Source organism: Cornus florida, unplaced genomic scaffold (genome assembly GCF_030987335.1).
Source record: "Cornus florida cultivar Cherokee Brave unplaced genomic scaffold, ASM3098733v1 CherokeeBrave_3.0.0_Hap2_Chr11, whole genome shotgun sequence".
NCBI classification, from domain to species: Eukaryota; Viridiplantae; Streptophyta; class Magnoliopsida; order Cornales; family Cornaceae; genus Cornus; species Cornus florida.
In genome coordinates this window covers 41,594,410-41,666,498 of record NW_026775581.1, presented here as the reverse complement: position 1 = coordinate 41,666,498, position 72,089 = coordinate 41,594,410, and the positions used below count along the sequence as shown (strand labels likewise).

Here is a 72,089-nt window from a genome sequence, read left to right as displayed (position 1 = left end):
TTGTCCAATTTGGACCACCTTGTATATACATTCTTTCCACTTCTTAATACAAGCTTACCCTTTAACTAAAAATAAATAAATAAAATCAATCTGGCATAAATGTCATGTATTAATGGCCAATAAGCAATTTAGTCAATAGTCAATATGAGGTACCTCCATGTATTAAATTTCCATAAATAGAATTTCAAGCATACATACAGAGTCAAATGTCAAGCGCTTGAACATCTCCAATGGCTCGATCTCTGAATGTTTCCTCGTGACTATAGCCTAAGTTTGGTTTAAAGATTAAGAGTGGTGAAAAAAGTTTTCCTAATTTGGTTGGATGGAATAGAAGAGAATAATAAAATAAGGAGGGATAAAGTATTCCTCTTTATTAAGTTTTAATCTATTATGTGTTTTATATCCTTTCAAAACTAGGCAGAATAAATGAGATAGAGGGAGAAAAAAAAAAAAAAAAAAAAAAAAAAAAAAAAAAATTTCTTATAACTATCTAATATGAATTTTAACCTTCAATTATTCTACTAAATCACTTCTTATATGTTTATATAATGAGTATATATTATTTTTTCACTAAATAATGTGTATATATTAATAAATAAATATATATATATATATATATATATATATATATTGTTATAATGTGTATTTATATATATATATAAACTTTCATTCATTTTTTTTCTATATAATCAACAAAATGTGTAGCTTTCCATTCAATTAAACAAAGAAAGAGGAGACATATTTCCTTCTTTTAAAAATACCTATCCATCCCTCCATCTCTCTTTTCCATTTATTTTTTCTTCCTCCAACAAAATAGAGCACACCGAAAAATTTAAAAATAAGAAAAGACTCCAAGTGTTCAATTTTTTTAAATAAGTATAGTATATGAAAGACTATTTCCAAGTTATAAACAAATAAATAATTAATTATTGTGACTTCCATATATCTTGTTTTGCCATTTATTTTTTTTAATAAAATACGCTTTTATTCAAGTCAAATATAGCAGACTTTGTCTCACATTTTGTGTAACGACCCTAAACTGATACCCCTTTTTTTAAAAAAAAAATTTGGCATGACCTCCCCTAAAAAGGGGACTACAATCACCTGCTCAAATAAAAAAAAAAAAAAAAAAAACGCAATGGCCCTTCCTGACCTTTCAAAACACCTCCAACATGTCCCAACACATAATACAATTAATATACTCCAACATCCCATCCATCCGTTCATTATACCTCAATATAGCTCATCTCATGGTGGAACATCTACATACCGTTTAATCCAAATTATCATAATTACAGTCCCAAAATATAATTACAATAACAAGAGTTCACAAATCTCTATACCAAATATATCAAACTAAGATTTTACAAAAATAGGGAACTTCATACAAAAATAGCAAAAAGAAGTCTTCTAATCCAAATTAGGCCTGTGGTGGAAAGTCATCCGCCACTTCTTTCCCGTTTCCTGAAAAAAAATTATTAAATAATAAGGTGAGCATAAAGCTCAGTAGGTAGCACTTAAGACACGCATCTTGTATTCTTGTGAATCCATACAAATAATAGATCAATAGGAATGGGGATCAGACAATTTCGAGATAATACAATATGCTAACCAAATTCAAATACAATCAATGCAATGCCATGGAATGCAATGCATGCCGATGTCATTTCTTATTTTCAACATTCGAAACCATCAATTTCAAACTATTAATATAACCCGCCCTTTGATGACCCCGCAACGACACGAGAGAAGGATTGGCTAGTGTCCTTGATCCTTGGTATCCCCGCGGCGTCATTATGGGGCCTAGCTAGCTCAACCACACTAGGGCGACTCCCTAGTTCCCTCTAGGCTATATTAACACTTCGAACCTTTGGTACCCCCGCGAAGACCAGGTTTTCATGAAACCATTTCATAAAAACTCTTTCCCAAAATTCCACTTTTATTTCAAAGGAAAAATTCTCCCACTTCATGCCCAATGTAAGTGCACGGATGCATCAATACCATGTACATGTCCATTATTCCATAACCAATTCAACTTTAGTAATCGAAGCATAGTTTCACAAGGATTTCTAAAGAAATTACAACATGCTTTTATACAATATAATTGTAGTAAGACGAACATATATAAATCATCCCATAAACATGCTCTATACATAACTCATTTACCACACATAGTTGCACAATTAATGTATACACATGACAACCAACAATTTATTAAAGTTCTAAACAAATTGATCATGCTAAACAACAATTTAAGAGGGATTAATTCACTAAAGCACAAGACTTCATGGATTAAGAACCCCTACCTTGATTTTGAACAAAACCCTTAAAATGGGTTCAAATTTTCGAAGTCCCTAGGGAGGCTCAAAGCTGGAATTTCTGGTACACATGCGTAGAGCTCGTCGTGCTCTTTGTTTTGCCTCAAATGGCATTCAAAAACTCCAAAGATTGAAGATGGAATTAAGCTTCAAAGATTTGAAGTAAAATGAAAAAGAAAAAGCAAGAACAAGAGTGAGAGAGAGAGGAACTTACTGTTGTTGGTTTCCTTGATGGAGTCGCCACAACCAACAAAGCTTGAGAGTTGTGTGTGTTTAGGAGGTGGCCAAGTTTTACATTTATAAAAAGCCACTACTACCTTTCTCTATATAAAATATAGATAGGGCGAGTAGGGATCGTCCCAAGGGATTTGATGGTGTATCGAATTGTGAACTATGGTAATTAGGGTTAGTAGGTCGAGTGATCACACAATTGGTTGGTTGGTTGATTAAGCTAAATTGAATTCAACTAAATAAAATAATATGAGGTAAACAAGAGAGAGAGAGGTCTTGGAGTGTAGAGATCACCACCAAGCAATACTTTTCTATACTACTAACAAGTGATCAATTGAGGGTAATGGATGTGTTGCCATATGATAAGGGTGTGTGTGTGCATTAAGTTGATTCAATTAGCAAGGATGACAAATCAAGCAAGTATTGTCTAAACATCATGTGAAGAGCACAATATATCTAAATAATAGAGCATATATTGTCTAGACAACATGGGGATAGCACAATAGATCAAAACAAGTCATTAATCCTTCATTAAGCTCACAATCCACATACAACACAATATTAGAGGAATATGCCATTTGGACTCACAAGCATGGAACATCAAACATCAAGAGTAGATTGTCCTCCCATCTAACATTATACTACCACTACACTAAATCTACACTACTAGCATGAAAATAAAGCTATCTAGACTAGGGGAGAGGCACAAACCATCAAGAATAGGCATAAACCATCAAATGAACCAAAATAGCATTTATTAAGCATATCATCTTGATAATCTCTAGATCTATTGCATCAATACACATAAACATGCATCAAAAATACTAAATCTAGAGATAAGCACATGAATATCCTACTCTAGCATACATAGACATATGGGTAGAATATAATAGTCAATTGGAAGCATTAAACCATACAAACCATGAAATAATCAAGATTTATATATACATGAATATCAAGATGTATCATACAACACTAATCCCTCAATAATACACAAGATTAGAGTATAGAAAGCATGCTTGGGGCTAACTCTAGCCCCAAGAAGATGTCTAGCCACTCATGGTAGTGATGATCCAACCCTCAAGGGCTAACTCCATGGCTGCTCCTTGTTGGTGAAGATCTCCTCCAATGGTGCTTTAGCTTCCTCCCTTCTTCCTCTCCAAGAATAGCCTCCAAGATGATTTTCAATGTGTGACAAGAGACTCTAGACTCCTCTCCAAAAAGTGTATCATATTCCTTATATAGGTAGGTCAAACATACCCTATGATGAGCTGTGGTCTTGCAAGGCATATTCTCCAATGATTGGGTGAAGGACGGAATAAATGAGCTGGACTTTAACTTTTTCTCGCTGGAGGAAGTTCGATCGATTGAACCTTAACTTGGATCGATCGAAGATGGGTTCGATCGATCGAACTGCATCTTGGATCGATCGAAGTGGTCTGACTCCTCCAGATAAGAACAAGGCTGAGATATTTCGAAGATATTTATGGGGAAAAGGACAAAAGTGGTTGGTAGGCGTACAGTTGTGGATAAGATCAATCATTTGAATAGGACAAAATAGGGTTCGATCGATCGAAGGTGATGTTGGATCGATCGAACTCGGAATTTCAGCAAAGGCCAAGGTTGGATCTATCGAGAAGTACTGTGATCGATCATAGATGTTCGATCGATCGAACTCTAAGTTGGATCGATCGAACTTTTCAGCTGCACAACTTTGATTCCTTTTTGCTCCTTTTTTTCTCCACTTTACTCCCTCATTTGGTTTATCTCAAGATTGCTTCAATTAAGCTCTTATTTGGCTGAGTTAGTTCAATTTTGGGATTAGTGCCTGAAAATATAAATAACACGTAATAAGTTTAAAACGACAAAGTAAGATAAATAAAGATACTAGAATGCTTAAACTTAACGGGTTTAAATGCGCACTTTTCAGTGCTCATCACTTACGGGAGAGAGAAATGAGAAAGCAGAATTGTGGTCTTTAGACCACTTTTGATATACTGGTGGGCCCCACTATATAAAATGCATCACCATTTAAATGTCACACCATCATATAAATTAAAATGCACCGAATGCAATTGGACCCAACCACAATCCCACATGAAAAACGTGAAAAGACATAAATACCCTTACTGCGACGAAATTCTAGAAAAATGGAAAGTGCCGAAAATAGGAAACGTCACAATCTACCCTCCTTAAAGAGATTTCGTCCTCGAAATCTACCCTCCTTAAAAGAAGGAGGCTCACAACCACAGTCTTTCCGAGAACACCTCATAAAATCTCAAGACTAAAAACTCAACAACCATATTGCCTTTGACACCAGCATCAATAGGCAATCACACACTACCGCCAGAAAACTCAATGATCACCACCCCATGGGGGAACTCATTACTCACAACACCAAGCACAAAACCCACTGAATCCTATACTCGACTTAAGACCAACACTGGTCTCTTCTACACTGCTACATAATACCTCAGAGCTCGAAGAAGAATAGTCACAAGACCCCGGAACATGACAGCATCCTATCATACTCATTCTTCTAAAGGGCAACCCAGACCCCAAATGAGGAACCTCATCCAACACACAATCAGACTCAAACCCAATCTACACGTAGGGATGGCAACGGGCGGGTTTGGAGCGGGTTTGGCTAAACCCGTCCCCGCCCCGTCTGTTTAGTGACAAATCCATACCCGCCCCGTGCCCCAGGACGGGTTGAATTCTCAAGTCCATCCCCGCCCCGTTGGGAGATGACAATACCCGTGCCCGCCCCGTTAACATTTTTTTTTCTTCCTTTTTTTACTACTGGAATAACATATATATCAATCTATTGACATATGCGGTTACCCATGTCTTCCATAGTACTGAAAATTATGAAAAAGAAAAAACCAAACAAACAAATAAACAATTTACCAAAATATTTCAACCAAACTCCCAGAAAAATCAGTACCAAAATATTATATGTAGAATCAGCAATTGAAAAAAATAAGAACAAACCTAAGTCGACTCAAAGAGCACTAATAAAGTCGTCGCTAATGTCTCTCCCTCTCTCATGAATTGTGAAATGGTAAATTGAGTCCAGACAACAACTGATCGACTAAAAAATAGTGGATTTTCTTTTTACCAATCTCTCTCCTACTCTACTCCTTCGTTAGAAGACAAACCCACCACTATTCACCACCACAACCCTAGCCTCTTTCTCCTCACCTTTCTTCATTAACAAAACCCAGATCTTCTCTCTAACTCGTGTTGCACAGGTCACCCAAGCCTCAAGTACGCAGGAAAAACTTGAAGAAAATCAAGAGATCTTACCAGAGATTCAAATGAATCATCGATCTCAACTGCCTAAGTGGACCGAGAGTTTGGTTTTTGGGTAAGATGCGCCGACCCCTGTGTTGTGAACTTGCGGATGTGGAGGCACTGCTACTATGCATTAGAGTTATAACTTATATAGAGTAACTTATAATATGTATGTATATATATGTATATTTTAAAATTTAAAGAATTGTATATAACAGGGCGGGGCAGATATGAATCAGAACCTGTCCCAGCCCCGTGACCCGCGGCAGGTACAAAAAATGTATCCGTACCCACCCCGATGGTATAAAATTTGTTTCCATATCCCGATATTAACGGGGCGGTAAAAATTGCCATCCATATCTACACGTCACCGTCCAACCAATACTCATCATCCAACATATAGCTATATTCCTACAAAATCATATAATGACCACCAACCACACTAACCGATAATTATAATACTAGTCAACCTCAAGATAATAAAATGATGAATCCCCCAACAATTATTCAATCATGAGTCACCAAAACAATAAAATGTACTAGCCTGTGTTCTGAACACAAATCCTCAAAACGAGATTCTCTATAATCAATGATTGTACTACTAACTTGTTATCAAACACCCAATACTACCTAACACCTTTCGTCACCCAAGATAAATCATGTAAATCCACATTGTTATACCAACATAACGCACAGTACCATACTCTCACTATCACCAACAAATCAGAACGATCATTGACCTTTGACCCGACATCGTGCTGAAGAGGGATTGATTCAGGAGAAATGGTTGGCCAGGCCATTCTCATCCTTAATCCGATCTCAACACAGATATCATTCCTGTCCTCAGGTCTAAACCTCAAACACAACTCTACATAGTCTTTAAAGAAACCACGAGATCCACTATTTAATCAATCCATCACTCCAAATAACCTCAACAACTATACAATCACATACCAGCACTAAGAATCTCAATCATTTCTCAATCACATAACCCATAACAACTAAGAGTAAAATGACATTAAATACATTAATCATCGACTAGCTGATAAGATCCATGTTCTCTCCATAGCCCCATACCACACAAACAACTCCCTAAGATCATTCAATCAATTATTACCTCTTCAAAACACATAATATGACCGTTTCATACATGTAACCTCAAAATCAAAGTCAATCATTCTTATTATCCCTCAATAGAATCACACATTCACTTTCTCCAATCACAAAATTCTAAAGCAATAACGACACTTATCCTCAAAACACTACTCGAATCAGACACCTACAAAATCATCCGAGTACATGAGTCATATCACATCACGTCACTTATTCATCCTCAACCTTTCCTTCATGACAATATCCTTGCCGCCACCGCAATTAACAACACTAAAAACACAGTCCTCACTCGGCAACCCGTGCCCCATATCCTACCAGTCAAACCATTCACAGAACAAGCACTACAAAACCTAAAGACTCCACCTCCCTCCATAGGAGTGAGTCGACCTATTCAACCAAAACCTCTACCGACGAACCCCAACAGTATAACAAACCACCCCTAAACCTGTCCACCCACGGACGTGCACACCTCCTAATTGGAGAACAAGACTCACGACAATCAACGTCCTTGCCAGGACTAGAATAAATGGAAAGGGCAACAAGCCCCGCTCTCTCAAGAGACTAACAACTCAAGCCTGAGTGTACCCGACCACCCATCACACGTTATCCATCATTGTCCAACCATGGATACCCAATTTCTTTTGAGACGAAATGAACTCCTTACACACAAGGAGTAAACCCAAACTACGAACACAATTCTAGACAACCTTACCACAAACAAACCGTCACACCCTATCAACACAAACACCTCGCATAAGATACTCCAAAACGTCTATGCTAACCTAAACCAATCAGAGAAAAGCACCAACACCCTTAACATACTAACACTAGGAACCATCACTGTATATTGGACACTGCGTCCCATCCTACTTGATAATCCCCCAATGTGAAACTTTATGAATTATAACGACACTTGATCATCTGTTCCACCTCTACCTGTGAAGTCGACACTGCCTCAATCACTGTGCGCGCAAGACCCGTAACCTCAATCACAACTGTCCACTGACTCCTCAAAAGAAAAAGGTGCCCATCCAGTAACACCACTCTCACTAGTTCTAAAACGTCTACAACCGCCTCAGCTAGCGCACAATCCCCTCACATACCTATCAGCACAAAACAACACTCATAATTTTCAACTTACATTCGGATCATACCTCGAACCATTATGCTCATCAATGCCAAACTTCACGTTATAACACTCTCATTGCCATTCATTTAAGACAACGGTTCAAGCCTATCACCCCCCTCAAACCATCATGCCACTACCAAGTGATTTTTCTTTTAATAACCTTAATGTAACACCATCACAACAATAAAATGAGCACCACTCTCAGTACTTACCACAACTACCACTATTTACCACATGAAAGGAATATCCATACAGCAACACCGTGTTGACAAATCCTCAAACAAAATGAGCATAAAAATCCAAAATGCTCAACATCCAATTATCTCCTTAAAACCATCAATAATGCAATCAATCACCACTGTCTTCCTGAATACTGGGATCACCTCTAAACTTACTCACTCTACAATACAAGAACCTCAAGTACTAATACTTCATGATAATCCTTCCCAAAATGACTGCACAACTCTAATCCTTGGAAACAATAAACCTCCACTACCAACTGCTCCCTCAAAAGTGACGCCAACCTGACACGAAAACACACATATAACATATAAGCATGTGATCACATAAGCAAATTAACACGCAAGCAATTAAACAGGTAAGCAAGTAAACAAGTAGGATTGCTCAACATTTAAACACTTTAACATGTACCACATAGGCAAGTAAACAATTTAGCATTCTTCCTCAAATATCTAAACACGTAACAAATAATCTCATACGTAATGCAAACAACTTCCCATGCAATCCTACATAGGCCTCTACCCATCGTCCTAAGGTTTTCGAGCAATCGCTCTAATACCATTTTTGTAACGACCCTAAACTGATACCCTTTTTAAAAAAAAAAAAAAAAAATTGGCATGACCTCCCCTAAAAAGGGGACTACAACCACCTGCTCAAATAAAAAAAAAAAAACACAATGGCCCTTCCTAGCCTTTCAAAACACCTCCAACTTGTCCCAACACATAATACAATTAATATACTCTAACATCCTATCCATCCGTTCATTATACCTTAACATGGCTCATCTCATGGTGGAACATCTACATACTAATTATCATAATTACAGTCCCAAAATATAGTTACAATAACAAGAGTTCACAAATCTCTATATCAAATATATCAAACTAAGATTTTACAAAAATAGGGAACTTCATACAAATATAGCAAAAAGAAGTCTTCTACTCCAAATTAGGCCTGTGGTGGAAAGTCATCCGCCACTTCTTTCCCATTTCCTGAAAAAAAAATTATTAAATAATAAGATGAGCATAAAGCTCAGTAGGTAGCACTTAAGACACGCATCTTGTGTCCTTGTGAATCCATACAAAGAATAGATCAATAGGAATGGGGATCAGACAATATCGGGATAATACAACATACTAACCAAATTCAAATACAATCAATGCAATGCCATGGAATGCAATGCATGCCGATGTCATTTCCCATTTTCAACATTCGAAACCATCACTTTCAAACTGTTAATTTAACCCGCCCTTTGGTGACCCCGCAGCGATACGAGAGAAGGATTGGCTAGTGTCCCTGACCCTTGGTATCCCTGCGGCGTCATTATGGGGCCTAGCTAGCTCAACCACGCTAGGGCGACTCCCTAGTTCCCTCTAGGCTATATTAACACTCTGGCCCTTTGGTACCCCCACGGCGACCGGGTTTTCATAAAACCATTTCATAAAAACCCTTTCCCAAAATTCCACTTTTTATTTTAAAGGAAAAATTCTCCCACTTCATGCCCAATGCAAGTGCACGGATGCATCAATACCATGTACATGTCCATTATTCCATAACTAATTCAACTTTAGTAATCAAAGCATAGTTTCAAAATCAAAAGGATTTCTAAAGAAATTGCAACATGCTTTTATACAATATAATTTTCGCAAGACGAACATATATAAATCATTTTATAAACATGTTCTTTACATAACTCATTTACCACACATAGTTGCACAATTAATGTATACACATAACAACCAACAATTTACTAAAGTTCTAAACAAATTGATCATGCTAAACAATAATTTAAAAGTGATTAATTCACTAAAGCACAAGACTTCATGGATTAAGAACCCCTACCTTGATTTTGAACAAAACCCTTAAAATGGGTTCAAATTTTCAAAGTCCCTAGGGAGGCTCAAAGCTGGAATTTATAGTACACATGCGTAGAGCTCGTCGTGCTCTTCGTTTTGCCTCAAACGGCACTCAAAAACTCTAAGGATTGAAGATGGAATCAAGCTTTAAAGATTTGAAGTAAAATGAAAAAGAAAAAGCAAGAACAAAAGTGAGAGAAAGGAACTTACAGGAGAGAGAAATGAGAAGGCAGAATTGTGGTCTCTAGACCACTTTTGATATAGTGGTGGGCCCCACGAATTTTATTTCTTTTCTCATTATCTTTTACTTGAAATTTTACACCATATAAAATGCATCATCATTTAAATGTCACACCATCATATAAATTAAAATACACCAAATGCAATTGGACCCAACCATAATCCCACACGAAAAACGTGAAAAGACAGAAATATTCTTACTTCAACAAAATTCCGGAAAAATGGAAAGTGCCGAAACCGGAAACGTCACATTTTGATCAAGTCAAATACTACGTATAGAATTTTGCCTTTGGAAAGGTGGGATCAAATGACGAAGACGTGGAAAAAAGGAAAGGCTAAGATAGGCAAGTCGAAAGGACCTACGTCTCATTCCTCTACCACATCTAATAGTCAAGGCTCATCTCCTGCACGTAAAGGTTGCAAACGACGCCCAGCTTCTTCAGGGGGATCTCGTGCTGAACGCCTTGCTGGAGATAAAAAAACTTAAAGTTGTTGGAGGTGGTGAGGCGAGTCTGCCGGTTGATCTTGGTCCTCCAGGTGTTGTTATTGGAACGCAGTCTGCCTCCTCTGGAAGGTCTGAGGCTCAACTGAATGACTCTTTTACTTCGGACTCATCCCAATCCTTTGCGATTTTGCTTGCTCAGTTGGTCGGTGCTGGTCAGTCTAATGCTCCAGAAACTTTTTAAGCTTTGTTTATCATGGTTGCTGTCATGTCTTAGCTTCGTTTAGGTTTTTTTGGAGTGTTTTGTGGTCTTGTGGAGCTCTTTTTGTTTTTGGATATGCTGGTGTTGATCCTATACTGGTTCGTTGTATGTTTGTTTGGCCAAAAAAAAAAAAACCGTATTATTATTCTTTTCATTTGATGAGATGTAACAAATTCTAGGGGCCCACATGAGTTAGACATTGAAATACCACACTGCTTTTGTCACAATTAAATATGGGATTAGTTGGTCAATACAAGGAAAAAAAGAAGATTGACCTTTAGACAGAGTGCATACGGGAAAAAGGGCCACGACGTACACAAAGGTCAATCAATGGAAAAACATTCCAATATTATGATTTACTTAGAACATTTTCAATCGGTTGTGTATATATATATATATATATATATATATTTATCTAAACTAGATGTGCCACAATAAATTTATATAAAAAAATTTATATATTTGTGTTAAAATATATTCCAAAATAACAACTCACCAATGTTATATTTGAACCCTACGTAATTTTACAAACCTAATTAATATAAGATTATTTGTTAATAGAATGAAAAACAGTGAAGAGGAAGGAAATATACTAATGCGACTTGGTAAAAAAAAGTTATGTAAAATATATAATAATTTTACACTTTTATGACCTGAGGTGTACCTTAACAAAATTGCCGGATTACAAATTTAGTTAAGAATTGGCGGAGCTGAAACTGTCAACCAAAACTTAGTTAATTAATAAAAAATAAAAACTTGAGCTTTCAGGTGAGATGTAGGTCAGTGGTATTGTTTAAGGCAATGGTCAAATCAACCATATTGTTTAGGCCAATGATAAGGTCGCTTCCAATGGACAACTTGTACATGGTCATGTCTAGGAATGAACACTACCAGCGCCAATCAATGCAAGATATATGGGAATTTGTCCAACTTGGTTTGAAATAGTCTCGCCCTCTCACTTTGAATAAAGAATAATTACTCGAACACAGCGCGTAGAAAATATTCAATCAAAGTCCCTGGACCGTTGCTTGTATTCATTGCTAGTCAAGTAAAATTTTGGGAATATGAGAATTTAATTCTGACTATAATATATATATATATATATATAATGGTTCGTACTATCGGTTACGATCGTGGTATCGATGATGGTCGCGATATAACGTACTCATTCGGACAAAGTCAGTATAAACTTGTTGATACAGATCGTGCATCAAACTTAAAAAAGAGTCGCGTATTAAAGAACATGGCGAACCATTATTATATAATGAGAGATCAAACACTACACGATATTGTCAAAAGGTTTCTCTAATACCAGTTATAAACTACCATTGCCTTGTCTGATGGAAGCGTTCGAAACAGGTGCCATTAGCTTTACTCTTGACAGACGACGAATCAGTCACAAATAAATATATATGTATGTATATCTACTGTATATTCTTCACTCGGTTTTGATCGCATGGATACAGTCAATTCCTTTATTATATGCAAAGTTGACCCAGCACCTGCATGGAAAATTTCCGTACAAAACACAAGACATTGTTGGTGTGCTATGCCTATAAAAGAACCATTGCTCCTCAAAACATTTCATACTTAATCATATCATCTCTCTATCTCTCCCTCTCTATATATCTCTCTGTAATAATTTAAGTTTCACACACTAAATCTCTCTCTCTCTCACTCGATTTATATATATATTAAGATCATGAAGGTAGAAGTACAGAAAAGATATGCCTTGCTACTAGCAGCAAAGGATTCAGAGTATGTGAAGGAAGTGTATGGTGGGTATTTCAATGTGTTTGTTGCAGCTTTTGGGGAAGAAGGAGAGAGGTGGGACTTGTTTAGGGTTGTTGAAGGAGAGTTTCCGGACATGAATGAGCTCCCAAACTATGATGGCTTTGTGGTCAGTGGTAGCCCTTTCGATGCTTATGGCAATGACCCTTGGGTTCTCAAGCTTTGCTTTCTTTTGCAAACCCTAGACTCCATGCATAAGAAAGTCCTTGGTATTTGCTTTGGACACCAGGTAATTAAATTCCACTACTTTTCACATTGTATATATAATTCATATCGTGTTTACAAATATTCGATTCATTGAAAAAGAAACTAATCCGTGGTTATATATATATATATATATATATATAGGTTTTGTGCAGATCATTGGGTGGAAAAGTTGGGAAGGCAAACACTGGTTGGGATATTGGACTAAGAAAAGTGAAAATTGTGAAAGATTTCTCCCCATGCGGTTTCCTAGAAGGGTCGGACAAAATTCCAGCAGCCCTTTCAATCATTGAATGCCACCAAGATGAGGTATGGGAGGTTCCCGTGGGTGCTGAAGTGATTGCATATTCGGATAAAACGGGAGTGGAGATGTACACAATTGGAAACCACATTCTAGGAATTCAAGGTCATCCGGAGTACACCAAAGACATCCTTAACAATCTCATCGATCGTCTTCTCACAAACGAATCTATAGAGGTACGTACTAAGTTTTCACTCCATTCATTTTTCATGTAACTTCATTTCCCTTTCTCTTGAGCTCATTATGGTTACTTGATTGTTATTTGCAGAAAAGTTTTGCTGAAGAGGCCAAGTCGAAATTGCAAATTGCTGAACCAGATAGAAAGTGTTGGGGAAAGATTTGCAGAGGCTTCCTCAAGGGGAGATGGAATTAACTAGCAAGCAAGCTAATTAATTGCATATATAACCAAAGTTTTGTTATGATCTCTTTATTCGTTTTATATAATAACCAAATTGGTTATATAGTATTTACAGAAAAAATAATTTTTTAATTTACAGAAAATAGAAACCTGGTTATATAGCATAACCAAGTCCCATACAATGTATACTCTTTGATTTGATAATGAAGATATAAATACGGAGTATTGAAAATAAAAATGCTTCTCTGCCAGCAGTCAAAATTTACACAGAATATTTGGAGTGGATGCAACTTGACGCAAGAAAAATTATACCGTGTGATATGGTACACTTTATGAAATGGATTAAAAAACTATATTTAAGGTGGGTTTAATTCACTGAAATACTTGATTTAATCATAAAAACATTCAATTCAATTCAATTCAACACACACACATATATATATATTGTTTCGATCTCATTCAAAAATTTATAGGCAAACATTGTTCAATGCATATATAACCAAACTTTCGTTATGATCGATCTCTTTATTATACTTTTAGAATAACCAACTTGGTTATAAAGTATTTACTGAAAAAATAACTTTTAAAATTTACAAGTCCCATAGAATATTGTATGCTCTTTGATCTGATAATGAAGAAATAATAAATATTGAAAATAGCACTGACTGCAAAATCAATCGAAATGATCATGGCTTGAGAGATCAATCCTTTGCTATTACACAAAACCTTATCGAGACTACTACCCCTCATCCCTTCAACCTTTTAGCCAAGTGTTTTGAGGTTAGCTCAAACTCACTTGTTCGTCCCTCTCGACTGCATCCCTTGCTTCTTCCTGTTATTTTGCAGTGATTTCATATTATTAATCAAACAAAGGAGTTAATCCAAATTAGATAAAGTACATATTGGTAGGAAGTATTAAGAGAATTTCCATGTGAATTGTGATAAAGAGTTGGGATAACCAACTGATTTTTTACTGCTCAATGTAGCTAAAAGAACTTGGCCATGTCTTGGATATAAGAAAGTGGAAAAATAAATATACGTTGGAAGCTAACTCTAGCTAGTGAGGGCAGTCCCATAGCTGCGGACATTTCCCACAAAATAGACATAAGAATTTGATAATTATTAAGAGAATTTTCTGTTGGGTTTTAATCAAATTAATCCACGTAGAAATTAAAAAATACTTTAATTAATTAAAGAGTAATTTAGATTCGTACCTGATTGATGATTAACGCACATATATCTTTAGAATATCCATGTAATCCTCTGTGAGTTATTGCAAAACATTATAGCGTTTTACCTCCTTCTGAGAGTTGTTGATACGATAAGTTTGAATAAGGGTTTTAAAACCCTTATATATAACAATAACAGGAAGGGACGACTTCTCAACAAACAAGCATATCTAAGTCTCCCTTCTTATCATGGAAACTTAGATATCAATTGTTAGAATTAAATCACACCAAATAAGTTGTAAAACCACAATCCAACGGTATAAAATCATATTCCCAATTAGACCACCAAATTAGAAAGTACAACCCAATCCATCAAGTATCAATAATCATATTACAATCCTATTTTAGAAAACGTAGTGCATAGGACCACAAAATAATTTTATTATTTATATATAAAAATTTCCAACAATCTCCCACTTGGTCCATGCACTCTAAGTTTTATAAAAATGACACTATGGATTGCAACACACTTTTAAAAAAATCGAGTGGTCACTCATTTTTTGTTTTATAAAAAATATAATTATCGAAATAGATGGATTGATACTTAAAACACTCTCCTCCATAGACTTCCTCAATAGTGGATCATGAATGCATAGGCAAGTAATATATTAGTCTAAATAGTTCCATGATCTCAAAACCGATTCAATCTAGGATTCAAGCAAATATAATGGTTTTTACTGTATTTCATGAGATGTGCAAACTGTATGTGGTCTAAACGCACACCTCACTATCCGTCCTGCTTCATACCATCGCGATATGTCACCTGAACATATTACAGCAAATCGTCAACCTTCTGTTCAGTGTGAGGGTTTACCATTATGGATCCCACAGGCAAACTTTAATATTTATGTTTGGATTTACCAATATGGTGTCAATCTCACATCTAATCCAAACAACCTTATGAGTGCATTACCACTCCCAGACAAATCTTATGTTTAGATTTACCGATATGGTGTCAATCTCATATCTAACTCAAACAACCGCATGAGTGAAATATCACTCCTAGACAACCTTTAATAATTATTTTGGATTTTAATAACTGTCACCATAAGGCGTAAATTGGAGGAAAAATAACTGTCACCATAAGGCGTAAAGAAACTAACTGTAATGTAGCATATATAAAAGAAATACCGAATATCATAACATAATAACTCTCAAACATCTATCTGAATTACGTGCTTTATAAATACTTTATTATCTTTGGCTGAAGACCTTTAGTGAGAGGATCTATAATCAAATTTTCTACTCTATTTGGGAACCTCAATAACAACTTTCTTAACTTTCTCACATATGAAAAAATATTTTATGTCAATAGGTTTACTACGCTTGATCACCCTTAAATTTTTCCATATACTTAATTAATATAAACCTTTAAAGAAAGTCCAAGTATGTTAGTAGCGTGATCTCTATGAATCCTAATGCCAAGGACATACTCTGCATACCTCATGTCCTGCATATCAAAACTTTACATGAAATTCTCAATATCATGTATCACATGAATGTCATTGCTACCTAGCAAAAAATATTATCAACATATAGGACAAGGAAAGCAGAATGACTCTCACTGAACTTGAGGTATATATATGCATTTATCCATAACATTCTCTTTGAACCTACAATTAGCAATCACTGTATCAAAATTCAAATATTACTGTTGTAAAACTTGCTTAAGCTATAAATGAGCGATAATTAAAGAATGACTCTTAAAAATTCCTTCAATGAAATTGGAGAAAAAATCAAAGAAATCAACATTTAACTTTTGTTTAAGCACTTAACCATTAATTTTGTCTTATATTTATCATACACCTCAAAATCACTAACTACAGCACACTTCCAAGCTCTAAAAGATCACCTAAGCTAAACAGGCTTAGGAACTAGATTGGAAATTAAAAGAAAAGGCTTGCAGAGGATAAATAACTAAATGAGTGGGAAAAACTGAAAAAATGAGAATATCAGCTTTAACTGAAACCATTCAAGAAAGTGGAATGAAGCCTGAAATAAATAAAATAGTTACTGAAAATGTTTTTCTGCAAAAAAAACTATAATAGTTTAAACTCCCACTGGATACACCACTCTTATTAAATATGCATGATATATTCCAATAATCTCCATAGGTCTACAAGACAGTAAAATCTCGAATCATTTAATCTTTCAAGATACCCAATAAAATAATCATTGATAATGTGAGTATCAAGCTCATTGATATCTGCATTATATAACTCTGTATCTATAAGACATCCATACACTTTCTATTTTCTATAACTTTATTTTGTTCAGGAAAACTAGGAGTGGTGTATCGTGGCATAATGCACTGCTCTTTAAGTATGTACTAAAAGTACTACGATTTACACCCTCCTTACCATTCTCTTATTAAAACTCACCACCTTAATCCGATCTTAAAACCATAATCTTTATACCAACTACTTTCAACTTTAGTCTAGTAGATTTTACACACATTAAGTGCTTTGGACTTCTAGTGGATTAAGTACACAATCAGTACTTAAGAACCCACCAATGAAGATAATGAAATACCTTTACCGCAAACGAGCTACAATAAGAAATGGATCACAAAATTCGATATAAATATAGTTTAAAAGACCAAATGACCGACTAACCTCAAAATTACGTTTCTCTACATCTATCCTTTGATACAACCAACGCATAAAATTTGTAGCCCAATAATCTCACCCTTGACCAAGTGTTCAAGTCTCTTTTGAGAGACATTCCCCAATATCCTATGCATAACATAGATGAATCCTCTCTAACCAAAATACAATTTTATTCGGACGGTATCGAGTCTATTGAAAAATAAGTTGGTAGGATCACATCCGGATCCATCTACCATGTCTATACCTATACTTTTACTAAGTTTGGCTCAAATATTAATATGTTAATTTTCTTTCATGCTTTGTTTTTTTGTTTTACTACAATAACCTTTTTTTTTATGTCCTTTTATTTCTAAAGAACCAACATTTATCATTCCATGATCAATGTATTTTCATGTATTATTCTGCATTTCTTTATTCTTTTTAGCCTTATACATTTTCTTGCCGCCTAGTTTCTTCTTGAAACTATTCTTGATGTCAAGGCAAGATGAGCTGATTCAGTTTTAACACCTTTGAGTTGCTCCCCTTCAATCACACAAAGTGCTAACAGTTGGTTAATGCCACATTTAACTTCTTATGAATTATAATTCACCTTGAAAAGCTGAAAAAACCTAAGCAGAGTATAGATCACTGTGTGGACTAATAACTTATCATCAAATATGATTCCCTACTACCTCAGATTATTAACCAGCTTGCACATCTATAGATGTACTCCCTCACTGAACCATTGCCATCATATCTGACTAACAAAACCATGTCAGATAATAGTATTGTAGTTGCTTCTGAATGCCTATCAACTCTTTCTTAATAAAATCAAGAAGCTCATTGTCAGTATCAAAACCAGAATACCACACTGAATAGTATTACTAATAGAAGCACAAATTAACCTAATAGCATGGTAGTACCTTTAGTCCATATAAAAATGTAACAACTTTTCTACCTAAGAAGACTCTGGGCATATAGGTTTCTTCCTAAAATAAAAATAAAAAAACACAGACTCGTAGTCCAAGAAACCCAATATAATATCAAAACATGTCTTCTAGGCAATATAATTTTAACCATTCAATGGTTCAATCCCTATGAGCTATCTTTAAATTACAAAAGCGTCTATAACCTGAATAAATGTTATATTAAATAACACCACATAAACAACATATAAAATAATATGTCAAAGCTTTAGGGATTATTACTTTAATTCGTGCTTGGGGTTTTAAGCAGAATTTCTCATAGTGTTTTACTATGTGCAAAAACCATCCACCCTGCGGGAATAAATAAAATGTCATCTAAAAATCACCTTTTGGCAGAATTTTAAATTTTACTTTACCCCCAAACATGCGATAAAATCGCACATAAACCTATTTGATAATATTTGAATTATTGCTAAACACTTCCACTACCTTTTGGTAAAAGGGTTATTAAGTTATAATTCAAACACTCTCAAATATTCTACTCACTTATCCCACATTAAGTCATTGATCACCTTTTGGCAGAACTAATGCCTTCATGTAAGTAAGTGCACCGTGAGACCTCAATAAGACCAATGTCTTAAAATTTCAAAAAATAATAACCTCCGTGAGCGTGTCACCTTTTGGCAGGCATCACCCACTTTGGCTACCACATTTGAAACGATCACTGTACTGGTCTTCCTAAACCCCAAAGAAGAAACTAAACTGCAGAAATTCCATTTATTTAAGTTCAACAATTTCTTTATAATGCACATAAACTAAACCCAAATATTATGGAACACTTGATTTCACTGTAATATGAATGCCTTTAACACAAATAAAATAAAATAAAGCCTTCTCATACATTTCAAGAAATTATAGTGAACAATATAATAATAACATGTACATCAATCGAGATTTAAAAAAATCTCAATTCTTTGTATACTTTAATTAAAATAAAATAACAAAACTTGATGCATGTATATTATATATCCAATAAATAATTTAAAGTACTTAAATCTTTAAATCAATTAGGTTAATACCGTTTACTTATGACACGCAAGCCCATAGGTTTTTCAACCTAAAATTTAAATAATTAAAACTTGAATCTTGAAATAAATCAGATTAATAATACTTGCTTATGGAATGCAAACCCCATAAGTCATTCAATTTAAAATTAAATAAGTGTCATGAATTACTTAATAAAAGCATTGGGCATAAGGTGTGGCTACATAGCCATACAGCCTTGTATTTAACTAAAAGTTACTTGTACCTTTAGAAAGAACTTCATAGAGAAAACATATAAGATATGCATAGTATTTAAGCTTGAACAAATTTGAATCTTCCAGCAACTTGATTCCAAAAGAATCAATGATTCATTACATTTTAGAATCATACAGAAATCAAATTTTTTTGAACAGACAATTGGTTAAAATTTTCATATAAAATAAATTCTCAAGTTCCATATAGAATATATATGAAATCATTAAATACTGCACGATTATATTGCATACACACAAGACAAACTAATTCTTCCATTCCATTGTCATGCACGTTAAACAAGATAAATAATTTTAATCTTTAAACAACTTGATTTAAAATAAAATAAAAAATAAAAAATAAAAAACAATACCTTGTATATGTAATATAATATTTAATCAATGTCCATCTAATAAATGGAGAAACCAGCCAACATATATATACATACAAGCCATGCACGAAAACTGAAATTGTAAAGAACATGATCACAATTTTCATATGAAATCATGATATCTATATTTTATGCACAGATCACGAAGTACTACTAATGGGTTGATTTATAATCAATCATGCTTATGCAATAAGTGCACGCAATTCAAGGCATGCTGATCCATTATAACATTTAACCATTGATAAGCATGTTTATCTTTATATATATATGACCATAAAATAATTTTCTATGATATATTATTTCTAAATTTTATGATACATATTTCCGGAAATAACACCACTGATTAATCAATCTTATATATGTATCATATTGGTAAATTCAATGCTATCTTTATATATGTAATATATTCATTATATTTATATACTACATCAACAGGTAACAAAATCCGAATTGATCAACACGTTTAAGGAAGAAACTCATATGCAATATATCCATGACGAGAAAGAACACTGAACCGAAAATAATAATCGGACAATATAAATTACGAGCATATAAATTTAAATGATATATTTAATTACTTTAATTTTGATTTCTATAAAATTAAAACCCTAAGATAACCATGGTTCTGATACCAATTGTTGGGTTTCAATCAAATTATTCCATGTAGAAATGAAGAATACTTTAATTAATTAAAGAGTAATTTAGACTCGTACTTGATTGATGATTAACGCACATATACCTTTAGAATATCCATGTAATCTTCTGCGAGTTCCTGCAAAACATTAGAGCATTTTACCCTCTTCTAAGAGTTGTCGATACGATAGGTCTGAATAAGGGTTTTAAAACCCTTATATACAACAACAATAAGAGGGGACGGCTTCTCTACAAACAAGCATATCTAAGTCTCCCTTCCTATCATGGAAACTTAGATATCAATGGTTAGAATTAAATCATACCAAATAAGTTAGAAAACCACAATCCAACGGTATAAAATTATACTCCCAATTAGACCACCAAATTGGAAAGTACAACCCAATCCATCAAGTATCAATAATCACATTGCAATCCTATTTTAGAAAACGTAGTGCATAGGACCACAAAATAATATTATTATTTATATATAAAAATTTCCAACATTTCCATCATGCAATACTTGATTTGTGTTCAGCCACAACCTCTAAATAGTCGGCACAAACGCCTGCTGATATTCTATTCCTCTGAGATAAAAACCTATAGTTTCATACAACCTTTAGTTGGTCACTGTTTGATCTAAAAAAATTGGGAACTGGTTCTCTCGAGAACATGTGTCAATGTTTGAAACATCCATGTCGACAACTCCTACAATTTTTTTTTTTTTTTCTTAGTTGGTACTCACACACACATGTCTTCACCAAACAAGCATATCTAAGTCTCTACAAACAAGCATATTTACTCTCTTCTGAGAGTTGTCGATACGATAGATCTGAATAAAGGTTTTAAAACCCTTATATACAACAATAACAAGAGGGGACGGCTTCTCTACAAACAAGCATATCTAAATCTCCCTTCCTATCATGGAAACTTAGATATCAATGGTTAGAATTAAATCACACCAAATAAGTTGGAAAACTACAATCCAACGGTATAAAATCATACTCCCAATTAGACCACCAAATTGGAAAGTACAACCCAATCCATCAAGTATCAATAATCACATTGCAATCCTATTTTAGAAAACGTAGTGCATAGGACCACAAAATAATTTTATTATTTATATATAAAAATTTCCAACATTTCCATTATGCAATACTTGATTTGTGTACAGCCACAACCTCTAAATAGTTGGCACAAACACCTGCTGATATTCTATTCCTCCTAAATAAAAGCCTATAGTTTCATGCACCCTTTAGTTGGTCACTGCTTGATCTAAAAAAATTGGGAACTGGTTCTCTCGAGAACAGGTGTCAATGTTTGAAACATCCATGTCGACAACTCCTACAAATTTTTTTTTTTTTTCTTAGTTAGTACTCACATACACATGTCTTCACCAAGGCTCGAATCCCTAACCTCTCTTTGAGAAGTTGGAGTCTGATAGGCCACTGGCCTGTTGATAACTCCTATAATTTCACTAGGACTGGTCGGAAAATCTTTTGTTTTTATATAGTATTGGCCTCTGCAATTTTTGCCACCATCTCATACAACTCCTAAAATTTTTGCCACCATCATGAATGCAATATCACGAGCTTACCTTGAGAAACATGTCATACAGTAGTTTCTCAATTTGACAAAAGAAAAGGACAGGGCAAATTCAAAATGAAATACAATGTAAACAGGCGCTAAAATTATCAAGTGACAGTAAATATGAAGGCAAAATATAGAGTTGATTGCACGTGTAAATAGAAGACACTTATAATATCAAACCACTCAGAATTTTAGAAGTCTAGCTTGATAACTAGGAAAATCACCTGGTTATTCAATCATTTCCACAAAAGGAATGGCTTATGACTAGAAAAACCCATAAAATTTACTCCTAAAGCCAAATTCAAAACACTATGTTTTTTTTTTTTTTGGTTAGTAAACACTATGTTCTTTCGCAAAGTGTCTCACCAATAATCTGATAATCCTATATTGTTTGCTATTGCCCCAGTAATAGTTTTCCTCATCCACCATTAAACATATGATCACAGCTCATATTCTCCCTTTGGATTTAATATCTGCGCTCCACAGAGAAGACCGATGCTTTCTTCCTGCAACATGGGGGGGGGGGGGGGGGGAAATCTCAATGCAACACGAGGAGTTTTCCAAAAATAAAATGTATAGTATCATACAACCTTAGGTCCTTAGTCCTATAAGGTTGTTAAAATCAGGATTCTACGTAGAATCGGAATCGTAAAATCGGATCATAAATCTTGAGATTCTACCAAATTGTGAAAAACAATTGAAACTAACTTCTTAAACAATAAAATCTATAAAATATAACCAAAATAAGGCCAAAACACATAATATTTGTGATATACTAATAATATATATGCTGACACACATACATATCAATACATGAGTACTATTATTTTTTTTTTTTTTGTAGTTTTTAATTAGGTAATTATCACATAATGAATATATGATGTGCACAAAAGAAATATAAACTTAATTAATTAAAAGCTAAAAACAGAAAATTAATCTATATTGTTTAGATATAGATTTTACATCATACCTATTTTAAGTTTCTACTAGTGTTTGAGCATTCTAACAAAGGAGAAAGAATGGAGAACTTCAGGTTCAATTAAATTAGAGTTCTTGATTGCTAAAAATAAGCAAGTGATTTTTTTGGGATATAAATATATATATATGCGGACTTTTTAATTGTTTTAATTTTCTGGTAAAGGTAATGATATGTATATACAAACATATATATAACTGTACAAGAATAAAGGCCATCAAAACGCCATTCAAAGGCCTAAAAACATGGTAAAAAGCAACAACCAGCACTAGGCAACAAGGACACCCTTAGAATCAAAATGAATCAAACTAAAAGGAATCTAAGAGAGATAACAAAAAATGTAGACATTAGAACACATCATGAAGATTCTTAAGAAAATGGGGTTTCTGTAATAAATTGGGGGTTTCTCAACTTTCTCTAATAATCAATTGGATCAAGTGATGGATCATGCGATCACTTGATCGAGGAAGAAAAAAAATAGAACGGATCCGATCTGCTCTCTCTGAGCCTTTACAGTGCCGCCTCATCTCAGTCATCTGTGACTTCTGTGGTTTCCCGTTTCTGTAATAGACTAATGACAAATTATGATTTGTATTTTCTAATTTATAGAATAAATATATAATTTTGTAAGTTTCTATACTATATTTGGGCCAGGCCTGGCCCAAACAACCAATAGATAAAGGCCCAAACAACCAATACTAAAAAAGCCCGCCCAAACACCCAATTTTGTGGAATCGGTATAATCGTGTAGAATCGTACGATTCTATGATTCTACCCCCGATTCTACTGATTCTACCAATTGAACAATTTTGTTAAGATTGGATCAATTTTAAGTTTTGAATTGAAAAATCGTACGATCTACGACTCAGAATCAGGATTTTGACAACCATGTAATCCTATGCCTTAATCATAAGTGTCAATAGTGACAATAAGTCTCTAGCGCCTACAATATGATAGATATTATTGCAGGCTTGCATGTGGTTTTGGATCGTGATTGATGTTAAGTAGTACTATCATGTCTTCTTTGACATCAATTCACTACCACTGCTGTATCCTCTCCTTCAACCACGATTTATCTCTTCTTAAGGTTGATATATATAGTCCAAGACAATGGAACACAACTTGTCCTACAAGAACTTACCTTTTATAGAGTCCAAAACCAATAAGGAAATTAAATCACTTAGGTTCCCAGGGGAGTTGAACCGGTTCAGCTCACTTGAACCAGTTCAACTTTGTTGCCCAAACGTGGTGCAACTCACTATCCCACTTGAACCAGTTCAACTTTCTTGTGTTACGTTGTGCATTTCACTACCCAACTTGAACCGGTTCAATGTTGGTAGTAGCCAAAGCCAGTAACTAACATAGAAACCTTTAGCTTCCTAAATCATTCACTTAATAACACATGATCAGACTCCATAAAACCACAACAATCTCCCACTTGGAGGTTAGAGCACTTGTAAACCCATTCCATCTTCTTCTTATGCATGTCCATGTCAGCACGCTTATCTCTGTCTTCAAGCTAGAAGATCAACTGTAGCTGCGCACAACTTCAGTTTCTCCACGGTCACTGCCTTGGTCAATATGTCAACCGGATTCTCGGTGCCAAGTATTTTCTCAAGTGTCAACACCCATCTTCCAAAAATTATCTTATGAAGTGATACCGAAGTCCTATATGCTTGGTCCTTAAATGAAATGTTGAATTTTTCGCCAGATGTATCGCACTTTGACTATCACTGTGCAAAACATTCTTCACCTGTTTGAATCCCAACTCTATTAACAAACCTTGTAACCAAATCATTTTCTTGCTGGCCTCTATCATCGCCACATACTTTACCTCTGTAATAGATAATGTTACAATCCTTTGTATTTGCGAAACCCAACTAACTGCAATTGTACCTATCATGAAGACCTACCTGGTAGTACTTTTTATGTGGTCCACCTCACTAGCAAAATCTGAATCTACATAACCATGTAGCTTCACCTCGCCCCTTCTGAAACATAGGCATATGTTTGTGATACCCGGTAGATATTTTAGTATCCACTTCATTGTTTCCCAGTGTAGCTTGCCCGGATCCTTCATGAACCTACTAACTGGTCCTACTACATATGCAATGTCTGGTCTCGTGCACACCATGGCATACATCAAACTTCTAATGGCTGAGGCATATGGAATTTTTTCCATATAGTTTTTCTCATCATCTATCTTCGAACACTGATCTTGAGATAATCGGAAGTGACTACCTAAGGGAGTACTCACCGCCTTAGCATTATTCATGTTGAAACTCTTCAGAACCCGTTCAACATACTCAACCCGAGACAACTGCAAAGTACATTTTCTGCTTATCTCTATCAATCTGCATCCTAAGAATCTGCTTCGCTGCACCAAGATCCTTCATCTCGAATTCATTAGATAACTACTTCTTCAATTTACTGATTTCTTTAAAATCAGAACCTGCCACTAACATGTCATTTACATAAAGTAGAAAGATAATAAAACTGAACTTAAACCTCTTGAAATAACAGCAATGGTTAGTGTTGCACTTGTTATAGCGATGTCGCTTCATAAACCCATCAAACTTCTTGTACCACTGCTTCGAGGCTTGCTTCAAACTATACAAGCTTTTCTTCAACTTGCATACTAGTTTATCTTTCCCTTTGACTGAGAAACCCTCCGGTTGTTTTATGTAAATCTCCTCCTCTAGGTTACCATGGAGAAAAGTAGTTTTCACATCTAACTACTCAAGATGCAACCCCTCTGCTGCAATAATGCTAAGAACTGAGCGAATGGTACTCAGTTTCACAACCGGGGAAAAAATATCCGTGCAGTCAATGCCTTACTTTTGCTGAAAGCCTTTGCCTATCAATCTCGCCTTGTATCTCTCAGAACCATCATATTCCTCTTTAACTATGTACACCCATTTGTTGTGAAGAGCTTTATTCCGCATGGAAAACTTAGCTAGTTCCTATGTTTTGTTAGAGATAAGGGATTTCATCTCATCTTCCATTGCAAGCTCCTACTTGTTAGCATCTTCAACCTGACATGCTTCATCATAGATTCAGGCTCACCATCATCTGTGAGGAACATATAATCTATAAATCACTAATTTGGTACATGAGGACGCTTAGACTTTCTGAGTGCAAGCATAGGAATTAGAATACGTGGTGAACTATATTCTATGAGTTTTGGCTAGGAACGTTCTTTTGTCTGCGCCGTAATAATACTTTCTGGCTCATCATCCAACTCAACAAACTTAGGCTTACTTTGTACAGGACTAGTTGACTATGCTGCATCTCTATCCTTGTACATCACCTTCTCGTTGAAAACCACATCTCTACTTCTGACGATTTTCTTGTTCTGATTATTCCAGAATCGATAACCAAACTTATCTTCGCTATACCCAACGAAGATGCATTTTAGTGACTTGGGGTTGAGCTTTCCCCTAACATGGTCACTAATATGCGTATATGTAATATAACCAAAAACTTTCAACCATGAAAGATTTACCTCTTTGCCACTATATACCTCTTCCGGTTCGATGCTCCAAAGACACTGATAGTCCACGATTAATTAGGTAGACTGCTGTATTGGTTGCTTCTACCCAAAACTACTTGGGTAGACCCGAATGTATGCACATGTTTCTGATTCTCTCTGTCAATGTTCGGTTCATCTGTTCTGCCACCCCATTCTGCTATGGGGTTCCTTACACAGTCTTTTCTAATCTGATTACATTCCCAAAATAGAACTTCTTGAACCCGGTGTTTTCATACATACCACCATTGTCTGACCTCAACCTCTTGATCTTCAAACCCATTTTATTCTCCATCATGACCTTCCACTTCTTAAACATATCAAATATCTCAGATTTATGCTTCAAAAAATAAACATATGCATTCTTTGTGTGATTATTAATGAAAGTCACGAAGTAGGATTTTTTGCCAGTGGCTGCCCCCAGACATCTTTGTGGACTGGCTCAAACTTCTCCTTTCTGAGATGTAATGTCCCAAATTTTTTGGTATTTTATTTTATTTATTTTTCATGCATCGTTTTACGTGCCATGTGGGACCTGATTATTTTATTGCATGTGTCTATTTATTTTGTGGTATAAGATGTGATTAAATGAGTTTATAGGGCATTTTTGTCATTTTGTGTAATGGGAACCTTGACTCAATGATTGACCATGACTTAGATGACCTTGGGGTCATATTTTGGACCACCAAATCTCATCACTCTCTCAGCACTCTCTCTCATCGATTTTCTTTCCTTTTCCTTCTTCTCACCTTCTTTTTATGATCTTGCCCACATGGGTGGGAATTGATCAAAGCCATAGTTAGAGAAAGTGTAAAGCTTGGTAAGGGCTACGTTTTGACACCGGTTTTGCATTTTATTGGTGGGATTTCATTTTTGGATCTTGAGCTTGGGTTGCTTTTTTTAAGGTAAGGAAGTCTAAACTACAATGTCTTTGATCTTTGTGAGTTTTCTATTATGTGTATTTATTGAAAAACATGATATATATGAAGGTGTTATTATTTGAAAATTTAATGTTTAAGAGATGGTTGTTGTCTTACATGATTCATGTTATAAATGTGATGATTTGGTTAATTTATTTGAGTAAAATCATGTTATTATGATGATGTTGTGAATTGATTTCCTTTAGAAATGCGAATAATTTGATTTACGTATAACATGCATATCATGAACACTGGTTGGGTTCATGGGTTGGAAGGATTTGATGAAATGGGTTTCAAAAGGTTTTAAATGGTTGATTTGAAATTGAAAAGTTTTTTAGAAAGGTTTTGTGAAAATCGAACGCCTTGGAGTTACCATATGGTCTACGGGTTAACCAATCTAGAAGGGGGCACGAGACAAAATTTGGACGTATATAATTGAGCTACCTAAGCCCTAAATAACACTAGAGAGACGCCCTAGGTCAGGGATAGTTAGCCAATTCCCTTCGTGAAGCCTAGGAGTTGCCCAGGGTGGGGTTGTGTTAACATTTTTGGTGTGGGTTGTGTTGCGTTATAAATGGTTTCAGAAATGGGGAGAGTGTATTTCATTACTTCTTATTTCATCATTTGCAAAGCATAGAGATTAAACGTATGTTGTATAATTGTTTCTTTCACCACTGTATGATCCCTTCTCTTGTTATCCTTTACTTTGGATGTGATTCACGGGATTACAAGAGGTGTATTGTAGGCTATCTCTATTGAGCTGTCATGCTCACCCTATATTCTATCATTCTTAGGACATGGCAAGGAGGTTATAGATGACATACTCCCGCAAGTTTATCCGTAGTTTGATGACCATTTTTATATCTTTTGTAAATGCATTCTTTTGGAAAAATTAATTACATGTAATGACTTTATTCTTTTGCCGACTCTATACAAAGTCGTTGTATTATGGCCATGGAGGCCTAGATTTGTAATCTTATTCTTTTGACTCTATACGAAGTCATTTTACGGAGCTTTTGATTCTCAAAGAAAGTATGAATGGTTATATGTTGATAAATGTATGCATTGATGTTGAGTTAAATGATGTTCATGAACTTATAGTTGATGTTTATACACTTTGGGTAACATTTGAGCAGGTTTGAGAAGTGATTACTTCTGGGCATTATCTAACCAATTGGATCGGGTCATCTAACTGGTTAAATCAGATTCGGATGCCCATCTAACCAGTTAGATGCTCCCATCTACCCAGTTAGTTATATGGGCAGTGTAGGGGTTAGATGAAATCATATACCCGGTTAGATGAACTAGTATTTACTGTTTGACCCTATATTTTAGTATAATTACCTAATTACCCCAGACTTCAACCAAAGCTTACAATGACCATAGAAAATGACAGTTTTACCCCTGATGAGTTTAGAAGCTATAATGAACGTACTAAATGACTATTTTACCCTTTAGGGTTCTAAATCATTATTTAACCACGGTAAATGACAATTATGCCCTATAAGCTCTAGAACTACTATTTTAATGGGAAATGACCATAGTACCCTTGTGTGACCTCGGGTTTGGGTAAGGACTCGAATAATGATTCGGATCCTCGGGTTCGGGTCATTACAGATTTGGTATTAGAGCCATGGTTCGAATACCATTAGGACGATAGGAAAAGGCCTACCTAGTTGGGGTAAAGGGTTGATTTTCATTGTTTATAGGATACGTGCTAAGGTGTTTAATGTTTTAAAAATCATGCTTACTTGTTATATGCGTACATATTTAAGCATTGAGATATTTGTTACATTGCCATGTATATGAAATGTTTATGTGACTTAAGCATGTATTCAAAGTGTTTTATGCTTTATGATTGTCGAGTGAGTTGCATGAGGACGTCATTTTCGGGTGGATTGTTTAGTGTAGTTGTTGTTGATTTGTTTCCTCATTTTATAGAGTCATGTCACCACAACAAGATTGTCTTAGGCCAAGGGGTGATATTAGGGAAAGTTCTAGCTCCAATCCTGTGGTGCAAGTTGATGAGGATACGTTTCTTAGGGACTTGGTTCCACCAAGAGGTGTCCTCGCTAAAAGAGACAATGTTGAGATGGGTGAAGGCTCGATAAGGCAAGCCCTAAGTACTCTTTTACAGGATGTACTATGGGTTACTGTTACCACTGTTCCGCAATTGGCACCATAACCAGTAGTTTTGTAACGACCCGAACCAGTGAGTCCGAACCGTTATCCGGGTCCTTACCCGAACCCGAGGTCACTTAAGTCAAACTCCATCATATCTAAGGTTAATGCATCATCCTTGTGTCATATTTATGCTTAGAAATGGCTTTAAACAACATTCTAAGACTCGGGAATACTTATATCGAGGAAGGAAGAGAAGTACACAAAGCAGTACCATTTCGGTCGACCGACATGGAGCTTCGATCGGCCGAAATGGCCCCTGAAGCTACCCCTGAACTGGTCGACTGAAATGGCCATTTCAGTCTGCCGGTTGTGGCCTGAATAGTAACAAGGTTACTAGAATGATCGGCCGATCGAAGTGCCTATTTCGGTTGGCCGAAATGGCCCTTCGAGCTATGGAACAGATGCTGGTTTGCAAGAATGAAGAAGAGCTATGAATGGAACTTGAAAACTGATATGAACCTGTCCCAATCAAATTATAAAATGACACACTGCATTCCATGATCATAAACATCAAAAATTTGATACAATGCAGCATCATTTCCTTCATTCCCATAAAATATTTACATAGTTTTTTACAAATAACCCAAGTTACATTCAAAAGTTGTCAAGTACATGGTTATATTACAAGGCCTTGCTAAAACAACTTTGGAACATTAAAAATGATGCTTTACAAAAGGATGACTCAAAACTACAAAATGGTTGCAAAATACACTCCTATCTTCTCATGCTTGTGGTGGAATGTCATCCGCCACCTCTTTTCCGTGACCTAAAAAATGTTAATATGAAAGGGGTGAGCATAAACTCAGTAAGAGGTGCCTAAGGCACACCTCTTGAGACCCCGTGAATCCACACGATGAATGAAAAATATAGAGGACGGGATCATACTATGCTAAGGGAAAAATAACCATAATACCACATCAATAAGCAAAGTCATATAGGAATATGCCATGCAATGGGATGTAATGTCACTCCCCATTTTCAAAACTATTTCCGTCATCATTTCCAAACTGTTATTGAAATTCGTCCTATGGTGACCCTATGGCGGCACGAGAAGAGGATTGACTAACTGTCCCTGACCCATGGTAACCTCGTGGTGTCATTTGGGGCCCAGGTAACTCAACCACGCTAAGGCAATTTCCCCTAATCCCCTCTAGGCCTCACTAACACCACGACCTTTATGTGACCCCTAGGCGACCGAGTTTTTCATAAAACCTCATTCGAAAACTTTTCTTCTCCAAAATTCCATTTTTCATTTCTTTCAAAATCAACTTTCCATTTTTCTTCCCAATGTTTATGCAAGAATTCATCATGTCAATCCATGTTATGCCAATACTCATTGTCATACATTTAATTCAAGTCTATACCACTTAGCATACTTGCAAGAATTTCTAAGAAATTTACAACATGTTCCATACAACAAGGATCTAGCATAACAAGCTTATAAATATAAAATTTAAATTCATACAAGCATGCGATATTATGTAATTTCAACTAGACACATAGCCACATACTTTATTTACAACAATTTCATCATTTTAGAGGAAAATCAACACAATTAGCATACTAGACCACAAATTAAGGGAAATAATTCACAAATGAGCAAAAATTCATGCATTAGAAATCCCTACCTCCAAAATGATGAAAAATCCCAAATTCAAGCCCTAGAATTTGAAATTCAAGGGTTAGCCAGATAAATTGCTTGTACTCACACGTAGATCTTGACAAGCTCTTCGTTTTGCCACAAACGGCACCAAAAATTTCCTAACGGTTGGAGATTAATTGAGATTTGAAGCTTTGTGGGAAAAAGAAAAGAAAATGAAATAAAAAGGGGGGAGGTGTAATGACCCGGTCATTTTCCTTCCTTTCATTTTTCTCAAATTTTACGAATAAATTTTTTCCGTTAAAATTTCTCTTCTGAGTTCGGTTTCTCAACACTTAGTGTCACCTCAAGTGCCCAAAAATGATTTCTGAGACTCTTTCCCTTTAATTGACAACTTTCTTTGAGCACCGAGTCATTTCCACATTTTCACTTTTTAGACACTATTCACTTTTTGTCTTTTTCCCATTTGTCACTTTGTTGGCACAACCTCACTTTTCGTGTTCGGAGTTGGTTTTTGACTTCACGTACCTTCATCCTAAGTGGTTTTCACGAAATACGTATCTCTACTTTTGTAGAAAAGCTCTCTGGTTACTCCTGGTGTCCATAGGGGTATGGATGCAAAATTCTTCAGAAATATTTTTGTTTCTTGGGGTGTTTTTTGTAAATATTTTTTGAAGATATTTTATTTCGGGGGGTTTTAAGAAAATATCTTTTGGAAGATATTTTCATTCTGGGCAGTTTTGTAGTTATCCCTTTTTGTAAGGCCATTGTGCAATTAACGAAAGTTATTGCAAAATGACTCGTTTTGAGCTTGGATCCTCGTATGGGTTTCAATTTCACTTTTCGTCGAGTTGTAAACTCTTAGAATTTCCTCCCGGACGTTTTCCCCAGTTTTAAGGATTTCTGACCCTAGTTGCTGCCGAACTTGTTCGAGGCATATCTTTCTGCATGGGACTCAATTTTTGATGTTGTTTCTTCTGTTATTCATATTTTTCTCATTTCAGTTCTTTTTTGTTCATGGTGTTTTACCGTTTGAGCGCATCTGCGCTAATTCCACTTTTTCGGACCAGGTGAGTCCCTTTCGGGGCACTTTTAGGGTTTTACTATAAATAGAATGACTTAAATGAAAAATTAGATTTTCATCATCTCTTTCCCCTGTCTTGGTCGGCCATCCATGGAAGCCATGGCTTCCCCTCTTCTTTCTTCATTTCAGCCTTCTTCCCTCGTGTAAAAAGTCGTAGTGCCTAAGCGTTTATCAAAGGCCTTGACGACGCGCACATTTCCTCCTTATTAGAATCCATTTCCAACCATTTTTGAGTTCGAGTTTTGAGTTCGGGTTTGGATTTTCATGGTACCTTAAAGGTTAAAATTGCTTCCCTCGTTGTCCCCGACATTATCGTCAGATTCGGAGCACTTTTCTTTCGGTGGGGATTTGAGATTTCATCTCAAATTGAGGTAGGGGATGTCTTAGGTCTATTTAAATGTTATATTGATTGTTTTATAGACTTATACAACTTGTATACATGCTTTTGTTCAAGTTCTAGAAATGAATTAATTTGATTTAAATTTTACTTAATTGCACCTTGCTTGTATTCCATTTTAGACATGATGTATGGCATGGCCATGACTAGATCCTTGTTATATATTAATTTGGGATGATTTAAATGAGTTTTCAAATCTAAAGATTTAATTAATTTAATTTGATTTAAATTCTACTTAATTGTACTTTGCTTGTATTCCATTTTAGACTTGATATATGGCATGTCCATGACTTCATCCTTGTTATATATTAAATTGGAATCATTTGAATAACTTTTGAAATCTAGATATTTAATTAATTTAAATTAATTAAATTCTACATGATGATATCTTGCTCATTTTACACTTTCGATTTAATATATACAATAACCATGGAATGATCTTTCACATATATTATTTTGAGAATTTTTGGACAGCTTTGATTTTTAGAGAAATTAATTAATTAGGTTAATTAATTTCTATTTAGTGTTCTAATGTTTTGGACATCCATTTCATGGGGCTTTTACCTTTTTATCATGTATCATGATTTGTTGCAACTTAGCTTCATTAATGTAGTTAATGAACTTGCACCCTTACATTGGAATGATTTAATTGTTCAAAAGTTGTTAAATAAATAATTAAATCATTAATCTTATACTAGTGGTGTATTTGCAACAATGGATTCCTTGTGCTATAAATACTAGTTTGTAGTTTATGTAGATGCATACTATGATTTCTTGACATTTCACATGCCATTACAGTTGAGGAATTAAGGCATGACTTGTGTATTCTAAAATCTTGGTTGTGCATGGAATGTGGTTTAATGCATTACTTGTATCTTGATGCACTCTTGGTTGCACAACTTGTGGATTTTAAAAACTTGGGATATCAATCAAGAATTGACATGGTTAGGACTTAGTTCTAGTATGGAATATAGAGAGCTCCCTACATTATGGTGCGCACTAGGGCAAGGTACCTATGGGTTAGTAGCCCTAAAGTGATCTCAAGAGTACGGTTTTAATTCGGGCGATATCCAAGTATCTACATTGGTTGATTTCATCCTTAAGTTTCAAGTGTCCATTCCTTGAAAACTTAAGAATCTTTTCGGGTCATTGATTTCATCTTGAAGTTTCAAGTGTCCATTCCTGTAATACCCATAATTTTAAAAGGATAGTCCTGACATTTTAATTAATGGCTTATTACATTTTTATTTGATTAATTGAATTATTTGCGTATTTGTTTTATTTGTTTAATTATTTAATTTATTTATGTGTTTATTTGTGTAATTGTTTTGTTTAATTATTTAATTACTTTAATTGTTTTATTATTATATGCTTATGTGGAAATTCATGTAATTGTAAATTAGGATTAAATGTTTTAAATTCATGTCATTGGTTTCATATGTATAGTTATTGGTATAGGGTTTTATTTTCTTTTAGGTTATCAAGTTGTGGGAGTTAGCCGACTTATACGTGGATTGGAATTAGAATTAGGTTTTAAAGAACTTATATATATATATATATATATATATATATATATATATATATATATGAGTTATATGTTTGCAAGGGTTTTAAAACCCTATTTACAATTAGTGGAGGCAGAGAGAAAGAACAGAGAGTTTGAGAGGAAAAAACAGAGAGGCCCAAGGAGAAAGGAAGGGATTGCTTCTGGATTGAACTAAGAGTAACAGAGATGTTGAACAGCGGTCTAAGAATCTATCGGAAAACTCAGAGATCGTGGTTTAAGGTTTCAAAACTGAAACCGAAGGCAAGTTTTATTCTAACTCCTTCTCTTAGACCTGTGTTCTGTGCATGCCTAGATGGTCTTCAGGACTTAATTAGACTTTAAAACAGATAATTTATGCATGTTAATTCAGATTGTAAACTACTTTATGTTTTGCTTAACTGAAATTGTTTTATTTCATAAACTGTTACCGTTTTTGTTTAAATTCTTGTTAACAATTTGTACTGGAATTCAAGGAGTTTCTGGAACCTTTGGGACTTAGATTGAACTCTAAAAATCTTAATAAAATCAATACAAAGGGCTCTGATTATCGCTGGAAGCTAAGAAGATGAATAGGAAGAAGTATACGGCTCTTAGGGAGAGAGAGCAGGCTCCCTGAATGAGGGAGCCAGCTCCCTCAAGGACAAAGCTGGCTCCCACATGGAGGGAGCTGGCTCCCAGCCTTCTAGAGCCAACTCCCATGTGTGGGGAGCCGGCTCCTATAAGTAAAGAGCTAGCTTTCAAAGTTTGAGAGCTTGTTCTTGCGCTGCAACGTGTAAATATAGGTTTTTAAGGTTCTGTTTGGCCACTTGGGGTATTATGAAGTTGTTTAAATCGCGACTAATGATCTGAATAACTGTTTCGAACATATAAAAATACTTGGAAGCATTATTAGATTAATGTATAAAGGAATAGAGTAACATGAAGTTAAAGAGAAAGCCTACATGTTGAATATCGATTTGTTGATTTATTTTCTTACTGAAATTGAGCAATTCTTCTGTACATGATTCAATAGTGTTTAATCATGTTATAATAGTGTTATAAGTGTAGTTGATTATCTGAAAATAACTATGCTTGGATTGGATTAATTGATATCTAAATTTGTTATAAACTGCATCAATTTTTAGACTGTTTGGAGGATTTAAATGCTTAGTCTTATACTATCAATTTAAAGGACTGGGACATGATTTTAAAATCTTGTAATAGATGCGTAATATGGTCATATACATACTAGACTTTATTAATGCTTAGTTTGGAGTATGGTTGAGGATGAAATTTATCATTTACTGCATCAATCATTTGATTTATGAACTATATGCACCGGTATGGGATGGTGGCATACTAGGGACGGATTAGTTCAAAATACTAAGTCTTACCTATTCTAGAATGAGAAATGGATTAACTACAGAAGTTAAGTCCTACTTAAATTGATGATTAAATTTATCATTTACTGCATCAATTATTTGATTTGTAAATTGCATGCATCTGTATGGGACGGTGGCATACTAGGGACGGATCAGTTCAAAATACTAAGTCCTACCCATTCTGTACTAAGAAATGGATTAACTATAAAAGTTAAGTCCTACTTAGATATACGTCAGGTTAATAAACAGTTGAATGACGTACCTAGTTTTAGATGGATTTTATATATATGATTATGGTACCGTGATATAAGCTTGAGACTCGGGATCATGGTTAGGGTGCGTATATTGCCTAGGATGAATAACTGGACATAGTTGTTATTCCCTGGTAGGTCTAGGTACACATGCCCACGTTATGTGCGATTTGCATGTTATTTTTACTTAGGCTGAGATAGACTTATGGGTTAGTAAGCGTCCTATAGTGTGTACTTATATATATATAGGCTACTTTAGTTATTGTTGAGATAACTAGGATGTATCTGCGTATCAGGTCTCTGCATGGATTGTAGTAGAGTAGAACTTGCTAGTGGGCCTGACCCACTATTTGTTTTTCAAGTGTTCGTCAGTTCCAGGCTTAGAGCTAGATCGTGCTGAGGAGAGACAATTACTCACTCCTCCGACCACGTAGGATTTCCTTTCATGTTTAGTTTTGGATTTTGTTCCCGTACTTTACTTTTTATTGGGATTATATTAGGGTCCACTAGATGGATTCCCGAGTTGTACGTATTAGAGGTTTTTGGAAGGTTTGGATTATATTAATTTATAACTTTTAAGGATTTAATAGTTAGAATTATTTTCATCCTTTAATTTATTTCTTAATTCTTTTTGTATTCCTGCTTGTATTATATATTAATTGTCTGGTATCCCTCGAATCTGTACTCGGACTTGATCACCCGTGGCTCTAGAATCGAGGGGTATCACAATTTCTTGAAGACTTAAGAACATTTTCGTGTCATTGATTTCACTCTTTAAATTTCAAGTGTTGCATTCTTTGACGATTTAAAACTTGTTCGTGTTATATGAAATGTTCCAACCTTATCTAATTGCATAGATATTGTGTTTTGCCTTGATTTCATTCTTTAAATTTCAAATGTTGCATTCCTTGAAGATTTAAAACTCTTTCGTGTTATATGGAATGATCCAACCTTATAAAAACCCCGTACGCGATAATTCCAGTAACGGGCCTACACGGGACTTTCAGGCCCGAAAAATGGAAAAAATGCCGAAATGGTGACCGTTGCACTTCTAAGAGCCTTGAACTCAATGGAATGCTCCAACCAACTCTCAGACACACCCGGCACACCCCACGGTATCTGGTACGCAAAATAAGAAGAGACAAAAGTGCCTTTGCAAAAACAGAATATTCCAGAAAATGGAAAATGACAAAAATCGAAAACATTACAAGTTCAACTAGAAGAGACTGAAATGGAGAAACGTCTCAAGCTCATTTCAAAAAAATTCAAGGTTATGCCTACGTTGTTTGAAGGCAGTCCTGACCCTATGATTGTGGATAATTGTTTCAATCAATTGGAGAAGCATCTATTGAAAATAGGTGTGCCGAATGATCACTTGAAGACCATCTTGGCTACTTATAACTTCTCTAAGGATGCCAAGATATGGTGGAAATCGGTTGCAAATTGGTATGACATTGAAGCAATGGATTGGGATACTTACAAGGACTTGTTTTACGACAAGTATTTTTCGATGACCAAGAGATGGGAATTATAGAGGAGGTTTGATCACCTTATTCAGGGCAGCATGACAGTAACAGAGTATAAGAGCAAGTTTTCCTCTCTCTCTATCTCGCTCTCTCGCTTTGCTCCTGACTCAATAAGAAATGAGTTGATCGAACAAAACTCAAAAGTTTATTTTTGGTCTTCATTACAACATAAGGCCAGCAGTGATGTCACAGAATATCAAGGTGTACACAAAGGTATTTGAGAGAGCCTTAATGGTAGAAGCTGAGGCTAAGGATCGAAATATGAACAATGAGTCATGAAGACAAAGTAGGAGTGCAGGTGTTATTTTCAAGGGGCAACCAAGGAAGAAGCACAAGGGCGAGTCATCAGGTTTTCAGGGGTAACAGTCGACACGATTTGCACCTATCACTCCCATTCCGACTAGTTCTTTTAGGTGCTTCCATCGCTTGATGGATTCTTAGCCTTCGTGCCACTTTTCGCGGCAACTTTGACCTTGACATTTACAGCTGCGATGTTCTTTTGACATATATTACAATTAATTTTAAAAAAAATCAAATTTTAATTACATATTACAAATTCAACCCCCAAGCTAAAATTTCTAACTCCGGGTACTTGACATTTAATCCAAATTTTTAACTGACCTGGTGGTTAATGTAATCCGTAAACACTTATTTGACCTAACATGTATAATTAGACTTAATTTGAGAAAGTGTGAGTGTAATATTATATGTAAATCATGAATTAAATTTAGAGTTAATTTCACTGACACCCCCTCAAGTTTGGCCAAATATCAGCCTCAAATATCTTTTGAAAATAACTATCACTTACAAATATAGAAAAAGACATTTTTTTTTTCCTAATTTTTTAATCACATTTATTATAAATATAACCTAAATAACTTTTATACCCCTATTTCTCTCTCCTCTCTCTCCATCTCAAAGGACGCTTCTGTCTCTCTCTCTCTCTCTCTCTCTCTCTCTCTTCTCTACAGATACAACCCTACAAGCCACATATTAACAAAAGATACGAAACCACTGTCTCTCTCTTCTCTATGGATACAAGTCACATATAAATAAAATCTCTACTGATTCTTATATTTTCATAGACAATAATTATAAATGGATTAAAAAATTAATTTGACACCAAAAGTCTCACACATCTAATCTCATAACCGAGATTATTGGTTGGGTCTATCGGAAGCTTTTTCGGTTGATGTCGTTGAGGCTCTAAACTTTCTCTCTCGATTGGATCTCGGTTAGATCACCTTGATAAACAGATGAGGGTTGAAGCCTTCGGTTGTATCAGTGAAGAGGTTTTCACCGGTGGCCATGGAGTCTGTTTATGTGTATATTACAAGGACCCTAATTTATAATGTAATTCACAAAAATTCAATAATGGATAAAATAAAAAAAAAAAAATCACCATCAGATTTGTGTGGGTTGTGAAGAATGTAAAAATGGTGGAATTAGGGCGCGATGTTGGCGAATGTAAAAATGGAGAAAACGGATACGGCAACCGCGGGGATGGCAAACACGTGTACGGTAGTGGAAATGATGGCATGGGAAATTGCAATTGAGCCATCGAAGCCGATATCGGCGATGGAACAATGTTCTGTACGTTGTGTGGATCTGCAAAACGCGATTGGGTAGGACAGAGAAGACGTTGGGAAGCGGTGGAACTTCACAGCCAGAGAGGCGGTGACGCTGCTCTTGCGACTACGAAGTTCATTGCACCATCGTCACTTGTTCTGCCAGATTGTGATTTTGAAACTTCATCTCCGACGGTGATGTACGATACATAACCTTATTATCTAACTATATTAATTATAGAGAAAAAAAAAACTTATTAATTAACTTACATTAATTGGTATATATATATACCAAATTTTAATGATAAGATCAATTAATTAGTCAAAAAACACAAGTTGCACGTATTTTTATTATCATAATCATCTTTCGTATTAATTTTGAAAGTCAAATACAAAATTGATTTAAAGGTTGATCTCAATTCTCAATGGATTAGGTGTTGAAGCTCATGATGAGAGGGGTTTCAGTTATATGCATGTTTAAGTATAATTAATGTCCAAATTATATATAGTGATGGATTTTGTGGGTTAATTATATGTGTGTGTTGGACAATTGGCACGAACGTTGTATAATTTCATAAAAAGGATTGTGAAAATATCAATGAGAAAGTAAGGGTGAATATGTCATTTTAATACTTTAATAATTAAGTTAGTTAGTCAAATGAGGGTAAACATGTCATTCTAATCATTAAAGAAATAATACCGTGGGTAAACTAAAGTCAAGTGATAAAAATATCTTTTTACATGTAAAAAGTAATTTGACACACCTGTCAACTAATTTTTAAGGTGTGAGTGAAAAATAGAACAAACGTTTATAATGTGAGTAATAGTTAATTTCGAAAAATACTTAAAAGTGATATTTAGTTTTAAAAAATACTTAAGAGTGATATTTGATCAAATTTAAAGGGCGTCAGTGAAATTATTTCATAAGTATATAAAAGTCCCTATATTTAAATTTAGAAATGTGACAGGTACGATGTAGTAGTACTTTATTTTTTTGTTTGGGAAGGTATAATTTTTTTTCAAACTTTCGATATGCAAATCACTGAATTTCACCGTTTACTTAAGCAATATTAATTTACGTATAATTTAGGTCTGAAAGCATCCAAGAGTACGACATCTCATCCGTCCACAAGTTCCATAGTCCAATCAGACGCTTCACATCAGTCGACCGTTCTGACAAATGACAAACCCTCCCTCGCTCTGTCGTGCATAACGGCGCCACCGACACACTAACGGAGTCTACCACCGAACAAGAAAACACTCTATTAACCAGTTGTCACTTGCCACTCGTCTTATCACCGATATCTCCAACACGATATATTAAACCGTTTCGAATATCGGCTATTGCCGGCGAAATTATCGCATTTTATCGCGAGATATTGTCGGCGACAACCAGATTTGAATGGACCTCGGATCTCACGGAGTGGGGTTTATCATTTTTTCCGTCGAGTCGGTGTTCGGTCTTGATGCCACGTGTCCGGTTCCGACGGTTTGATAGATGACACGTCTCACGAGATCATTATATCTGTGGGTCCCGTTTTGGATTTCCTTTAGCTGTCACTGCTTCAGAGTATAAACGCAACTATAGTTTGCATGAGTAATTATCGGATGTGGGCACTCTCAGACTCACACTGAATGAGACTATTATATCTACTTTATATGATCATCAATCACATCATGTATGTATTTTTGTTTCTTCTAATAAATGCCAATGAAGAAAATGATAGGCATTTCCTAACCTCAATAATATAAATATTTTATTCTATTTTAAAAAATGGATATATAATTAATAAAAATTTGATATGCTATTGAAATATATTGACAATTTAGTCCTCAAGGAAACACAAATAAATCAAAATACATTATAAATAAAGTATACATATTTAGATTTTTGATTTATTTTTATTTTTATTTTTATTTTGTGAATTTTCTCTTGTTTAGTAGTTTTATATTGTAGAAGTTAAACAAAATTAATCAAATTTGAACTTTTTTTTTTCAATCCAAGAAATTTCTCAATTAAACTTATAAGAGTATCGTAAAAAAAATCAAACTTTACTTTAAAAATTAAAACCAATACACTTAATAGATATTTATGCAACATTTTAATGTAAAATATTGTGGCAGTTGTGTGAATGAAAATCACACATCAATAATCCTATTCTTCTTTGAATAGTGATACTCATACTAAACACGTGCAGTGAATTACATAATTTCACACCAAACACTCATAATGAATAACCTAACCAAATAATTTTTAATTAATTTTTTAAACTAAACATAGTTAAGTGGAATGTTGCATTCCCTTATTTGTTACATAATTAATCAATTAAAAGAGTAAGCCTAACAATTCACTTCAACTATTCCGTATAAGAATCATTTTTCATTTTCTTTTAATAAATTTTTTATTTTTATTTTTTGAAACTAAGACAACCAAAATATCATTTTTATTAACAATATCATTTTTTGCGCCACCATGATAGTAAGGTGGACCGTCGAACAGCAGATAATAGCTCGGTAACTAGATCATGGTTAAGAAGCGATCAAGTGTTGTACCACTACTCGTTCTTTCGTGCACTCACGACGCGGTGTTCTTATCATTCTCTGTCTCTCTCTCCTCTCTCTATTTGTATTCCTTTCCGTGTTGGCCTGCCGTCAGCCGTCAGATTCCGGCGACTCCATACCATTTCCCGCCGGAAATACGTCAGATTACCCAGAAACAACGTTCAGATTGTTGCAATTCAAATCGCTTCTGAAATCGAACTTTTCTTATCCATTTTTTCGTGTGAAAAAGGGGTTAAAATTTCCTATAGTGTCTGTTGATCGCTAAAGATCAAAGCTCTCCATTGAAGCTTTCGTTAATGTGTGCGAAAATTAGGGTTTTGTGTGTTGTTTCAGGAAGGGATCTTCGGGTGAAAGCGAAAAAAAGTCATTTTTTTGTTTTTGTTTTTATGCATTTTCTGATAGGAATTTTTGACCTGCAATGTTGGTTCAGGTGTCGTGAGATTTGGATTTGACCATTCCTATATTTAGCAATTACAGGTTGAATATTCTCGTAATTCAAAGCAAATCGAAAAGTGAAGCTTGATTCGATCAATTCGTGTCAATTTAGGTTGTTTTCGATACTATTTCGATCGTGCATTGATTATAATTCGGGTGATTTTTTGTGCATTTTTAGTTGAAGGTGAATTAATTCGAGTCTGCAATTGATTGGTGTGATCAGATGTGGTAGAAGACTAGGGTTTGCGTGTGAATGCATGGGGGGAGGGGATCGGTATGTGCAAGGTAGAGAGAGAAAGGAGTGAGGAGAGAGAGAGAAAGGGGAGTTGGGGGATGGGATTGAAGTCGTTGGGAGAGATTAGAGTAGAGAAGCTGAGGAGTTCAATGGTTTCACGGTCTCGAATGAAGCTTTGGATGATTAGGGCAACCACAACGGTGTTGTTGTGGACTTGTTTGGTTCAGTTAACTGCATTGGGAGAATTATGGGGTCCTAGGGTGTTGAAGGGCTGGCCTTCTTGTTTCTCTCATGATTCCGAAGCTTTGGCGGTCAAGTACTCACCGGCAGTTCCGGCAAGAGTTCTTCCACCCAAGAGTGAGTTAATATCCTTTATATATATATATATATATATATATATATATATATGTCTGTATATATGTTGTACTTATTCAATCTTCAGATTATATTATTGAACTTTGTGAATCATTTATGAAAAATTCATAGTTTTTCTGATACTAATAATTTGTGAGTCGATTGTGAGTAGATGTAGAGAAAAATAGTAAAATACAGTCTCTGTTCAGAAAAACTACATGACTAGTTATGTAATTGTTGCAACTGTGTGAACCTTTAGGCTTCGTTTAGATTGATGGAATTGGAAGGACAAGAAAAGAAAAGAAAGGGACGGATAGTGATTTTCCTATATGGTTTGTTAATGAGGAGAGAAGATCCTAAGTACATTGTTTTTTATTAAATTGATTGTTCATGAATATGCAACTCTGTTTGCCTATATGAAACTTCTGTTTGGCTAATTTGTCGTCTTACTTTTCGTTCAATTTTTTGTGTTGCCATTAGGGGTTTATAAGAACAATGGTTACCTGATGGTTTCGTGCAATGGAGGGCTTAATCAAATGCGGGCAGCGGTGAGTGGTTTTTCTTGGTGGACCAGGCTTAGGCATGTCATTTCTTTCTGGTTTATCCGACTACTTAATTTTGTCATTAGTACATGTAATAGCTGATCACTTTCAATTATCGATTTGCTGTTCAGATTTGCGACATGGTTGCGATTGCAAGATATTTAAATGTCACACTTATCGTTCCTGAGCTGGATAAAACTTCATTCTGGGCTGATCCGAGGTGTGTCAGTTTTTTTTTTTTTTTTTTTTTTTTTTCTTATATATCTTTAAAATTATAGAACTTTTGCAACTTCTGAAAATCTGGATGAGTATTTTTTTTCTATTGAATTAATTAGCTCTGTATGTCTTCATGTCACCATGAATTCATTCCTTGATATTGCAGTGAATTTCGAGACATATTTGATGTGGATCATTTCATTACTTCCTTAAGAGATGAGGTTCGGGTATTGAAAGAGCTGCCTCCTAAGCTTAAGGTGCGAGTGGAGTTAGGCATGATTTATACCATGCCTCCCATCAGTTGGTCTGACATATCTTACTATCATAATCAGGTCAGTAATTTTTTAATTATATTGGTTTAAATTCTTCTTCAATAGGTGACTCCTTTTCTCAAAGCAGTGGTGCTCTCATTTGTTGCATGCAGATACTTCCTCTGATACAGAAGTACAAAGTTGTGCATTTAAATAGAACGGATGCTCGGCTTGCCAATAATGGTCAGCCCATGGAGATTCAGAAGTTGCGCTGCCGAGTGAATTTTGATGCTCTGAGATTCACTTCTCAGATAGAGGAGTTGGGTAGAAGGGTTATCAGGCTACTAAGGCAAAATGGTCCTTTTCTAGTACTTCATCTTAGATATGAAATGGACATGTTAGCCTTTTCTGGCTGTACTCAAGGCTGCAACAGTGAGGAGGTGGACGAGTTGACAAACATGAGGTGAGCATATTAATGGGCAGTTAAAAACATAGATTTTATCTATCCTTATGCTGACCTTTCCTATCTTTGCAGATATGCTTACCCCTGGTGGAAAGAGAAAATCATAAATTCTGATTTGAAGAGGAAAGATGGTTTATGCCCTTTGACACCTGAGGAAACTGCTCTTACACTAAGGGCACTGGACATTGATCGTGACATCCAGATTTACATTGCGGCTGGAGAAATATATGGTGGAGACAGGAGAATGGCTAGTCTTGCAGCAGCTTACCCAAAGCTGGTTTGTTGACTCTTCAGAGTTTTGATTCTTGGCTACCATCCGTTGTCTTGTTCTTACTGTTGCTTTTTGGATTTTGTAACAGGTCAGAAAAGAGACACTGCTGGAACCATCTGATCTTAGATTTTTCCAAAATCACTCATCGCAAATGGCAGCTTTGGATTATCTTGTCTCACTGAAGAGTGATATTTTTGTTCCTACTTATGATGGAAACATGGCCAAAGTTGTTGAAGGCCATCGCAGGTACAGCTTAATTTAGTCATTATTATAAATAATGTCAAATGATATATCTTAATTTCTTAACTGATGAAGATGACCTTTTAGCTTTTGAAAAGGATATTGGATTTTAACACCTGTATGTTCTTACACATAATTTAGATCCTTTAGCGCTGTTTATTGCTTAGACTTCGTCATAAATTTTAATAATTGGCGAACTTTAACCGCGAAACAAGTAGAATTTTGATATAGCAGAGTAGAAAATCCAATTGCTACAAGTACTGATTTGATTAATGTTCTGATTAGGGCTGCAACATGCTAAAATCTGATTTATGAGCTTTTTTTTTTTTTGCAGTTTTCAGCAAAATGGCTTGAAATCGCATTTATTCTTTATAAATCTTCACTACTATATTCTATTATAAGGACGCACAAAGACACATAAATGTTTGTAAATATAAACATTTATCTATGAATGTTTCCATAGATATATGTATGTATTTATATAAGCCTCTCAGCCAACTAGGACTCAAATTCCACCTTACCCAAAGCTCGGTGGACCATCCAAAACACTACATTACATTCATCTGGACGACATAATTATCTTTAAATCTGTGATTGCTTTCATTCTGAATTTACGTATGAAGTTTACTCATTGCCTTGTGGCAAAGATTTTAAAATTAACCTAGAAAGGTTCTGTCGTTTTGGTTCAGTTTATCGGTTTTGCTCCATTGTACTTTTGTTTCTGAGTTATCGCAGTTACGATGTTTCCTGGATTTGTTAGTTATGTATTTATTTGTTAAATCATATCATTTTTTCTGGAATTAATAATTATTGTTTTCCAATGCTTTTTTAGATACCTCGGGTTCAAGAAGACCATTCTATTAGACAGAAGGTTTTTAGTTGATTTGATAGACCAATATAATAGTGGATCTCTGAGTTGGGATGAGTTCTCATCTGCTGTTAAGGAATCCCATGCAGAACGCATGGGGAGCGCTACTAGACGGTTGGTGATTCCGGACAGACCTAAAGAAGAGGATTATTTCTACGCCAACCCACACGAGTGTTTGCAAGAATCAGGTGATGAATTATCAAATAGTACCTAAAACCTTTAGGATGTTGTTGCATTTGATCAATTTCCTGCAAAATTTCGCCACACGTTCAGAGATAGTAGCTCCCAATACAAAAACATAGCGAACTGCAAAAGTTAGATGTTTTGTTTTGAGGAGGAGATCTTGAAGATTATGGGAGTGAGTTATGCACTCGGATGAAGCCGGAAAGGATATATGGAAGGCAGCTGGAGGATAGTAAGATCTTTTAATATATTCCGAAAATTCTATTCATGTATAGAAGCAACCCTGCCATTTTAGGGTTACTGCAAAATCAACTGCAGTGCACACAGGGGGATGCAAATATAGATTTGTTTTACTGAACTTGTGGATTTATAGAAAGTTACTGAAGTATCCATAGCCAACCAGTTTTGTGTTTATTTATTTATTTATTTTTGCATCTTTCATCTTATGATTTTGTAATATATATATTGGATTCGGTAATCTATTTGTAGCAAGACTCTGGTTTTACTGTTGACTTGGTCAGGATTGCTCAATTTTCCTAGTGCAATTTTCGGCTGGAGTGCTCAACTCACCGAATAAGTGTGACGGTGTTCGAGTTCCCTCTTTCCCTAGTTTGTCGGGAAAAAAAATAATAATATTGCCCAATCAAGCAAGCAAAGCTTAAGCTAAGCTAAGCTAAACCTTGAAAGTCTTGTTGATGCATATCACCTTCCAAATCTCGATAACTTGAATGGTTAATTTTACACCTCTTAATGGTGAGTTTAAACTGGTATGATGGAAAAAAGTATATAGAAAATGATTTTTGATAACTTCAAAACGTTTGCTAAATTGAACATTAAGGGCATGTTTGGTATGCGTTTTATTTTGGATATGAAACATAACAAGTGTTTTATTGTATGGTACTTTGAATAATGATCGAAAGCATGTTTGGTAACGTGCATTTGTTACATAAAACATATTTGGTAAAAAGTGTTTAATTTTAGAAAATATAATGATTAGTTTATAAAAGTCATTTAAGAGTTTTTCAAAAAAAAAAAAAAAAAAACTATTTACTATTCATTGTTAAAAAACACTAAATTAGTGTTTCAATTTTTTGTACAAAATAAAAATATTTTATACCAAGTACGATTTTTCTACTGTTCAGTGTTACCATAAACAAAAATACACATATCAATCAGACCACTAGAAGACTAAGAAGAGCATAGTGGGAAACATTTTCCTATTGTCTTTGGCCATTGTGGTATTCATTATTAATGGCTCATAATTTATTAACGTTTTATAAGGACAATGATTTGAGAAAAGTGGTGACCCCACAAATTTATAGTGTGACAATTTCGATGTACAATATTCGAGGTATGTGCTATTAGTTCAATGCTTTAAGTACTTAAAAAAAAATTATATTACAAATTACATTAGACTCGTTGTGTTTTAATGAAATTATGTAATAGTATTATTATTATTTTTATATCGTAACACATTGTGTAACAAATTTAATTACTTAACATTTTTTTTATTTTCAAATCAATCACAGTAGAACAAAAACAATGATTGACCTTGCAAAACATCCTTTAAAAAGCTAATAATAATAAGGGTTAAGTACAGTCACACCCACTGAGATTTGGCAAAAGGACACTCAGATGAAACTTACTTATTTTTTTGATACAAAAACACCCCCCGAAGGTTTAAAAATGGACAAAGACACTCATTTACATGAAAAATTGACAAAATTACCCTTTGACTGTTTAGGAGACTTTTTTAACTTTATAATTTAATAAATTGGACTAATTTACCCTCATGAATAATTTATGCATAAAAAAAAACTTTATATTGTTCACTTTTTTTTTTTTTTTTTATGTTATTTACTTTATAAATGTCCCAACTTCTTAAAAATATAGACGTCTAAAATGATTTTTTGATTTAATACATATATTTCAAATAAATTATATTTTGTTGCTACTTCTTTTCTTTTTCTTTTTTATTTTAAATTTAAGATGATTAATTCTTTCATCTAAAGAAATTAAACCAATCTCTTTTCCTTAAAAATAAAAAATATAGTACCACTATAACTTTATGCATCTTAAATTATGTATCGAATATTATGTATTTCCTAACATAAAAGAAAATAGATATCAGTAGAACTTTATGCATCTTAACTTATGCATGCCTTTGTTTTTTTTTTTTTTTTTTTTTTTTTCTCTTTGTTTTATTATTTTTTTTTCCCTTTGTTTTATTATTATTATTATTATTTCCCTTTTATGTTTAGAAATACATAATATTTTATATATAATTTAATATACATAAAGTTATACTGGTACCATATTTTTTATTTTTAAGGAAAAAAGATTGGTTTAATTTTTTTTGATAAAAGAATTAAGCATCTTAATTTAAAAATAAAAAAGAAAAAGAAAAAAAGTAATAACAAAATATAATTTATTTGAAATATATGTATTGGAACAAAAAATCATTTTAGACGTCTACATTTTTAAGAAGTTGAGACATTTATAAAGTAAAAAAAAAAAAAAAAGAAGCGAACAATATAAAGTTTTTTTTTTTTTTTGCATAAATTGTTCATGAGGGTAGATTAGTCTAATTTTATTAAATTGTAAAGTTAAAAAAGTCTCTTAAATGGTTAAAGGGTAATTTGGTTAATTTCTCATGTAAAGGGGGTGTTTTTGTCTATTTTTGAATTTTTAGGGAGTATTTTTATCCAAAAAATAAGTAAATTTTCTCTGAATGTCTTTTTGTCAAATCTCAAGAAGTGTGACTTTATTTTACCCAAATAATTATTTGTTATTGAGAGGTTTGTTGCAAACAAAGTTGCTTACGTGTATAAATAGGTCATGCCCGCTTGGTACGCGTTCATAAGGGTAGAGAGAGAGAGAGAGAGAGAGGGAGGGAGAGGGGTAGGGTTGGAAACGCGGTGAGGACCATAAGCCGTACCTCTTATATAATGTGATATGATGCTGAGCCTCCAACTCCAAAGAGATGACTTCTCAAAATGATGTGTAGACACGTCGACTTTTTTTCTTTTCTTTATTAATAACGCCATTTTAAATATATTAAAAAGTATAGAAGATGACACTAAATTGAATTCTAAAAGCAAATGTCGTTTTCTCTTTTTATATTTGGAATTGATATATATATATATATATATATATATATATATAATTTGTTTTGAAAGTTAAAACTTGTTTATGTCTTGTGTAAGGATGGGTATTTGTTTATTTATTTAAAAATTTAAATTATTAATAACGCCATTTTAAATATATTAAAAAGTAAAGATGATGACACTAAATTGAATTCTAAAAGCAAATTGTGGTTTTCTCTTTTTATATTTGCAATTGATAAAATCATATATATATATATATATATATAATTTGTCTTGGAAAGTAAAACTTGGTCATCGCACTTTTTATTCTTGTAAAAGCAATATAAAAGGGAAAAAAGAAAAAGAAAAAAGAGAGGAGTATAAAAGGAGAAAAAAGAAAAGAGGGGTTTGAGCATAAGTTACACAATCTTTTTCAACTGGTGTCGCTCTCACGCTCCGAACGCGTTCCTGCTCTCATGCTCTAGGCGTTTTTTGATTATTTACGACTTAATTCTTCCGTTCTTGAATTTGCTCTCGCTCACACTCCCGCTTTATGTAATTTAAGTTCGAGTCGAACGTGAACAATATGTTTGTAAATACTTATTGATAAAATAAATAAGTAAAAGTTATTTAGATTGTTTGTGAGAATAAGCTTTATTTTCTCTTTCCTATATAGATATTGTTGAGAAAAACTTGAGATGATGCATGGACCGACAAGGCGACAACAAGAGGATTATTTTATAATCCGTAGTCGTATAAATTCCACTCACCTTTCCTGAGGATTCTTCGGTATATATTTAACTTTCATTTTATTTTCCAAATTACATCTCTCTCTCTTGAATATATATATATATATATATATATTGTTAACACCGTCAATGACAAAAATTAGTAATGTCAATAATTTTGTAACTTTTAAATTCCAATTCTATCATTAGAAGACATGTTTATTATAATAAAATATAATATGTATAAGGACAAAAACGTAATTACAAATTCGACAAATCTGATAGGGAGTTTAATGTAATTTAATAAATAAAAGGAGAGGTCAATGTGTATTAATGAAACTTTAAAAAAAGTGAGTGTAATTTACTCTTTGTAATATTACTAAACATGTTGGGTGGGCAAAGCCATTTCATGATATTCGATGCTCAAAACAATTAAGTTATAATTATATCATAATACTTGAAAGACCAACCATCAATTATTTAAGTGCGTTTTCTATTTTTATCTTTGCGATTATTTAACCGCATTTGTTAACAGAACACAAACATTTTATATTTTAATTTAATTAAATCGAGAGATTTTAGGGATCACAAGGCTCATTTAAAAGCTAAGAAAGCAATCCCAATACTATGGTCAATGGCAATTTGAATGATCCAAGAAACTACTACCCTCCAGGAAGGAATTTGAAGTGTTTTGGGGTTTATATAGACATATTGGGATTTGTGTGCACGAATTATTAGATTGGGTATAACTAGTTTCAAGCTCTTTTATAATATATTTTAGGATAAATTATATATATATATATAATTGTTAATTTAAAAATTAAAAGACCTATAAAATAAAATTTCAAAATACCAAATCCATTCTTTATTTTATTTTATTTTTTTATCACTTATTTGCAAATAAGGCCAGTGCATTAATTGGCACATGTGGCACTTAATTTAAGAACAATCCTCGGCCTTCCACTCTTACAGGGCGAAGATGTACCAATTTGCATCTTAGAGGTTAAATTACATTAAAACCTAATTTCTGCATGCACTCATACACATTAACAATAATAGCACACAAACCAAAGGATCAATTGGTCCAGCGGTATCATCCCTTTCTTTCCAAAGGAAGGTCGGAGGTTCATACCTTAGTGGAGGTAAAGTGTGTGCGTAATTGCTTCAACTTCCAAAGAAAAAATAACACACGACTATTTTTTTTATTTGATAAAAGTTTATTTGTGAACGGTAATAGTTTTGACTTTTGAGAAATTATTATGTGGTTATTAGTAAAAAGTTGAATAAAACTGACTAATTTATTATTATGTCAAGTGTTGATCGACACTTATCTTAGTACCATGTAATAATTTCTCTTCTAAAAATTATTAATTAAAATCTCGTAAAAGGGTAGTAATAAAAAGTCACCGTGCATCATCACTACTGATTGCTTTTTCGTTTAACTTTTTTAGTGATAGCGGTACTAAGCCCCTATTTCTCAAAGGGAGATCAAAGATTTAAGTCTTAGTGGAGGCATAGGTGTGTGAGTACCAACTAAGAAAAAAAAATTGTAAAATCGTGAATCTGATCCAATCCGTGCGGATCGGATCAGATTGTTACATCCACGGATCGATGACGAATTCAAAAAAATTGAATTGTAATTCACGGATCGGGCCACAGGTTGGGCTGTTAAAATCCGACCCGATCAGTGAGTCCGTTCTGATCCGAACCGCGAGATTTTTATATGCATACATATGATATTTCATTTTATTGGTCCAACCAATACAACCATATGTGTGTGTGTGTGTTAGAAATTGTGAATGAAAATTATTTGATTAGTCATCGATCAATAGGTGTCTTTGACCGAACAGGTGTAATTAGTAGTTGGTTGTGGAATGAAAAGATGCAACTTAAAATGAACAGACACAACCTATTGGAATGGATGTGTCTAGTGGTGAATAGACACCATATAAATTATTGCAACCTATTGGAGTGGATGTATCTAGTGGTGAACAGACATTATGTGAACCATTGCAACCAATTGGAGTGGTTGTGTCCGGTGATGAAGAGACACATATAAATGGTTGTGTCCAGTAATGAAAAGACACATATTAATGGTTGTGTCTAATGATGAAGAGACACATGTAAATGGTTGTGTCCAATGATGAAGAGACACACTCGATCTAAAAATGCACTTCTATTTCTATAAATACCCCCTTGGGTTGCCATTTGCAAGTATTTCAATTCAATTTTTTTTTTTTTTTCCTCTCTCTCTCTTTCTCTAGACTTGAACCCAACCCAAGTGGGTTCAAACCATAGGTCAAGTGATTCGAGTCACTTAGGCCCTAATCCAATTTCATTGAACCATATTAAGATTGGTCCGAACCATTTGGTTCGGATCGGATTGCATTCAATTTAGCATTTATTTAGCATAGATTCATTTTTGAGTCAGAGAGAGTATTACACGAAGGAGGTTCACCGTATCCACGAGTTTGTACTGCTACTACTGGTGGATATAGACCGTTGTATCCTGGGAGATAAACGCCACTGAGTCCGTTAGCACCATAGCGGGGTGAATCTGTCTTGAGGACATAGTATCCAATACTAACCTCGGTCTAGGTTTTTTATTTATTATTATAATTTTATTGCTTTAATTTGTATTTTAATTAAATATATAGTTGCATATTTAATCAATCATTTCTTAGCATATTGTTAATTATCTGATAACATATTAGTATAAGGGTTGTTATATCTTAAATGTCACATGAAGCATATATTTTACCAACAATCTTAAGACAGACTCAGTCCTTGCGTAGATTTTACTATATGCTTTTACTTAAGATATAAACAAGAGAAATTATACTAATAATTGAGATATAATAAAATAATGTTATATACACTATTATATGATAATATGCTAAATATTGATTTGTTCAATATTATGTGAAATTGAAGTATGTTATATAAGTAGATTATTGATATAATTCAGTATTGGTTGAGTTATTTTTGTAATATGGTATTATGTAATATATTATATTATCTTAAATTTGTGCCAACTAGAGGTGGAAAAAATTATTTTGTTACTTTTATTAATGATTGCATAAGATACTGTTATGTAACATTAAAAAAATGAGGTTGAGAATTAACTTGGCATAAAGGTCAAGGTGTTAAGAAATTATAGAGGTGGTGAATACAAAACATCATGTGCTGACATTTGTTCAAAATATGATATTATTCACTAAACTACCGCTCCTTATTCGCCTCAACGGAACGGTGTTACTGAACGCAAAAACTGTACTTTAAAAGAAATGATGAATACTATGTTGATAAGTTTTGGTTTAACCCAAAATTTGTGTGAGGGGGGGGGGGGGGGGGGGGGGGGGGAGGGGGGGCTTTGCTTTACGCAAATTATGTTCTCAATAAAATAACTCAAAAGAAAGCAAATGTGACACCATATGAATTATGGAAAAGTCGAAAACCTTCCTATAAATTCTTAAAAATGTGGGGGATTCTAACTAAGGTTGCAGTTCCTACTCCTATGAAAGTTAAAGTGGGACCTAAAATGCGGCGACCTTATGGGTGGGTGTGCCGTGGGCAGGTGTAAGAGGCACTGACATGCTACCACACTATGCAAGCTACAAGTGCACAGTCCCATATCGCTTAGGTAAAGGAAATGTGAAGTGCTTTTATATGGTGGCATTATCTCCAATTGGTATGAAGGCCTTCTGGGATAAAACCCAAGAACAAAATCACACGGGTTCGGGCACAAAGCGGATAATATAATACCATGTGATGGAGTGGACGTTACATAAAACCTTTGATAGGTTATGCTCATAAAGATGAGCTTAGATATAGTAAGAAGACTAGAACGTCTAAATTTTTTATTCCTGATTTTCTAGCGTGCTTATTGGAGAATGAGTCACAAAACTTTAAGGAAGCAAATTCTTCTCCTGATTATTATTATTTCTTAAATTAATTATGTGATATAATAATATTAAACTATATTTATTTATACAAGTTAAATATTGTTTTTTATAAATGTTTACTATAATATTGAGCTATATAGTTGAATTACTTAGTGTGCATAGTAATTCAATTTTACAATATAATTTATCTAATGTGTGATATTATTAAATTTATTTGAATGACTGGTTTGTGTATTTAATACAACAAACAAAAATTGACTAGTCTAACTATGTCAATTATTCCAATAGTCAAGGGAAAAAGATCTATACTAGTGTCTAAGACACGTATAGCTGTGAATGAGCTGAATAAGAGAAGATTTTTCGATAACTCTGAAGAGTTTAATAGAAAATGTTATGGATACATTAAGCTAGTATACTGAGACAAGTTAAATCAAGTTAGTTACCTATAATGGACAATTTAGCTAAAACCTAAAATGTTACTGAGTTGCAAACTAGTTAGCTTAGCTATAAGCTAAAATGATTAATGAGGTACATAGAATCTAAGAAGAAGATGAAAATCTGTTAGCTGATTCTAGCTCTTAACTTGGTAGTAAAAAAATACGAGGGTGGTGAATAGTTATTTTAGCCATAGGACCAACGAGCTAGTGGCCTAGCGGTATCAACCTCTTATCTTCCAAAGGAAGGTTAAAGGTTCAAATCTTATAAAAGACAAGTGTGTGTGAGTACCAATTAGGAAAAAAAAAAAAAAAAAAAAAAATTTAGCCATAAGCTATTTGAGCTATACATCATATCTGCTCATGTATGAGGGAATAATACTACTTGTAAAGTAGTATTTTTAAAAAAATATTTTTCAAAACAAATTACTCTACTACCAAGATAAACTACTTAGATAAGTGTGTACTAAAGTTAAGAGCTACTATAATTGATAACTGAGCAAACTTAACTTCAAGCTAGTGGTAACAGCAGAGAAGTGAGTGTTCACTATGTGGTGATGTATCCAAAGCTTAAACAATAAGTGAGTTATTTGCTTAAATGATTGAGTTATGTGATGTGTGATACATGCAAGGTTATGACATGTTAATATGATTGACTTAACATGAACCTAAATATAAATAATTCAAGTAATAAATATGAGACATGTAGAAGCAAATATTAATTAGAGTTTAATCTAATTAATATCTTTAGCATTAATTCACAGTAATGTCGGTGAATTATTATAAGAATATGTTAGAGATAAAGTGAGTACATATGCATTAGAGACTGTTATATATGCTTGTTGAGAAGCCAATATAGAACCTTGAAAAAATAGATGAGGTGAAATATTTAATATATGGTATTTCCAAAGTTGGAAAATCATAATAAATACATCGGTGATAAAATTTTAAATTATCCCAAAGTTGTGGAGAGATATTATCTATAGAAAAAATTTGCTCCGAGTCACTCAACATAAGAGAAATACTTATAAATGTGGGGAGTTCCATGTCCTAAGAATTTTAAATAATAATAATAAATCATTTTATAGTAATATAACAATAGTGCATGTTATTTTCTACAAGAAAAATATTATGGAACAACTAGAAGAGTTCTTTTTTCAGTTGAAGAACCGAGTTATATGTTCCAGTTGAAAAGTCAAGTGTGCAAGCTTATAAGTCCTTGAATGGATTAAAGCTACTATCGAGATAATGACATAAATGTGATGCATAAGTCATTGTATGCCTTAAAAAATAAATGATATACTTATTAGCATATTTGATATGAAAGATTTAATATCTGATAACATAGTATATTCTCAATAAAGTGAGATTGAGATAATACTAGTTATGATAATAAAAGCCTAGCTAACTTTTGTAAATGAAAATCTCAAATATAAATACTAGTCAAAGTATATCATTAGTTGAGATTGTAAGGCATCTTAATAATTGTGTTTAATTGCACATTTTCAATCTAGGATAGGATCGCTAAAAAATAATAAATTGGGTAGTTGAGATACACCTTAAGTCCAATATTGTATAGATCGATATATCTAACTAAATTGGAGGTGTAACAGTAATGCAATCTGGTTGTGGGATATTAAAAACTTCAAATCCAAGAGTGGATATGTCTTTTATATTAAAGGTGTAGTTGTATGTTCTTAATATAACTCAAAGTTAGAAACTTTGAATAAATCAAATAGGAAAGTCAATAGACTTCACCTAGAGGACATTTCAAAATAAGTCTACACTTGTGCCACTAAAGAAAAGGATATTGCTAACAATAAGCAATTTTAGGGTACAAAATATACAGTTGCTCTCAACTGAAGAAATCTCTATAGAGTGTAATATTTTTAAACACAACCTTGTGGTCACATATAAAATTGAGGTTGTACTAGAGAGCAATTGTACAGATCATCGAGGGGAATGAGATTAAAAGCTGAAAGCTAGCGAGTCATCTTAATAGAAACCCAACCTAGTTGACTAGAGATCCCAAGATCTAGGTTTAAAGGGACAATAAAAATTCTGAATGACTCACCAGAAGTACTGGGAAGATATAAATCTTCTATCCATTTCTATGATGAGACAGTGCTACCTACAGTGAGGATTAGGATAAGCTACCATTTTAATGACTCATATACCTTGAAAATTCAAGTGGGGTATAGTAGGATACTTTAATAAGAAGTCACCTATATAAGTGTGAAATGGGGCCACTTCTATGAGAACTATAAAGGCTAAGTTTTCTGGAGCACTCATTGAATACCTGGAGTTGTTTAGGGCCAAAATGAACACAATGATGAGAACTAACTTTGTGAGGAAGGAAACTGTATATTTGTTATTGTCTTGGTTTACATAAACAGCTGAACAGTTCAAGACATCACGTTCACTAGTTAGCCAGTAAATCCGATAGCAATACACTAGGGAAGGTTCAAGGCCAAAAACTACCTATCCCGATGCAGTAACTTTCCGACTATACTCTCTCTAGTGTCTGCATGATCATCTTTTCCATTTAAGTAGCCAAATTCCATTCATGTGAGAGATTGTTAGAAATTGTGAATTAAAATTGTTTGATTAGTCATCAGTAGGTGTCTTTGACTGAACATGTGTGATTACTAGTTGGTTGTGGAATGAAAAGATACAACTTAAAATGAATAGACATAACCTATTGGAGTGGATGTGTTTAGTGGTGAACAGATACTATATGAATCATTGTAACCTATGGGAGTGGAAGTGTCTAGTGGTGAATAGACACCATGTGAACCATTACAACCAATTGGAGTGGTTGTGTCTGGTGATGAAGAGGCACATATAAATGGTTGTGTTTAGTATTAATGGTTGTGTCTAATGATGAAGAGACGCATGCAAATGGTTGTATCCAATAATGAAAAGATACACCCAATCCGAAAAGGTACTTCTATTTTAATAAATACACCATTGGGCTACCATTTGCAAGTAGTTGAATTCAATTTTTTTTTTTTTTTTCCTAGACTTGAACCTAACCCAAGTGGGTCAAACCATAGGTCAAGTGGTTTGAGTCACTTAGACCCTAATCAAATTACATCGAACCATATTAAGATTGGTCCGAACCATTTGGTTCGAATTGCATCCAATTTAGCATTTATTTAGTATAGATGCATTTTTGAGTCAGAGAGAGTATTACACGGAGAAGGTTCGCCGTATCCACGAGTTTGTAGTGCTGCTATTAGTGGATGTAGACCGTTGTATCCTGAGATATAGACGCCACTGAGTCCGTTAGCATTATAGCGGGGCGAATCTGTCTTAAGGATATAGTATCCAATACTAGCCTCGGTCCAAGTTTTTTATTTATTATTATAATTTTATTGCTTTAATTTTCGTTTTAATTAAATATATAATTGCATATTTAATTAATCATTTCTTAGCGTATTATTAATTATCTCATAACACATTAGTATAAGGGTTGTTATATTTTAAATGTTACATGAAACATATATTTTACTAACAATATATTCAAATAATGTATTAATTAATTTAATTAGTTAATGACCATTCAATGAACTCTTAGAACGTTATAGTTAATGATCATATGAATTAATTTTGATAAATTTATCCATTTAGTTATGGTTAAAAATAAATAATATTGGACAATTTAGAAAAAATTTTAATCTGCGAATCCGATCCATCATTCCACGAATACAATCCTATCCGTTATCCTACGGATCGGTAGCGGATTAAGAATTTTTCAATCAGTTAGGAGCGGATCAGATTTGGATTGATGCCTAATCTGATTCGTTCCGCGGTCACCCCTATAGCTAATAAGTCTAAAAGCGTGGCAACTCCAGTTGCAAAATACATAAAACTATCAATTTTTTAATTTTGTCAAAAAAAAAAAAAAATCTGTTAAAAACGGATCAAATTAGAATTAATATCTAATTCGATCCAATCCGTGACCACCCTACAACTAACTAAGTCTAAAAACGTAATGAATCGAGTTCCAAACTACATAAAACTATCAATTTTTGAACTTTGTCAAAATTTCAGCACAACAACGACAGTGTAGTAAAACTTAGCCTGGTGAATGGGACCTAGTCCACCCAACGATACTGAGCACCTTTGGTCTTTTAAAAATAAATATTCATTTTATTTTTATTTCGAACCAATTGATTTGATAATTTTTGTCAAACTTATATAGTCCCATATTTACAACTGTGAGACAGTTCAGGAGATTATTGCATTTTATATAAAAGTAATATAATAATCTTTATGAGGATCAAAATGTAAAATCACTCTATCTCTTAACTCCATCCAAGAAAATGCCTTGACATTGAAGAATATTTTTTGTATCACAAGAAAAGCTATGTAATAATTTATTGTACGTAGCCTACTATTATTGTTAGGCCTTTTAAAAATTGAACCGTTGCTTTTGCTCCACATCATAAACGTGTCGGCCCAAAGGTGTTTGGTGACTCGAGCTTTAATGGACTTTTTCAATGTACTATAATAATATAGTATTTACGAAGAAAATTTATTTATTTATTTATTATTTGTTTATTTATTTTTCCAGTAGAAAGAAACAATTAATCCATATAAAAATGCTTAAAAAGTCACCTTTTGAAATATAAACAAAAGAATTTGAAGTAATTGTTAATCAATTACAGATGATAAATTCTTTGGATCCAACAAGGAAGGTTAGGTCCAATGGGGATATATGAGGGTTAGAGTGACTTGCAAATTTAAACTATATATATATATATATATATCATTACAATTATTCTGAAACCCCAACAAGGGTTAGAGTGACTTTTTATTTAATATATATTTTTTTGGGTACTTTTTTTGAGTTGAAAATAAGATGAGAGAGAACACTTAATTTCAATTTCTTTGAAAAAAAACTGTCCTTTTTTACTTTCTCAAAAGTTGTTACTGCACGCAAAGGAATTTGTCTAGCTTTTTGAAAAAGTCATTTACTATGTTATATTACAATAATGTATTTCTCAAAAATGGTTAAGATATGGTTAAAATAAGAAGAAATTAACAAACTTTCTTTGTTCGATACAAATGATATAAGAAAAGAAAGTAGAAAAGGAAGGATGACTATTTTATAAATTTTCATCTGTCTAAAATGGGCGGAAGGAAAGACAAGTTGACTATTATAAAAATTTTAAATTAAATATTATCTAAATTATACAAGTTTTAAATTATAATAATTTCTCTATAAATTACAATATTATAAATATATTGGATATAATAGTAAAAACAATCAAAAGCTTCTCTTTTCTTCTCTCTCTTAACGAATATAGGAAATTATAAGTTTATTCTCTTTTATTCTATTAAATCGAACAAAAGAAAGAAATACACGATTACTTTCCTAGGGATGTTTCATCCATCCATCTAATTTTTTTTCTTTCCTAGCTAACAGAGCATAAGATAAAACCAATTTATACATAATTTTTAAACAAGTGATATAATAGTCTATATTTCTCAATTAAAAAAATTGAATGTTCTAGAACATCATTCTATTTTTAATTTTCACATTATTTTTATTGTTTTTGAATTACCAAAAAAGAATTGATTATTCCTTTTAGGTAAATTGTGACATTTCTGTGTTTCAGATTGCTTTTCAATTACGTAAAGGGCTTTTATTTTTAAAAAATGGTTAAGATGTGTTTGATAATTATTAAAGCCCTTTTAAATGAAGTTGCGTGTTCCGGATAAATATTATATATTTTAGATAACTATTAGCTCTTCTTTTACAAAATTACTATTATCAAATATTGTAACATTATATTAACTGATATTATTATAAAATTAGCAATACAAACGCTTTTAAAAAATATTGTTACCGAACTAATTTAATTATAAAAGTTATAATAACACCAAACACCTAACATATGTTTTTTTTCCAACATTTTTTCTATTCTAACAACGTCACCAAAAGACTCTATGTCTGTAAGAGAATTGTAATAAATTATAGTGTTTTTTTTCTTGCATACTTTTGAATATAATAACAATATTCATTTTTTTGGTCTAAACTAAAATAACCATATAAAGCCTACACAAAATGGCCGAAAATTAGCACATTCCAGCAGCTCAAATCCAGCCCAGAGCCGGTAAACTTCTAAGCCTGGCCCATTGACAAGTCAAAATCCTGCTGAGCTCGGACCTAGGCAAAGGCAGGACCGAAGAATTTGTAGCTGAACCAGCCTCGACCCATTAAAGTGAAGGATGACTAGTATCACCGGTACAAGAAAGTGTGGAAGTGTTTCTTTCTGATGAGATATGCGTAGGCCTGTCAACAAGTTGTATTCGAACCGGATCATGGTCGATCCGATCCGAATCCGATTAGCATATAAAGTGATCCGATCCGATCCTATAATCCGACGGATCCGATCCGAATCCGATTAGCATATAAAGTGATCCGATCCGATCCTATAATCTGACAGATTCTTTCTTTTCTTAATCCATATCCGATATTCATTCTATCAGTTATCCGATCCGATTATAAACTATACATTTGCAATTTGAACAAACACAACTCAAGCAAATTAATTCAGAAACACCAAATCAATTGTGTTGAATATCTTCTAAACAATGGTAAAAACAGATAAGATCAAAGCTAGGGCTTACAAAGAGAGAGAAAACTGGGTTTTTGTAACAAAGAACTAAAATCACCATAAAAAAAGAGAGAATGAGCGGGAGGGGAAGAAGAAAATAAAGAGGGAAGACAAAATCTGAAATAAATTGTTGTGAAAAATGGAAAATTAGGGCTTTTAATAGAGAGATGAAAAGGAAGAATAAAAGAAAAAGGAGGGAAAATAAATAACAAAGAAACTACTCCAGATTCCATTCCGGCTAATCGGATTGGATTCCGATCGAAATCCGATCCATTGACAGGTCTAGATAGGCGCTTTCAGATGTTCCATGCAAATTGAACTGATCATTGTGATTTGTCACCCTTTCATTTGTAAAATTTCATCACTACAAATACAGGAATTCCAGAGTATTGAGAAATCAATACACAAGAACAAAAAGAAATACCAACGCATAACACCCTACACAATTTTGCAAACATGAACTGCCTCGTTGCATCTCTGCAGCAAAAACCCTAAACACAAAGGCCTCATTACGACATTTGAATGCCACTCACTTTCTCAAACATCATGGTTTTGACAACATCCTTTACGAAGACATAAAAGCATTCTCTGCAAGAACTAGGCATTAAAGTGGACATTCGAAGCTGCTGATCTTGTTTGTCATGGCAGCATACGGAACTTGGGAAAGAGCGGACACCAGGCTTTGGTCGCTCCAAACCACATGCGGCCAAGATGGAATGAGTGGCAAGCCTCGCGACTTCCTTGAATGCATTCACTTCTGCACAGAAAAATCAATAAATTTTCTTTTTTCAGTATTCCTACAAGATAAATTGAAGTAAAATTGCTTCAAGCCAATCATAATAATTAAAGGGGCATCTCAAATGGGGCCATCCTACAGTTTCTGCAAATTTAAATAAAACGAGAACGTTATCCATGACATTAAACTTCACCATATTTTCTTTCTTGGGGTGGACAAGATCCTGGATTTGATTTCCAGGTGTTCATATGTTGCATTATGCAGATTATGACAATATGAACATTAAATTTTGTTTTTCTTTCCATAATTCAACAAAAATTATCAGGGATATAATTATCAGCTGCTAAAAATTCAAATTTATTTACTATTATTTATTTATGCTACCGAATATGACGATTACTTGCCAGCACTGTGTTCTGAGTTCTCTGACATACGTAAAAATTCCTTTGCTCACTATGCAGAATCTTTAAATGTTAGCATATCCCATTTCCATAAATGGTAAATTGCCCAGGATTTCATAAATGAGAAAGCTATTTCTTTAAAATCTCTATACTTATCTCACCATTGCAGGGACCTTAAAATGGGTTCGCGAAGTCCTAAAGAAGCAGATTTGGTACGTTGAACTCAAACCAACAAAACAAAAAAAACAAAAACTTGAAGTATACACTTAGGGGAAATCATAATTGCCTATAAAACATAAGGAAGCTAGAACCTTTCCTTTACCATGTTCCCATAGCCTAAGAATTGTAGTGGTAATCACTTCACAGAGACTATTTATGAAAGACATAAGCTCAAACAAAATGTGCATACCTAACTTTTTATCTCCACTCAGAAGCTTTAGATTGAGCTTGACAAGAGACTGAATCTCACTCTTCGCATTTTCATCTCTTTTAGCCTGGCTTTTGGCACGATTTACCTTCAGGAGTTTCTATCTTGTTGGAGGAAGAGGCATCCGATGTACCACAAGTAAAATTTGAAGCTATGTGCACCACTGACCCAACAGCAGATCCATTATGCTCTTTAAGAACATCTGATGAGGCTCCAAGTGAATACTCCTGTGAGTGTTTCCCGCCATTTCCATAGCAAATGTCAAGTCTGGGCCATCCTAGCAGATGGCAACTCATACACTGGTGAATTAGATGGCAAACCCGCACCGAATTTTAAATCTGTCACCATAGTAACAGTCCTCTGCTTTTGTTTTTCAAACATCGGAGATTTATGCAAATCGTTTACCTTCTCCAGAGAATTATACTGGTAATGGTTTTTATATCCATTGATTTTAAGATTCGTAGCCCCAGGTTGTTTCCCATTCGCCATGAGAAGACATGGATTCATGTTAACTTTTCCTTTTGGAACATTTACTTTGCTTGAATGATGTTTTGAAGCCTGATGCATGAAGCTGGCCCTTCCACGTCCCTTTTCAATAGACTTTGCAGCATCCATCATTTTCCATGCTTTTTCTATATTGTATGAGCCTCTATTCTGTGATATATTACAGGAAGTATCATTTTGAGCTGTCAATTGCTGACCCCTGCAAGATCTGCAATTAGGTTGACTTAATTTGTCATGATTAGTGCAACTGGAACAGAAACTCAAGGCCCCACTTCGGAAGCCATTCCAATTTTCACGTAATGCTCGTATGCGATCATGCACAATGCGATAACGCTGCAACGTTCTCGCACCCAAGGCAGTTGCGTTAGATGCAACAGCAGGAGTTCTTGAATCCCCCTCAAACGCATTAGATGCAACAGCAGGATTTCTTGAATCCCCCTCGGACGTGTTAGCTGCAACACTCATTCCTCTGTCAGGAGCAATACCAGATGACAACCGACTTGTACGCAGAGAATCTGTTGTATGGGGTCTCTGAACCTCTCTGATACCAGGTTCAGCTACAATATCTAAGACAGAAACAGAAGCCCCAGCTGGTGGCACTTCATGAGCGTTACAACAGGTTTGACTGGCACAATCGGTATCTATTTCGCTTTTGGTATATTCATCCACAGAAACAGTACAGTCCTGGCAAAACCAATCACCTACAGGTCCAGTGGCACCCAGACCAACACAGTAAGTATGATAGGCAGAGTCACAAAGATCACAAAGTAGCAGACGGCTTTCATCTATCCTACTACGGCACACACCACATTGTACTTCCGAATATGGATGAGGAGTCTCTATTGCCCTATGGCACACCTGCAAGGGCAAGGATATATCAAAATAAAACATGTGACAATCAGTAGATAATAAGGCTTCCAGTTTAAGCTACAGTTTGCGGACAAGGACTAGATTGACAGTCCAAAGTAATACGAATTGTCACAGTTGGCACATCAACTCTCTTAGATTTAGACATTGGAGCAAGCCCATATGTGTAATATTGTAAATCCACAATATCATATATATCTACAAGTGCACATATCAGTTGCGTGCATGTGCTCTTGACTGAGAGTAAAAAGAGAATCATAGAGAAAATAATGAATAAAATATATACTAGGTAATAGAGTCGACAATGGAAGGCATAATGTACTTGCTTTTACATGCAAACTTTAATAAATAATATAAAAGTGTCCAATCAGCCCCGAAATGGGTAGACACGAGTTGTCTCTACAAGTGTGCAACATGTTAATCATCCAGGGGAGAAAATTTTCCACATATATAGTAGAATTTAGGTTTCATACCTATTAATAATAGAACACAAAAATAAGTCTTAGTTAAATTATAAACATGTCTAACAACTTATAATTTGTTTCATGCTGCACAAAGCCACTCTCATTCTTCCATCCCAAACTTTTAGCAGGGGAGAGAGAGAGGGAGTGCTGGGAATTAAGTAACCAGCAACAAGGTAGAGGATGACCAAGGCAAACTCAAATAGCCTTCAAATGAACCAAATCAAGCCAAATCAGTGGCTAAAGATTTAAAAGGCCTCCAAAATGTCAGTAATCTGATAATGAGACACCCACAGGGATCAGTAGCCTTATGAGAACTGGACCTTGGACCCAACATAGGGTCCATTTGTCTTAAATGTTAAATAAAGCTTGGAGAACTAATATAACTTAAAACATCACATATCAAAGCCGTCAAGGGAAGGCTAGCAAACAGCAAACCTCAAAGTGCCAAGCAAATTTATGTGACATGTAATATAAGAGCCCACACACATAGATAAACAAATTCATATAAAAGTAAAAAGCTTATTCTTAAATCTTAAGAAGAGCAGGACAATGAGTATTTCAAAAACTCCCATCTTGTAATAATCTAGGAATTGGTTTCCATGAATTGTACATTGATCCTAGATTACACTTTTTTTTGGTCTGTTTACCTTTTTATTACTTGATTTATTTATTTGATTGGTATACATTCATGAATGACCTTTTTTTCTATTGTTATTATTCTTATTTTTTTAGTATAGTAATATGAGACCAAAACCTAGAATACAAAGACACATAGATAGTAAAAATGAAAAAATAAAAAAATTCTCGAAGAAATTAAAAGTTGGTGATTGACTCAACAATAGCCACTTGATTATCTCATTTGATCACCATAATGGTCACTATCATTGCTTAGATTAAAATCTGTGAATTATGATTTTTAACTAATATTCATAAAAATTGGATAATTAACATCAAGGCAAAAGACCAAAGTAAGCAAATTAAGAAAAGGAACAGGAAAAACAAAAATAAGAAGAATGACATAAATTAGCTGGCAATCAAAGAAAAAATATAAAAATTGATGTTGGCAACCTAACTTGTGAAAAGGGCTAGATGTGAGATTTTGTCCGAGTCTACAAAGGCAACAAGTAAAATAAAATTTAAAAATAATTGTTTTAGGAAAAAATTGGCCGCCATTTAATGTGAAGTCCGTCAAATTTAAAGTATTTAGAGAGAAATATAAAGGAATGTGGTAAAATATGTTTGCTTTGTTTGAATATTGAGGATTGTATTGGCAAATGTCTACGTAAAACTAGGTTGTAAGTTGAACAAAATGTCTTGAGTCAATATATTTACAACCAAAGAAGATATCGAAGAAGAGGAAGATGAAGTAACATCAAAGATCATGACGAAAATTCCTCAAACCCATGTTCTAGTTGAAGTTGACTTGTGTTAACACATGACAAAATACTTGAGATTTGCAAGTACCATTGCAATAGCATTCAGTTTGTCTTTACTTTATTTTTAAGAAGGGGAAGAAAAGATGGAAAATAAAGTTTCCATCTTTGAGTTATTCTCACAGCTGTCACTATAAGGTGGATATGGTTAAAAGTATTTTTATGGAGGAAGGTTTGGATCAGATTTTTTTAAAAAAATATTAACATGTTTGATTGCTGGTTTTCACCTCTTAGTGGGTTCCAAGAGATTGATGCAGACAAGCATGAAGCCTTTCCAAATTTGGAAATAACATTTTGAAATTCAGCCTACAAAGACAAGTAAATAAGAAAATCATTTTCTTTAAGAGCTACCATAATGTATATGACAAAATAAACATCAAGCAAACTAAAAAGAAAAAGAGAGACAGACTCAAAATAATGATCACCAAAATGTACATGACGCAGTTAATTAATAGGAAGAATGGCATGACATCCGGTACTCTTCAATATTGTCAAAGTAAAATGAACAATTAGGCACATTAAATTCCGCTAATGATTTCCCACTTCGAGAAACCTAATGCATTGATCGGAAAATATTCACATGAAATTTTCCATAAAACAAAAATGGCATCAGTTTATGGATTAGACTATACATAATTTAGAGTAGATCTTGAAGCTCTAGCATCTTCTATTGTATCTGCTGCTTGAAACTTGACTCAGCTTGAGATTTGATCTAGAATCCACTGTAGTTCTTGCTCGGCTTGAGATTCATCTTGAATGCACTGTAGTTATTGCTCGGACAGTGCATGTGATAGATATATAGAATTTGTGCACGACTGTTGAGTATTGCTTGTAAGAATCTCCATCTCTGCTCGTTTGTTCCATTTTCCCTTGATCCGAAAACAAAACAGTTGGATGAAGATCACACTAAAAATTGTAAACAAATTCAAAATTTTAGAAAAAAAGAAGAAGGTATGTCTTACTTTATCAGAGTCAAGTCTGAATTCATGCATAATCCAATCACTCTTCGAGCATTTATTACAAATTGGATTTACCATCTTTGTAGTTGTGAAATTTAAGACTCTTCATATAACCCTTCTTGGGTTTCCCTGGAATTAGCTTGTCCCCTTGGGTGGCCTTCCACCATCCTCCTCTAAGCCTCCTTGTCGGCCTCTTCCCATTTTGTTTTGCATATTTCTTCTCTCTTTTAACATAATAATATCCTTCCAAATACTCTGCACACTTGGTGTGATCTGCTACATCCAATAACTGTTTTGTTTTCGGATCAAGAGAAAACGGTACAAACGAGCAGAGATGGAGATTCTTACAAGCAATACTCAACAGTTGTGCACAAATTCTATAGATCTGTCACATGCACTCTCCGAGCAAGAACTACAGTGCATTCAAGATGAATCTCAAGCCGAGCAAGAAATACAGAGCACGCAGTGGATTCAAGATGAATCTCAAGCCGAGCAAGAACTACAGTGGATTCAAGATCAAATCTCAAGCTGAGTCAAGTTACAAGCTGCAGATACAACAGAAGATGAAAGAGCTTCAAGATCTGCTCTAAATTCTGTATAGTCTAATCTATAAACTGATGCCATTTTTGTTTTATGGAAAATTTCATGTGAATATTTTCCAATCAATGCATTAGGTTTCTCGAAGTGGGAAATCATTAGAGGAATTTAATGTGCCTAATTGTTCATTGTAGTTTGACAATATTGAAGAGTACCGGATGTCATACCATTCTTCCTATTAATTAAATGCGTCATGTACATTTTGGTGATAATTATTTTAAGTCAGTCTCTCTGTGTTTTTTTAGTTTGCTTGATGTTTATTTTGTCATATACATTATGGTAGCTCTTAAAGAAAATGATTTTCTTATTCACTTGTCTTTGTAGGTTGAATTTCAAAATGTTATTTCCAAATTTGGAAAGGCTTCATGCTTATTTGCATCAATCTCTTGGAACCCACTAAGAGACAAAAACCAGCAATCAACATAATCAAACATGTAAATTTTTTTTAAAAAAATAATCTGATCCAAACCTTCTCCATAAAAATACTTTTAACCATATCCACCTTACTGTGACAGTTTTGAGAATAACTCAAATCATAACCCATGTTCTATGAAATTTTTACTAATGGGGAGATTAGATTTTTACCATGGAACACGTAAACCTCTAAAGCCTCTCTCTCTCTAATACTGAGAGAGAGAGGAATAACCAGTGGGTATTTTTTATTTTATATTTTTTCTTAATTTGTATTTTACAAGTGATTACTAAATTGCCAAAAAAGGTCCTCAAGGTCCATTCTCAAATCATGAAAATTGGTTTAAGCCCTACAATAAACTAACACCCAACTTCAACCAAGTCAATTCCAAAAACCAAAACAAACCCACTACAAATCTTCACAATCAGACTACAAATATATATATATATATATATATATATATATGTATAGTATTGAGAAATTCCTGACCTGATCACGAACTGGAACGTTAACAAGGCGCTCGGTGAGAAACAATCCATCCTTTGGCGGACGACGAATGGTAGTGAACCTGCGCTTACATAGGGGGCAACGAGACTCGACCTTTGACCATTCCATGATGCAGACGAAGCAGAAGTAGTGGTCGCAGCTATCGATACACCCTCTGATAGCCTTCCCATCTTCCATCAAACATATTCCACAGCAGTTCCTTTCCGAAACATCAACCGTTGATTCATCAATACTTTTCTCCATCAAACAGATTTCACAAGTGTGCGTTTCCGAATCATCAACCGTTGATTCATCAATTCCTGTGTCTTTTCCTTTGGAGAACGAAGAGGGAGGTGAGCTTAGGGTTTTGAGGCGTTTGCTGGGAGACATCTCCGGTTCGTCCAGGGTTACGGTGGCCTGCCTGTGGGACGACCCTGAGGTATCTGAGTCACTCGCCATGGCTGGAGAAATCACAGGTTTTGGTAATTGCAGGCCGAGGTGTGGTACAGTACTTTATTGAAAAAGAACCATTTATTTATTTATTTATTTTTGCTATGTTTGGAATAATGAATTTGAAAACAGGATTAAAGTTGGAATCACTGGCTAATAAATGAGATTTAAAAATGATGTGATGTCAAATACTTTTTAACACGTTTCAAATCCTACCTAAATTTTCGTAAACATTGTTTAATGAAAATAATTTGGTAATTAACTTATATATATCTTTGTCTCTGAATTTACAAGTTAATAATAAATTATCAGTTAGTAATAAAATATCATTGTTTTTTTGTTTGGTATCAGTATCTCAAACTACATAGATTGATTCACCATCAATTTTGTAATTTTGTATCTAAGAATATGACATAATTTTATGATTAAAAGTCATGTAATCCAATTATTTATAATTCATATCCTACAGCAAACTTATATTTATACTATACAAATTTAATGAATAATTAAAAATTTAATATATAAGTGAAAATATAATTATCAATTAATAAAATATACTTGTTAATTTTTTAGTGTATAAATTGTTGTGTATCAATTTCTAAGTAACATAACGACCTTACTTGAACGGGATCTGTTCTATAAGCGTACCTCTGCATCCTTGATTACTAAGGTTAGTCAAAAAAAAAAAAAATGGAAGGAAGGAAGAAGAAGAAGAAGAAGAAGAAGAAGAAGAAGAAGAAGGAGGAGGAGGATTAATTTCACTGAAAATTACCATCACACTCATGTTATAAATATTTGTTTCTCACTCACACCTCAATTATTATCTTTAAACATCTGACACTATATAAAATAACTTAAACGGCCCTTAACTTTGTCAAAAAAAAAAAAAAAAAAAACTTTAATCTAAAGAAATATACTAAAAGAGTATTATATAGATATATATACGGTGCAAAATACTCCCCCTGAATCACCTTGGAGTCTTCCCCCTATTAGTTAGTCCAGAGATCATAAAATACTCCCCCTGAATCACCTTGGAGTCTTTCCCCTATTAGTTAGTCCTGGACTATTAATAGGGGGAAGACTCCAAGGTGATTGAGTAACATAAACAGCAAAAGCAAGTCATCTTATGATCTCTGGACTAACTAATAGGGGGAAGACTCCAAGGTGATTCAGGGGGAGTAACATAAACAGCAAAAGCAAGTCCAATATCAACATGCCATGAACGCACCACAGCTGCCGTGCTCTAATCCTGAGAGAAAATGAAAAAAACCAAGAAACAACCAAGAAAATTGATGAAAACTATCAACAATTTGGGATTTGAATTTTGAGTTTTACTGTGGGTGCTCAAAGGTTGTGAAGGAACAAGGATTAGAGATTTGAGAGATACTGTATATGTGTGTGTGTCTGTGTGAATTGGGCTTGATTTATGGTTCCGGTTCAATTAGGTTCGTCGTGAGTCGAATTGGGTGGTAATTATGGTGGTAGAACCGTAGAAGTAGTGGTGGTGATATATATATGTGTGTGTGTGTGTGTGTACAGAGATTGAACTGATCTGGACTGACTTCATAAAAAAGGTGAAAGCCCAAAAGTTCCTAAGCGAACAAATCGGTGAAGATTCAGATCCGGCCCATTTGGTGATCGGCTTCTTGGTCTCGGCAAAGGTCATCTCTTCATTGACGTTCTTGGAGACAAAAACTCAATATTTTGCCGGCGTTTGGGATAAATCTGTGTGCAGGTAACGTTGTCGGCGTTGGGGACAAAAACTCAATAGTTCTCTTCTTTTTCTAAAATATTTGATTAATCTGTGTGAATTGTTGGTTATTGTATAGTCTGTTGTGTTGATTTGATTTTTTCTTAATAGTTATGCTAATTTGATTAGATTAGCTGAAAGGTTGACTCATCTGGCAATGATGGTGTGGTGGTAGGGTGGGGTGGCCAGCGCTAGAAGAGAGAGAGTGTGTGTGTATCGTTTGTCGGCAATGGAAGAAAGGATATGTGAGTGAGGGTGAGGATGATAGGGGTACTTTCGTCTTTATAAGTTTTTAAATTAAAGGTATTAAAAAATGAAGATAAAAATGTCATTTCACGCCCATTTTAACGGTGTTAGTAACGGAAAAGTAATTTGGAGTGTAAGTGATAATATTTTTCGAAAGATATTTCAAGATGATATTTGACCAAACCTGAGAGTGTGTTAGTGAAATTAACCAAAAAAAAAAAAATTCTAAGGGGCATACTTTTTAATTACTAGTAGTTAATATGTTGAGTAATTTATATAATAATCATTTATCAATATTTATATATATAAACTTTTGTTAATATACATACATAGTATTATTTTTGTTACAAAGTAATTAATATACTTTAATTAACGTGCTTAGTATTTAATAAATTAACTTATTTAAAATATTAATTAAATTCATGCTTAGGTTTAAGTTTACATTTTAGTATTCTTTTTTTAAATACGTTGGTTTAAGTATATCGGATAAGTTAGTTTTTTTTAGTTAATAAATAATTGTTCTTTTTTAAATTAATTTGTTAAATAAATTTTATATTTCAGTTCTATCAAATTGTTTGTCTATTTGATGTAACTTTGGAATATATTTTATAATAAAATAATTATTTCATTTATCATTTAAACAAGGACAAAAATGGTATAATATTATCTTTATTTCAAATCCCATTTCAAATCCAATTTGCTTCAAACATATAAATGGAATTTCATTTTACTTTTAATTGCAATTGCAATTCCTATTCCTTTTCCGAAGTTACCATATTTGATTAGGAAACAATGTAATTATGTTTGGGTTGGTGTTAGAATAAAAAAAGTTTGCCATTACTTTTCAAAATTAATTTATTTTTTAATTTATTAGGTAAACATATTTGTTTAAACAGCGCTAATTTTATAATAATACTTTTTAATAAGAGCATATTTGATTAGGAAGCAGTGTAATTATGCTTATAAAAAATAAAAAAAAAAGACAAAATTGTTTAATAAAAAAAAATCACCATAAAAATAGGGGAGAAGAAGAGAGAGAAGATGAAAGGAGAAAAAGTCTGAAAGAACTTGTGAAAGAAAATTAGGGCTTGTAATGGAGAATAAGGAAAGGAAGAAGAGAAGGAAAAGGAAAGAGATTACTCACCACACAAGGGTTCTAGCGAAAATTTTGTCAAATAGAAGAACTCAGGTGCGTTTGGATACATAGGAGAGAAAAGAAAAGAAAGGATAGTATTAGTGAGGAGAGAAAATAAATGATATTAATAATTTCATTCATGTTTGGATAAATAGGAAAGAAAAGATAATCATTCTTGTTTGAATAAAATATAGGGAAGAAAATAAAACAAAGGATAATAACCAAATTATTGTCCTACCCTTTTGTAATTATAAGTGGTTAAGTCTTTTTTCTTTTGCGGAAATTAGTTTTGATATTATTAAAATACCACTAAATCACACTTATGCTTTCTCTCCATATCTTCTCAATGTTGGAGAGATAGCAAATGATTGATAGTTATTTCTCCTTATCATCTCTTTTCTCCATTTAACCTATCCAAACACACTTGAACCCTATCATTTCATTTC

At 34.0% G+C, this 72,089-nt stretch overlaps 3 protein-coding genes across 3 annotated transcripts; 2 read left to right on the top strand and 1 right to left on the bottom strand.

Moving 5' to 3' along the window:
• Window positions 1–12,732: 12,732 nt before the first annotated feature.
• LOC132285122 (gamma-glutamyl peptidase 5-like) lies at window positions 12,733–13,999 on the top strand. The gene is made up of 3 exons (XM_059787288.1): window positions 12,733–13,148; window positions 13,268–13,600; window positions 13,693–13,999. The coding sequence occupies exons 1-3, from the start codon at window positions 12,831–12,833 to the stop codon at window positions 13,795–13,797; spliced, it is 756 nt and encodes a 251-aa protein (XP_059643271.1). The 5' UTR covers window positions 12,733–12,830; the 3' UTR covers window positions 13,798–13,999.
• Window positions 14,000–41,936: 27,937 nt separating this feature from the next.
• LOC132283486 (rhamnogalacturonan I rhamnosyltransferase 1-like) lies at window positions 41,937–46,525 on the top strand. Its single transcript, XM_059785432.1, has 8 exons — window positions 41,937–42,963; window positions 43,441–43,508; window positions 43,634–43,722; window positions 43,885–44,050; window positions 44,143–44,432; window positions 44,505–44,709; window positions 44,792–44,949; window positions 45,776–46,525. Exons 1-8 carry the CDS (start codon window positions 42,648–42,650, stop codon window positions 46,023–46,025), a joined length of 1,542 nt encoding a protein of 513 aa, XP_059641415.1. The 5' UTR covers window positions 41,937–42,647; the 3' UTR covers window positions 46,026–46,525.
• Window positions 46,526–61,096: 14,571 nt separating this feature from the next.
• LOC132284639 (uncharacterized) lies at window positions 61,097–68,606 on the bottom strand. The gene is made up of 3 exons (XM_059786761.1): window positions 68,066–68,606; window positions 62,323–63,702; window positions 61,097–61,533 (listed from the first exon to the last, which is right to left on the bottom strand). Exons 1-2 carry the CDS (start codon window positions 68,519–68,521, stop codon window positions 62,602–62,604), a joined length of 1,557 nt encoding a protein of 518 aa, XP_059642744.1. The 5' UTR covers window positions 68,522–68,606; the 3' UTR covers window positions 61,097–61,533; window positions 62,323–62,601.
• Between the last annotated feature and the right edge of the window lie 3,483 nt (window positions 68,607–72,089).

What these genes read in the sequence shown, in the direction of transcription:
- LOC132283486 (XM_059785432.1), top strand. Translation starts at nt 42,648, where the DNA reads ATGTGCAAGGTAGAGAGAGAAAGGAGTGAGGAGAGAGAGAGAAAGGGG. An exon ending in AAGAGTTCTTCCACCCAAGA is followed by an intron (nt 42,964 to 43,440) that starts GTGAGTTAATAT and finishes TGTTGCCATTAG; the next exon opens with GGGTTTATAAGAACAATGGT. An exon ending in TCATTCTGGGCTGATCCGAG is followed by an intron (nt 43,723 to 43,884) that starts GTGTGTCAGTTT and finishes TTGATATTGCAG; the next exon opens with TGAATTTCGAGACATATTTG.
- LOC132284639 (XM_059786761.1), bottom strand. Translation starts at nt 68,521, where the DNA reads ATGGCGAGTGACTCAGATACCTCAGGGTCGTCCCACAGGCAGGCCACC. An exon ending in ACGTTCCAGTTCGTGATCAG is followed by an intron (nt 63,703 to 68,065) that starts GTCAGGAATTTC and finishes TTGCCCTTGCAG; the next exon opens with GTGTGCCATAGGGCAATAGA.
- LOC132285122 (XM_059787288.1), top strand. Translation starts at nt 12,831, where the DNA reads ATGAAGGTAGAAGTACAGAAAAGATATGCCTTGCTACTAGCAGCAAAG. An exon ending in GTATTTGCTTTGGACACCAG is followed by an intron (nt 13,149 to 13,267) that starts GTAATTAAATTC and finishes ATATATATATAG; the next exon opens with GTTTTGTGCAGATCATTGGG. An exon ending in TCACAAACGAATCTATAGAG is followed by an intron (nt 13,601 to 13,692) that starts GTACGTACTAAG and finishes TGTTATTTGCAG; the next exon opens with AAAAGTTTTGCTGAAGAGGC.